General features: G+C 37.0%; 1 protein-coding gene across 3 annotated transcripts; it reads left to right on the forward strand.

Annotated features, from left to right (window-relative positions):
• The first annotated feature begins 17,750 nt into the window (after positions 1–17,750).
• Positions 17,751–50,520, forward strand: VRK1 (VRK serine/threonine kinase 1). Of its 3 annotated transcripts, XM_054068368.1 has the most exons (14): positions 17,820–17,838; positions 17,920–17,962; positions 22,105–22,266; positions 23,800–23,855; positions 28,176–28,245; positions 28,639–28,726; positions 30,150–30,258; positions 30,395–30,487; positions 31,308–31,440; positions 32,669–32,789; positions 33,570–33,628; positions 34,785–34,963; positions 39,180–39,270; positions 49,590–50,520. In XM_054068368.1, the coding sequence occupies exons 3-14, from the start codon at positions 22,110–22,112 to the stop codon at positions 49,670–49,672; spliced, it is 1,239 nt and encodes a 412-aa protein (XP_053924343.1). In that variant the 5' UTR covers positions 17,820–17,838; positions 17,920–17,962; positions 22,105–22,109; the 3' UTR covers positions 49,673–50,520. The 3 variants fall into 3 exon arrangements, with proteins under 3 accessions (XP_053924342.1, XP_053924344.1, XP_053924343.1); XM_054068367.1 differs by lacking the exon at positions 17,920–17,962 and having other exon boundaries at positions 17,751–17,838; XM_054068369.1 differs by lacking the exons at positions 23,800–23,855; positions 28,176–28,245 and having other exon boundaries at positions 17,778–17,962.
• Positions 50,521–72,089: the final 21,569 nt, after the last annotated feature.

The following is a 72,089-nucleotide window of genomic DNA, read 5'->3' on the forward strand; positions in this document are numbered from 1 at the left end:
ATGTAATTAGCAGGGTTGTGGGTCTGAAGCTATTGCCTGTCCTCTACAGTTTTAATTGTTTCTCTGTTTGCGAGAGAAAATAAGATGGCTCTGTTCCTTGCCTTAACAAGTTTACAGTGTCTGTGAGAAAGACAGAGACACAATAAGCAGTGTTGATCTAGTTAGGAAGAGGATCATATTGGGCATTACTAATTGGAGGAGAAGGAACTTTCCTGTTGACTGGTACTGTTCTGATTGCAAAGGCAGCTGCCTGCAGACAGGATGCCTTCCCAGTAAGTCTTTGTCCAAACATGTACAGATCCATATACGAATTTTGCAATTTTTTGTATGCATGTGTATTTGCCATTGAACGTTAGTGAAAAGACTCTCCTTTTGTTCAGGCCTCACTGCTTTTGAAGTAGTTGAGGAATACCGGTGATAATTAAAAAAAAAAAAAAAAAAGAAAAAAGCACTTAGAAGCCCTCTACTGCACAGGTGCAGGAGGGTAGCCTGTCTGCTTGGCTGTAGCCTTCAGGGCTGTTTGTACCATTACCCCCAACACAAGTCCAGCAGCCCCTGCAATAGGAGACTGTCCCGATCTGAGATTCTGCAGCCCCAGGGAACAGTTACTCACCCTTGAATTTCCGCTGTGCACCCACTCCTCCCACTGCTGGCAATACAATATGTTCTTTTACATTAGCAAATACTCAACAGCCTTTTGCAAAATTGTCCTTTCCTGTGCTGGAGGGAACATGAAACCATCAATGTTTCACTTTAGATTGACATAGCCCACAGTTAACATTATGCCAGTGTGATGCATGCTGTTTCAGTGTAGTTCACTGCAATACCATGGTAATGGTTCAATGAATCTCAAATGGGAAGTGCAGCCGTGAAACTTGGAGACTGGATCTATCCATTCACATTAAGGTATTTCTGAGTACCGTATATACTGAATAGCATGAATAAACTGAATTAGCATGAACAGAACAGCCACACCACTCTCTCTGTGTACACCCCATGCAAAGGGGTAGATAGGGAACCTTAGGTAGGGAAAGATATTGTAGAGCTTGAAGGAAAATTGTCCAGTGAGTGGGACACTATCATGAAAGGAATGGATGCTACAGACTCCAGCCCCAATGTGATGGACAAGCCCAGGCCTCGTTTAATTTCCCATCTATAAAATGAAGGTGATTTTATCAGTTGTTTAATGACATAATTTCTGAGTATTATTCAAATACAGGGGTATGTCTAAGGTAGATGAATGGACAGATGGTTTAGTCTCATCCTGCCCACCTGCTGCAGAACACAGCGAAGCCTACTATGACTGTGTTGAATTATTTGTGAAGTACGGAAGCTGTCAGTCTAACAACCCCCCAGTGAAAAATGCACTGATATGAGTAGCAAAGCTAGCTCATAAACTTGGACAACAGTTTATGCATTCAACTAGGTAACAATTGCTTCAAAGAGCTGTAGTTATGTTTTTAGCAGTTATATTGTAGCTACATTTTTTGGCAGTTAAAAATTGAGCTGTAACGGCTCTTGAAGCCCTCATATGCTCTATGCCACTGATCTCCTCAAAACCATGGTTGCCTTGATAAGAAAAAACAGACAGCATGACTGTACATTGTGACACGGAGTACACCTGCTCCATCATCTGGACATTGCATTGACTTGCTGCAATTACTTCAGAAAGGGAAACGTTGATTAGAGCTTCATTGGTCCCAGGAATGGAAAAATGGACTTTCCTTTTGCACTTTTCATTCTTTATGACACCCTAAATTAGTTATTTATATCTAGTTTCTACAATGATACCTCTGAAAACTCTGCATCAGTAAGTTCCATGAAGTCTACACTGGTTCTTACTGACTTACATGTTCACTGTTTATAGTGTTGTATATTGTGCTTATAACAGTTTCCTAAAAAAACTACAAATTTTGGTCAGACAATTTAGACCTTAAAAAAAAAAAAATCTTCCACCAGAATTACTTATCATTGTGTTTCACCAGAGAATGGCTTCTTCTCATTATTCCAAAATTAAATTTACCTCTCATTTTCAGAAAAAAATCCAAGTCTTGGGAAGACTTGAAAAATGTCTCCTCAGAACAAAGAAGCCTACATGTATTGTGGGTAAAGCCAGTTGTGCTTTGATACTACTGTATATGAATGTGTGGACAAGGGACATGTTGTTCAGGGCAGACAAGCTCTTCTTTAAGCACAGCTTAATCTTCCCTTTGGAAAAATTTAACAAGAGTGGTAGAAGACTTTCATTGTTTTTGAATCATTGAAGCATTTCCTTACTAACCAGTTACTAGAGACTTTCAGTCCTGTCCTTTACTAGGTTAATGCAGAATATATTGCTTCATACAAACATTTATAAAGACTTGCTATTCCTTCCAGAGCATCAGCGAGGAGTTAAATGCTGGTATTAACTTGTTTACTTCTGTTAGATGGTTTGTTGGGCTGCTGGAACCAGGAGTGTAATTTCTGGCTATTCTGTTGTTATACTTTCCCCTCAAAATTTAGGAAGAGGAATGTTGTTGCAGCCTCAAATTTGACAGTGAAAGCTGATGCATGTTGATGCTATTCAAATGGGCTAATTTTGTTTAGGCATTGAGAAACTGATATTTAATTAAATTTTGAAATGAAATGTTAAAATCAGTGGGTGACAGACTGTCTGTAGGCGTGTCCCCTGAGGTGCTCCCTATTTTATTTGTTAATGATCTTTCCTCTTGGCCCATGCTAAGCCAAGCTCTTCCCACTACTGCTGTTGTACCATTATTCAGCATTTAATTTGTTCACAATCTTTTAAAACAAAAAAAAAGCCCACTCACACTATACTTATTGGCTCATTTAAGTAGTCCTCAACAGTTGGTTCTTTGCTTCTGTGTATAATACTTATCTCTTCTTATTTCAAATTCTAAAGTATTAGTTTGCAGTCACAAGATTCCAGTGTTGACAAAAGTGAGGTGATCTGGGATAAATTGACTTAAACTATTCCGACAAGAATTTGCAGAGGGTCAGAGATTGAGATCTGATGTTAAGCACTTTATGTAAAAAAGCATATGTGTGCAAAAAGGTGAGTTAAGGGCAGATACATAGACTAAATACTGAAATGGAATTTTTCTTTGTTTTCTTTCTTTTTTTCCTCACTCCTCTCCTCTATTAAATCAATGCCAAGAAACCAATTCTGTCTATGGTAAAAGATTAGAAATGTTTTCAATAATCACTAAACAGATATTTTCTTGCCTTTTTTTTTTTGTTTATTTACTAATATGTCTCTCACATAAGGAAAGAGACTGGAGAAATATATTAACAAGTATATGTAGTAGTTTTTTTCAGCCTGTGCCACTGGATGGCTCAATGTGTCACAAAAGAAATTTCTGTTAGCAGTAAAAGTTTGTGAGGAAACTGTTCCTCAAGGATGATCTCAACATATTCTGCTATAGATATGAAGATCAGAGTGGCTGTGATGGTCACGTTCTTGAGAACTGTGATATCTTCTCTGACTCCAATTCTGTAACACCACTTTCACAGCCTCCTGTGAAAAATGGAGATAAATTCTTTTCTGTAGAGAGCAAAAATAGCTCTAAGCAGCCAAGTTTGCTTCTTGATACTGAGGAATCAAAAACAGTAGAGAAACAGTAACCTGGTCATTACCAACTCAAAATCTGCCCGCTCATGGGCTTGTAAAGAAACAGTTACACGTTGCTGTGTCTAGTCCTTACCATTGGCTTAAACCGACCAGGACAAAGGTAGGTGTATGCTGGAGCATGTCTCTGTGTGAAATTAATCTAGCAAGTAGGCAGATGCTTCAGAATATTTCCTTGCATAGATAAGCTCTAACCCTTTGCTGCTATTCAGTCTGCAATGATGATACCAAACCTGACAGGGATATTGTCTGTACCCTGTTTTTGCGTAGGAATTGTATTGAGACAACCAAACTATTTGCAGTTGCTTGCACAAGTTGGCAACCATTTATTTCTTACTAGTGTTGATATAGGCTAATAATTCAAATTCTTCCTACGAATAGAAAGGTCCCTGCATGCTCCAGGTCTCTGAGCTATCCAGTTCTGTGTGTTTTGGAGAGTAGTGAAGTAAAAAGCAACCAAGTTTCACCCCCTTGTCCTTGCCCCCACCGACGGTCAAAACATGATGCTGCTTGCTAATAATGTAGCCCTTTATTTAAGATGTAGTAATGTGTAGCAGCCTGAAATTCCTGCCTGCTCATTGAATGGTGATATATCAAATCATCTGCATTATAAATATGCTTTGGAAGTTGCTCTGTTTTGTGCCGATTACTGTGTTGGATTCTGAGTTGTAAAGGTTATAAAACAGATACAGTAGACTGTATTCTGCCATAGAGGTGGCATACTTCAGCACGACTGAGTCACTGCTCTGAGGAGGGGTGTCACTGAGTTTTATACAGGGTATTGCAAGTCAAGCCTCAAGTGGCAGAGCTGCATGGTAGCAGGCAAAAAGCTGCTCTCCAATACACACCTGATATTACTTGTACAATTCACTTTTTTGCAGATATGCCACTTCATCACATAACCTTGCAAACTACATATTGGACACAAGTGTACCAAGATCACTTCATGCAGTCAAAAAGGAACAAGTAAAAATCTGAACCATTGCAAATGGTCAACTTGGCAGGTGTCACATGTAGCATGTGTGGCCATGCTAAATAAACTTGGCTGGGAACTTGAAGATGGCAAATATCTTCTACCTGCTGCCTTGTCTGCTTCAGTTTCCCTCCTTCTTCTGCTGTAAAATGCTTATTAGAGTAATGGAAGACCTGTAGGACAGATATGTCTTCTATTTTCTCCTCCTCCTCCTCCTGCTTGTCCTTTTCTTTTCCTAACAGTGCTGATTTGAAAAGGCTTTCCAGCTGGCCAGGTCTTCTCTCTGGTAACTCCAGTTCAGTTCTCCTTGCCCTATTCTGTCTGGATTCTCTGCCCTCTTTCTGCTTTAACTGCTTCCCAACAACTTTTGTGCCCAGAAACACCAGGTGCAATTCTTTTCTTCCTGCCACTAGACCAAACCCCTCAGCTGCCCACTCCTACCTGCTGTCATCTCTGTCACTCATCTGTTAAATCCCCAGGCTTCCATTATTCCTAGACAAATGTCCCTTCTGGTTCTTCTTTGGAACATATTCTATGGGTTTTGTGAATGCTTTTGTCTGTACATTTTTCATGATGGTTTTGATACTTTTGTTTTGTTTCCTCTGTTGGTATACAGTAGGAAGCAAGGTTATATTAGTGTTCTGACTACCGTGTTTATTAGTACCCCGAAAGTTTTTGCAGCTTATTATTGATGTAAGATAGAAATTCACAATGAATCAAAGATGAATAAAACACTATTAGATCACACCTTTAATGACTCATATTCACTCCAGGCTCACATTGCATTGGTAAAAATGAGCACAGAAGGGTAGTCAGGTTGATTTTTATTACACTATGTTGTTAATTTGAAAAAAACCTCATCTAAAAATGGTGCTTTGCAAAGATGCTTTTTCAGATGCTTTATAACAACCTGCAGCCCTTATCTTATGCTTTTCTTTCCACTGGGGGAAAATAAACCAAGGCTGAGAGTGAAATAACTTTACTAAGAAAATTCTCGATAAGACCTTGCTGTCTTTTATGCTTCCCATCTTTTGAGGTTTTGGTAACTAAAGATTGTTATACCTAATACATTAGGTTATTGCTAACTAATAAAACTTCAAATATTTCTACCCAAGTATAGCCTACCTGTTAGCTGAATTAATTGTTCACAATTTCTGTTTTATTTGAAAGACCAGGTACAAATGTTGTGCAGCATATCCATATATCAGCATATACTTCTTCCTTCCATGCACTTTTCTTATTGTAGGATGATATAATTGATTTATTTTTTTTCAACAGAAGCTCTGGCAGTCTAAAGATGTGACAAACAATATTTTCAGGAAAAGGTTGTGCATCTTATCTGACCAGCTGCATACAGAAATGACAAACATCCATGCATCTGAATTGCTCTTACGATTATTCTTAAAAGAGAAAATTTTCTTGCGCCTTGCTCTGAGCATTCAAAAATATGGTCTTTCTCTCTTTCATATGACACATAAAGAGGCCACTAAACAATACATTTTAAGCTTAATCCATGCTGCAACACAAAGATCTCAGCACAGAAGTGGAGAAAAGTGTATCATTAGCTGGTTACATAGGTTATATAATCTTTTTTTTTTTTTTCTTTCTGGAAGAGATGTGTGTGGTTTTGGGAGCCCAGGGTAGCATCTATATCGAATAGGTATGCAGCGATTGCTGACTACAGGGAAGGAGCTTTTCATCCCAGAACAAATGCTTGAATAACAGTCTGTATGAGCAAGAGCGAGAGAGCTGGCACATGCACTTTGGGCTAGTTCAGCTCCCTCTGCATGCAGGACTGAGCAAACCGGACCAATGACTTCATGCCTGAGTCAGGCAGACCTGTCCCTGTGCTCAGAAGGCTGTCTCAGGCACAAACAACATAAAACCAAGTAAACAATTTTCTACTTTAAAGTAATAACTTAATAAAGAGTGTAAAACACCTGTGAGGCAGTATAATCTTTTTAAAAGTGGTTGACCCCTCTTGATTTTTTTCTGAACTAGAAACACAGGCAAAGCAGGTCTATTTTGGGGCTCTGCAGATAAATTATGTATTAAAAACATGTTATTACTTTAATGATCACTCTCAAAAGACTCTTTGAAAATGAAGGCAAGTTTACACTGGTCAAGGAGACAGGACACAATTCTAAGAAATATTCAAGAATAAATTATACAAAATTCATGCAACTGGAAGATACATTTTTTCACACATCTATTTTGGCCCAGCTCTGTTACTTTCATCAGGAGTGATGAATGCTTTATACTTATAGCCTTTCTAGAAGTCAATATAGTATTGACTGTATTGCAGCCAATGTAGCCAGTGCAGTGATGAGATACTGTAGTTTTCACAAGCTTTCATTAGGTTTGCTGTGAAATGCCATATTCTTATATTAGTCATCCTTCCTGCTTTATATCTTAGAAGATGCATTTCAAACTGTTTTAAAGTATCTTATTATTCAGCTGCTCACTAGAATAGACCAATATACATTATAATATGTTTACGAGGTGGCAGTCCTACAATTCAACAATTTAAAACTTACATTCCATCTGAGATAGGTACAAAATTGTTTCAAATGGCTGTGCTTACTTTTTGGAGCAAGTAGTTCTAAATGAAAAGGTTCGTGGATGCAATTTGATTATTAGCAAGTAAAAGAACACATAGGAATATTGCAGGCGGTATGTTGATATTCCATGGAGAATGAAAACTGTTTAGTGGACAGTTTAGAATATTGTCAGTATAAGGTGTCATAAAAACTGCTGAACTTGCTTCTTTATTTATATCATGGAGCTGGGTTTAATACCATTTAAATATCTTCAAAGCCGTGTCTTTACCGAAAAAAATTAACTGTTTCAACAATAGTTCGGAAACACTTTCCTCCTAGCATGTTTCAATTGAATATGAGTTATAGGTAACTCGGGAGGGACAAAGCTGGGCATCTTCTGTCAAAAAGCAGCCAGTCTGTAGGGAATACAGAACTCATTGCCTCCACCATGAGATATGCAAGGTCATCTTCCGTATGTGTGAATGAAGCTGTGTGAAGGGCATGAAAGGAAAAGGAAGAAATTTAACCTATTCCCACAGAACAATCATAACAGAGAGCACATCAGATTCCATACATCTTCTCTCAGTGCCCTGTTAAGTTCACTGTGGCAGAGGACAAAGCTGATTAATCATGTTTTCTTAGTTGCTAGTAGTACATTAATTAATTCAATGATTTCAACAGATGTCTGCATGAAAATACGGCAACTCAACTAGAAAAAACAGATCTTACAAACAGAGGTCTTAGTAGCTGAGATAATATGCAAGTAAAACAGTAGTTCTCTGAATAACAAGGCCAGTACCAGCGATATGGAAAATAAGCAAATGAGACCCTGAGGACAGAATGAAGATGAAGAGAAGGAGCACAGTTACAGTATGTCTCCTCCAGTCAAGGGTAGAAAAGCGCTGGGATTGTGTGTGAAGATACGTGTGTGCTTCTGTAAAAGCCTTGCATATCTCTTCAGTGAAAGATGTGTTCGCAGTTTTCCTCACCCACCATTGGAAAGGAATAAATTAATTATTAATTTGTTATCGGACCAGAGATAGTCTTAAGTTATCCAAATGCATTTAGATCAAGTTATTCCAGTGGAATACCTGTCTGGAATCTAAACAAGTGGTTTTTAAAGCAAAGAGCACTTTTCAAATGAATGATGCCTGAATTAAAAACATTGCAGACTAAAAGTGCATCATTGTTGATGGTATAACATCCCTCATCTTCACCTGCTGAGGACACTCTCCCACCTTCTGTCCATTTATCCTGAGCTCACGCTTCTGCCAGCACGTGTGACAACTATTGCCAGTTGTGACAGTTGTTTTCATGAAGGGGGACATCTGTCTACATAAAATCAGGCTGGGGTGTGGAAACTCATTCACAGAGGCCGCGAAATAGTTATGAGATGGTAAAAATTACCTTCTTGGTTAAAAGACAAACTAGTGTCCCAAAAATGAGAGACTGTATCTGACTAGTACTCACTTGAGACAGGTTAAAGTTTGTGTTATATGTGTTTGGGGAATTCCTGTAACTGCTGACAGATGCGTCTCCATCTACAGAGCCTTCCACCTTTACATGAATCTTGAATATTTAGAAGCATTAACATAAAAACCAAATATATGCTCCCAACCACATACCAAAAAACAGGAACACAAAATTTTTGGAAAAGATACGAATATATACTACGGATGTCTCATTATGAGCTGTTTGCAAATGCTGATCAAACGACCCACTAGTTTTGCTGCGTTCCATAGATGAGATTGTCTCAGAGGATTTTCAACATGAGTCCAACTCTGTCCTTGGCATTCCATTTATCAGCTGATTGTTTCTCTAAACAGTTTGCTGTAAGCCTAAAAGCAAAAAGGTCCGCCATACAGTTGGCTCCAATTAAGCAAATTAAAGCTATAGATTTTTAATCAAAAATAAAAATGACACAGACAACATTTAAGCATTTAAAGCACAACAAGAACATTATTTAGTGAATGGGCACGCAGTTAAATATTAACTCTTGACATTCTACCTGATGCAACATATTTGCAGGGTAAACGCATTAGCAGTTCAGTATTTCTTTAATTTTTGCACAGAAGCATCAAATTCTTTTTGTCAGATCATATTTTGTAATATAATATCAATCTTGCCATATACATGTTCTAGACGGGCTGTAGGGATTCTGCAGTAATTATGTAAAAAATTGAAATATTTCAAAATCTGATTGACAGCTTGATTACAATAATGCATGTGATTAAATTCAGGGTGTGCTGGTGTAACGAAGGAGGGAATGTCAGTGATAATTAACTGTATTTTTGTTAAATTTTGTTGAGCATTTCGTGTTCTTCGGTTGGAGTATATTGAAATTAATGAGACACCTAGTGGTAGCATTTTTTTAGTTTTTTAGTGCCATTTGGGACTTGGAAAAAAACCCAGTTCTTATGCAAATCATATATTTTGTTATATGTCATGTAAATTTTATGTAGATCAGCATGGTCATGAAACCAAAACTATGCGGTAGAGAAGCATGACAGGAAGGATTCCATGCTGTACTTGAGCGCAGAAGAGCAGCAGTAAGTATTTTTTCTTCTCTGAACAGCTAGTTCTGGATAATAAAGCTTGCCAGAAGACAGAAAAGTGTGGATTATAATGAAATGTAATGGCTTATTTTTAATTTTCATTGTATGATAATTTCTCTGAGGAAACAGTTGATGACTTCTGCCCCTTCTGCTTCCTCAAATAAAGTTTGTAAGAGACAATTAATCCACCAAAGACCTATTTATATGAACACGGATTACCTCTTGATATGAAAAAGGATGCAATGTATGCTGCTTTTCATTAAGCTTTTATTTTCTCTGAACAATAAGCTCCTTGGATAACAACTGCTGTGTCCAATATCATAAAAGATCTTAGGCGTTTTAGAGTGTTGCTTGGAAATAAAAGAAAAATGTTACCTAGATGATAAATCTTTAGTGCTCCTTCTCTGTAGTACTGCTTTTCATCCAAGCATTAGTCAAACTGCTGGATAAAAGCAGGGATGGGAATCTGTTATTTCCTAGATTCAAATAATTCATGGTGCTTTACCACTTAATATAATAGACTCCAAACTGTGTTCCTTCACTGGTCTGCCGATATCGGCTAACCTTGATATTCTGCCTGCCCATCTCTTCCACAATTTTTACTGTCCTTTCAACAGTCTCCTTTACAACTGGAACATCAATTCGAGCCAATACTCTTTCCTTAACCCAGATTTTATTCTCATTTAAAAATATGTAACTGCTGACTTGTCGGAAACCAGGTTACCTATATTCGTTCTATTTTTGGAAGTGAGGGGACAAAGTAGAACAACTAACAGAAAGCTTTGGAACTTATTTGGTATTTACTGACTGTAATCTCTTTCAAAAAATGTTATGTTTTCCTCTGTATCTGGGCAACAGTAAACTTTGCTTGCCAGCAAGATATAGATGGCAAAAACATAAATAAAATGAAACCTAATATAATAAAGTGAAATATAAATATATAAAGCGGACAACATCATTTATTTTCTGTGAAAGGAAATCCCAAAGATATTGCTAAAGTAATAAATACATTGTGATTCTTTATTTTTCCCACCACATAAATAGAGTTTCACAAAGTGGGAGGGAAGATGCTTTCTTTTTTTGCTATTTACAAGCAACAGAGTTAATGCTGCATTCTTTAAAAATTCACTGTAGAAAACATACAGCAGCCTGGTGCCCTTGGAAGTAATGGTGACGTGCAGTGGGAAATACGGAACTGTAGATAGGGAGTAACTATATAAGGTCTTGCAAAGCACAGCGCTCTGCCTGTTTGTATCAAAAGTGGGTTTAAAAATATATAACCTCATTCTTTCTTGCATTTTGATAGAGTTTAATCACCCTAGGAAATCATCACTTGACCAGTAAGTATATTGCTAAGAGAAGGTCACCTCATTCAAGAGATCCATATCCTTGAGCTACAAAAGTTATTAAATAAGTTTATAGATTCCTGATTTCTTATTTAAATAGTGTGTAGTGAGAGCACTACTACTATTTAGCAGAGAAGTGTTTGGAGGTATGCTAATGACCGCAAGAAAATTTCAAGCCTTCATAAATGTGCTTTAATCACCAGCTGGAGATCAAAAGCCACCATGTGACTTTATACAGCATGGGTAGCTTCCAGAACTGCCTTACATGGAAAGAGATCAATGGTAAAATTGGTAGATACAGCAAAGCTTTTTCAATAAAAGCATTTTATGTATCTTGCTCAAAGCATTTAAGTGCCTTTTAGATCACTGATTGAACCATAGACATTATAAAGTGGAACTTTTTAGTACCAAAATAAATTTGCAGTGTAAAATTCTATTATAGGAAAAAGCATTGCACTGCAACGGGACAGATAATAATTCTTTCACATGTAAGGGGATATATGAAATGTTTGATGATAAACAGAAGTTCTTTGTACTTTATATTTTGACTCCATGTACCGTTGTTTGTGTGCATGTGAAAGTATTTACAGTGTAGGATACACAGTGCTCCCCAGACAAAATGTATGCACACCTATAAGTACAGCTTCTAAGACAGGTGAAGACATTTTACATCCAAGACAGTCCGGTCATTTATTTTTAAGTAGAAAAAACTGTCCATGTATTTGGGTTTGGACCTTGACCAAAGAAAACATACAGACTCTTTAGAAACTCATGAAAGTCCTTTAATTTGGATTAATTTAATGCACTTCAAACAAACTCTAATCTTAGAAGCTTCAAGTCATTTAAAAAAAAATTCCCTTTAAGAGCTTCAAATTTTGTGTCCTTTAGCATCACAAAACTTCCAGAAAAAGTGAAACTTCCAATGGATCTGACTTTGTAGATTTTCTTCCACATAATTTTCATTAATTCTTCCAATTTTCCATCCCCTTTCCATTACATTATTGTGTACTCTGTAGAGTTTAGACTTGCCCTTCTTCATATTCCATTCCTCTATCTAACCATTTAACTACTTAACTTGGGGACTAAATACAGAGTATATTTTCAAAGAGCTGCAGAATTTACTAAGGCATTTCCTGCCTCAGCATCTTAATTCTGAATTTCATGTTTTCAACAGTACAATTAACAATCGGTTTGCAACTCATAATATAGAAAAAGAAGTCAAGAAACCCAGGTTTCACTTTGACACTTATTACAAAATTTGTTCATCATGTCAAGCTAAGCAAGCTTCACTCAGCATCTCCGTGTCTCATTCTCGGTTTGTAAAAAGGGGTAAACATTATTTGCTGAAGTGACTTTTTATTAGTTTATTTAAGAACTTGATCCTATTATGAAACAATATTGCATCTTCCTTTAGCGAGCAGAATTTAGGCAATGGCCTTATCTCATGCGTAACTTTCTAGACAGACTTGTAACAGCTTTATTGAGCAAAAAATTTTACTCATCAAACAGATTGAATATTCAAAAGAATAGCTGATTTTCTCTGTTTTCTTACTCACTGCATTCTGAAGGAATTAATAAACAAAAATTCAAATTTCTATCTAATCAAATACAAAAATTAGTCTAACTTGTAAAGATACCTGAAAAGATCTTGAACACATGGTAAAAACAATTTTGTTTCTAGCCGCCTTTTAATAGGTACAACAAGATGCTGAACTGGTCCTAAAATACACACAAGCTCTAAGGTTACCAGGCAGATCTTAGAATGTATATTAATGGATGAGCAAAGACAACTCTGGAGCACCATTCTGCTATTCTTAGAAAATAGTGACTACCCTTTTAAAGTTTAATAGAAGTACATTACAGGAAAAAACCCACACCCTTAATTTAATTAATATACATCTTTCCACTGAGGAAATAGGGTGAAATGTGAATGAGAGGAAAAAATAGAAAGAAACTAAGCAGTAACCACATCTTTTCCCATGTGTCAGTATACTCACCCTGCAGAATAACACATAAATATGACAGAAAGCTTAGTTCTTCATACACGACTGTAGCTACACTGTAGGCAGATGGTTACACAAGGCTACTGAGTTAAGAACTGGTTCTTGGAATGTGGTCATACCACTGTTCTTTCTTAAAATGTTTACAGTCCCTGACCATCAGGCTTTAGCAAAACTTTTATGGTTTACCCCTTCAAGCCAACTGTAATTTGATGCAAATATCATGGTGATTTTCATGAAAAGTAATCTCACATCTCTACACCCATCTATGGTCCTCAAACACCAGTTAGGACAGCTGAGTGCACTGCATATGTACTCTTTTATCAAGCATTTGTGGTGACACAGTCTCATAATTAATTTCATAATTGTTTGATGAATTTTCTTTTATTTTTCAAAAAATGTTTGCTTTTTTGAAGGTTTTTGTGTGTATTATAGCAAGGTGTTTGCAGAAGTATTTTGCAAAGTAGAACAATAAAAATTCTATAATTTTTGGAAGAGTGGAAATATGAAGAACATAATGGGAAAAAACACTGCATCATTTGAATCCAAACTTTTTAAATCCAAAAGTAATTTAATCCTTTTATAATGAAATAAACAATAATCTTCTGAGATTTTATGGCTATAATTTTCAAGAACAACGCTTAAGGGAAATGTTGTATTACTTTTACATTTCTAGGTTGGTGCTTGATTACTTGCATTTGTGTGGAAGAGCACGTGCACATCTTTTGCTCCAATACTCCCTTCTAATATCTTGCAGACCTTTAGTCGATGAATCACAGCCTGAAAAACTCTATGCTAAAGCAGAAATGAGCCTAACTGAAGTGTACCACACTATATCACTACCTGCAGACATTTGGCATTCTCTCATTTGGTATTTTTATGGTAACCCTCACATTTGTGCATTTCCTTATTTGATTCTACCCAGTCTTGTGAGAGCACTGAAATCAGTTAAGAGGACGTGCTACATTTCTAATATTGCCTAATAATTCCTGGAGACCTTAAGAAGGAATTTTAAATCAATCTGTGCCTCATTTTTCTTACTCTGGAACACAAGTGTGAGGCTAAATCATTTGGAACATTTCACTTTTTTTTTTTTGGTTGGGGTTTTTTTTGTGAGACAGGAGGATTCAAATGTTCTTTGTGCTATTTTGAGTCTTTTGAAGAACATTCTTAATATTCTCCTAGCAATGAGGATGTAACTTCCATGTCTTCTGGAACTGCTGAGTACACATAGCTCTCCTAAAAGAACAGACATTTAAGAAATGTCTATTCTCCTTTTACTCTGGAGATTCACCAATCTTCTGAAAAATTTCAAGGTTTAGCTAGGTTATTTTATGAGATGCTGGTTTAGAAGAATTCATGCTGTGCTTTGATCACTATCTCTTCAGGCATTCTTGTCAAGCCACATGCAAGAAGTCATACTTACCCCCACTGCTAAACTGAAAATATGTAACTGCTTATGTACTGGTGTACAGTATTTATTGCATATTTACTGCTACTTAAAAGTAGCATTTGAACCCTTCCTAACAGCTCGGTCTGTAGCACATACATAGGTTGGATTGCCCATTTCATTTAAGATTAGATAACGCCTAAGGAAAACTATATATAAAGTCCTTTCTCCGCAGACAAGTCAAACAAGATTATCAAATCTACAACGATATTTCAAGCGTATGGGAAAGTTGTAGTCAGCACATTCCATGAATGCTCTTACAGTGAAGGATGTTAATGAGAAACCCATCCTGTGCTTTTGAATGTTTGGTCAATATTTGTTTTTCTGAGATCTAGTCAAACAATTCGCAGTATTATATAGAAAAGTTCTGGCCACTTTGGTTTTGGATAATACTTCAAGAACCTCCAGCTGTAGCAGCATTAAAGCAAATGCATTCAGACAGGCTAGACAGAATAACAACATTTTACTGTATGGAAACATAATATGTGAAAGTCTTTGCTCTGAAACTTTATAGGCAGAATCTTATAGTTTTTTAATAAGAAGTAGGATGAGTATATTGAAACTGTACCTTTTACTTAAAACAAAGTAAAATGTAGGAGCAATAGATATGTATACTAGGAATCCTAGGGACCCCTACAGGTGTTCAAGAATGTACTGTTTTGAATGTTCTAGGATATTACTGCTCACAGAAAAGATCAAAACAAAACTTAAAACTGATTATTTTGACTCAACAGAGAAAAATCAGAGGCAGAATGAGGTCTGCATTTCTTTCTTCATGCGAGAAAGATAACATTTTTTGGCCAAACCTTTAGATGGGATAACAGAACTTACTTTAGATCTCTATGGCTTCATTGTTAAGACTGTTTTCAGACTGAGAGCCTGAAGATCAACTTTTCACTAAAGGGATGAATGGAATATCCATTAAATTTTTATTTTATTTTCTATACCAGCATCTTAAAATATTTTTATGAGCCCAGCAATCTGATATTAAAGGTTAGATGTTATCATATGTGGTAGTGTGCTCCATTTCTTTCAAACAATCTTTTGGTCTTTTCTATGAGCAGGAATACCCTAGAACATTCAAAATGGTATATTCTTGAACATTTGCAGGAGTACCTAGGATTACTAGTATACATATCTATTACTCCTAATGTAGTCCATTTTTTTCAAGGAAATCTTCTGTATAAGTACTGTCATGATGAACATACTATGGAATAATAGCTCTTTGGTTTAAACTACTTAGTACCTCCAAAACTGTAGCATGCCAAGTTGGTAGCCATGCAAACATAATGCTTTTTTTAAGGCTTAACCCCCCCCCCCCCAGCAAATTAAGAACACAAACCCATTGTGCTTTAATTTTCCTGTATCATCCCCTCAACCCTTTCTTTTGGCATAACTTTAATCTTCCATGCCTGACTACACAGCTTTGCTTAAGCAAGTGTGGGTGTGCATACATTTGTACCTGACGACAAGAGAAGATGTACTGATACTAGATAACAAAAGAATCAGACCTGCCAGTATGAATTGACTGGGACCTAAAGTAAAGGAGATTGGGATGAGGAGGAAAGAGAATCAGAAGAGTCAGAATCCATCCTGAGCCTTTGAAGGCGTGGGCTCTTTTTCATAAATCTTTGCAACTATTACTCATGTTGCAAAATGTTCTTGTGCATTCAGAACAATTTAAGTATCAGAAAGCTTGTTAAAAACAAACATCAGAGGGCTAAATAAACACAGGCTTTGTCAAAGTGTAGGTAAAAATCTTCTTTGGAGGAAGGAGACGTTCCACTGCACCACTGCGTGAGACCGTAGTAGGTGGAATCACACAGTGTCTCTCCAATAAGTTGGAAACCAGAGAATCATAGAATACCAGGTTGTAAAGGACTTCAAGGATCACCTGGTCCAACCTTTTTAGGCAGCCTGACAAGCCCTTTCCAAACTTATTTTGGTGATGCCGTGAAAAGCCAGACTCAATAATCAATGTCAATTTGATTAAGTAAGGTACCCATCAATGTGACACTGGGCATGCAGTAGATCGCTCCACCTGATGTGTGTGTAACTTCCGGCACGATTCGCAAAGGCTATATAGAGTCAAAGCATACATATCCACCACTCCTCCTGGAACAGGTATGTCTATTATAACCAGTTCCCAGAATTTATTTGCATAAGTTTCCACCCCGTTGCACATGCACTCTGCCCTCTGGGGGCCTTCTTCAGAGGTCTCTGGATGAAGGCCATAGATCTTCCTCGCAGATGAACTTTTCAACTCTCTTTTTTTGCGCACACTCTTAGACTCCTTGGGCACCGCTTCAAGGTTGCATCTGATCCTAGCTGGTTCTTCTTTCTCTTGTCATCGCACTAGTCCTTGTTAGCTGGCTTAATTAGATACAGTCACATTCCTTCCCATTCTTCTTGAGGCTCTGGAGCGTGTCCAGAGAAGAGCAACGAAGCTGGTGAGGGGGCTGGAGAACAAGTCTTATGAGGAGGAGCTGAGGGAACTGGGGTTGTTTAGCCTTGAGAAGAGGGGGCTGAGAGGAGACCTTATTGCTCTCTACAACTACCTGATAGGAGGTTGTAGAGAGGAGGGAGCTGGCCTTTTCTCCCAAGTGACAGGGGACAGGACTAGAGGGAATGGCCTGAAGCTCCGTCAGGGGAGGTTCAGGTTGGATATCAGAAAAAAATTCTTCACAGTAAGAGTCATTGGGCCCTGGCAGAGGCTGCCCAGGGAGGTGGTTGAGTCACCTCCCCTGGAGGTATTTAAAAGAGGGGTGGATGAGATGCTCAGGGACATGATCTAGTGGTTTGTAGAAATGGTTAGACTCGATGATTCAAGAGGTATTTTCCAACCTAGTGATTCTGTGATTCTATGATTCTTAACTGCAGCCTTGTTAAAATTCCTTATGTAAGTATCCAGGAGCAGGCTATCTAAAAGTTATTTCTCAAGCTAATGCTATATTTTAGTTCTAAAATCACAAAAACCCCTATAAATAATATTCAAATATATAATAGGTTAGTAATTTATAACAAATAATCTCTTCCTTCAGTGGTTTAAAACACTGAGATTTCATACCGCTACCCCACAAATACTGGGGAGGGTGGGAGGGGGGTGTAGCGAGTGGGTGTGATGCATGCTGGGAATTGTAGTCCGTAAACGGCGCCAGCTGCCGCACGCGTAGGTCATGGACTACAATTCCCAGCATGCACCTCGCCTGTAATGGCTTCTCGGCGGCCCAATGGGAGTGGTCGTTGTTGGGAGGCGAGCGGTGGGGCGGGCGGGCCGCCTCAGGGCCCCTCGCAGTGCGGGAATTTCGGACGGGGCGGAAGGAGCGGCGGCCTGGGAGAGGAGGAGGTATTTTCCTGCCGTGGCACCGTCCACCTTGCTTTACTTCGTGATTCTTTTAATTTATTTTTGTTTTATCCCTGAGGCGAGGTGGAGAAGGCAGCGGTAAAGCCGTGTTCAGCGCTGGTGAGAGGTGTGTTTGTGGCTGGCGAACAAAATATCCCCTTGGCGGGGAGGCATTTCTGATTTCTCTTTTAAAGCAGACCTAATATTTTCTTTTAAAATTTAAACCTACCCATCGCAAGTAAAAATCTTCCATTTTAGGATCAGGACAGGCCTGTTGTGCAAGAACTGGGCTAAACTGGTTTGTTGCTGGTTGTGGTTTTTCTCTTCTCGCCATTCGCCTTCCTGGTTTACTGCAGGCAGGGCGGACGAGTTTTCTCTGGTTTTCAATTAGTGCTTAAGGTTTTTATTCATTTCTAGGGAGTCTATAGGCCCTCATTATCATTTGCAAACATACAGAACTATTGTGAGGATTCCTGTAGCTCTTCCTCTGTTAAAGAACTTCTGTAGGCATAAGCTCTCCACTCAGTTCTTGGGATTAATCCCCAAACGAGGTAGGATTCCTGATGAATTTCAGAGCTCTTGATTTTTTTATGTAGAAGGCCAAACTATCAAAAGGCCTTTAAGTGAAGTGCCTGGCTTACATGCGTAGGTACTTGCTGTTGGTTTTGTGGTGAGGTGGTTTGTTTGGACTGACAGATGATTTGATGCCTTATAAAACTGATGGTGTCCTTATTGCAATAACCATCTTGAGTGATGCTCAGGATTTTCAGGAGAAATTTAAAGACTGTTCAAAAGAAAAAAATGTAATTTGAGAAGGCAATTTAAAATTAGTTAGCAATGCGGTAATTCCTTTTGTAAATGACAGTCTCCTGTATCTTAACATGCTACACTCTGAAGTTTTAAAGTCTGCCACACAGCAATGTTTTTTAAAAAAAGAAAAAAGTGTTGAATTGCCCAGTATGGAGCAGTTGTGGTGAAATGCTTCTCCTTAATTGTGATCCATCAATGTATAATTATTCATTTTCTCTAAACCATTTTCTTATTTCTTGGGAAAGGAACCCTAGCGCTTCTTCCTTCTTAAGTTCCATTATTTGTCAGATGTCCTAGTCAACTGGAAATTATATTATAGTGGTACTCAAAAGTGTAACACAACGATAGACCAGTCACAAAATGGCCAACTCGGGATATTTACCTCACTTGGTATTGCAAGTCATTGATACTTCAGGTACTTTTTTTTTTTTTTGATCTTTCCTCTGAAACTGTTCTACGGTATTCAGAAGTTTTAAAGTGTCACATTCTTTCCCTCCAACTCATTGAGCAAAAACTTATTTTTTGTTTTTTGCTTGTCTTTGTTTCCTTTTTTTGCAGGCAGACCTACATGTCTTGGTATGACTTAAGAACAGTATTAATGATGCATAGATTTCAGGTCTTGCTAGGACTACTATATTACATAGGTCACCAGCATGCCTTCTCCACGTTGAGAATGAAAATAGGATCTAGTGAGATAAACAACTATAAAAATGACAGTTTCCAGAGAAGAAAAGAGGAGGATCAGGAAGAAAGCAGTCTGACTTGCCACACAGCAGAAACACTTCCTTCAAAACAAATTTGATTTATAATAATTTCCGAGTTTTATTGAAAATGGATGCCAATACAAATTGAGAAGTGGCTTTTCATATTTATTCTAAGAGTTCAAGTATCGCTAGAATAGCAAGCATTGCAGACATTTGTAAAGATAACTCCGCTAAATAGCACTATTGATGTATAATTGTCTGCATATCTCAAGTACAGTGTATTCAATATCTTCCAGGATGTTTTATTAGGGAGAAGTAGGAGAAATAGCCTTTGTGGTACTAAGAGGCTTTTGGAGAGAGTTTAGACAAATAGACTTCTGTTGTTCATACTTGTTTGTAGCAAAATCTTTGTTTTGAGTGTTTTGTAGCCACATAAAATGCTGCTGTTTACAATCATGCACCTTGAAAATTGTTCTTGTCGGATACCTTAGCTAAGTGGGGTCAGGTCTGTTTGATACTTGAATGACAGTATAGTACTTGACATGTATGGTAATCTGTTTCCAAGGACTTCAGCATGGTTGCAGGCACTAATGAAGTAAGCTTCACAGTACCTATGGGATATAGAACATTTCCATTTACTGCCAGGGAGAGGTAATGAGTTAATTGAGGTGCAGGAAAGTTGAAGGTGGTTCTTTTTGGGTTTTTTTTGATTTTTTTTGTGTGTCTGTGCATTTTTAAAGGTGATTTTAGGGAGAAGTAGATGACTTTTCCAGTTGTGCAATGTACAGCAGGCAGCTCTACATCAGTGTTTGCTGGTTCATAAGTTTCCTTACAACCCCCTCATGTTTCCAATAGTGTGAGTTAAAAAGCTCATGGAATGGCAGAATTTGCACTAAAACGTCATTATTTTTCTTCATTATTATTATTATTTTGTCTTCTCCCACCCATCATTTCTGTATTTCCATGTAGAAAATTTTTGCAGTCTCCAGGTGTTCTTTGTTTCAATCAATAGAAGATCCTTGAATGGATTTACCCAAATAAATGTGAAAGGATGTACAGACATTGCTTAAATATTTCCATGGATAACAGCTTTTTTGCAGAAGAGTAAGTGCTTAGTATTGTGCATGCTGCCCATTCAAAGCGATCAGTGTTTGGCACCTATGGCCTACTGATAGTTTGACCAACTTGTAAGTAGGCACTATGCCATCTTAACAGATGGATATGAATATAGACAGCCAAGAAACCATGTATGTGTATCTAGTGTATTTGTTAAGGGCAGGGTTCCCAGCTGGGGATGTTCAAACTTATGCCCATTTTGAATTTCTGCATTTTTAGATAAAGGGAAGTTAACGTTACTATGATTTTTTTTTTTTTTTAACTAAGCACCTGGAGGCATACAACTATCGACCACACTAAACTAAAAAAAGAAAAAATAAAAAGAGGGAAACACCAGCTCCTTCTTGTATACCCTTGAGGAGATATTTTAAGTAAACATAATTCCCTTTTAAGTGAGGCTACTATGAAGGGACTCACTGTGAATGTCAAAGACTTAAAGCATATCAGTAGTTTTATTTCACTGTCTCGGTAGCTGTATTGAAAAAGAGGCTACGGATTTTTGCTTTACTGGACAGCAGTCGGTCTAAGTAGCATGCAGGCACCTAAGTGAATCTGTCCAAGTCTCACTGAAATTATTTGTATTAAATCAGAGGTCAAGGAATGCAGTCCTTCAAGCCCCCTTTGTGTCTTATAGTGTTGCTGTATATGCTCATTTTGTATATATTTTTGTACCCTTTAGATGAGAGCAAGTGTGATCTTGTCCCACATCTGAGTCATTTGGCAACACTGCTGGTTCTTGTGCTTTCTTCTTCTCCTTATCTGAGCTAGTCTGGGTGCTCCAGATTTCTGGTTTATTTCCCCATTGCCACTTCTGTCCCATTACCATATATTCACTAAGTTGTTTTACTGAATCAAAATCTGACTCTGCTAAAGATTCTAGACATTTATTTGCTCAAAATGAGGCTTATTCTGCAGAAAGATACAAGTGTGTAGTTCCAGTGGACCGTTACATTATTTCTGGAAATATTGCTCCTCTGAGACCTGAGGATGGGAGAAGGCAACAGTAATACCTTTACATTTATAATCTCAAAACAGATAGTTATGTACTAGTTTGATCTATTAAGTGCTGCCTTGTGACCAATAAGATGATTTTTATTTTGGTTGCTTGCAGTTACATAGGAGAAAAATAATTAACTGTTTGAATGGTTTTGGTTTTTTTTCTATTTTTTTTTACACCCAAGAGGAGTTATTCACATTATTACTGAAGATTTGGACTATATGACATTTCTTCAATAAGCAAGTTTAATTCCAGGAAAACTGATGTGCTTTATTTCATTAGTTTACTTATTTCTAGATTTAGACCTATGATTGATTGTGATTGATTGAGTACGATAGATTCTGAGACTTTTTTCTAGCAGGTCTTATACAAGATCTTCTAATAGGTTTCTGTTTTGAAGATTTTTTGCTGTCAGATTTTTTTTCTGATGCCTGAAAAAATTATTTGTTTTTCACTTGGAATTCATGCCAATGAAGCTTCTTACTGCATTTCTTTTAAAGTGTCTTTTTAGTAACAAATTAAAACCTAAATCCATACTTTCTCATGCTGCTAATAGATTTCTACATAAAGTAACTCTGGTCAGCATATAACCTATAATTTTTTTATTATTATTTTTCCTTCCCTCCCCTCCTCTCCCTCCAGGGAAGATGCCGTATGTTAAGAAGACTGCTGGAAAAAGAGCCCCTGCAAAAAGGAAACTTGCTGAAGTGTTTGATCTTGGGGAGGTTCTAGCAGATACATCAAAAAAAGAATGGAAATTAGGTGTCCCTATAGGGCAAGGAGGCTTTGGACGTCTATACCTTGGTAAGTGTAGTTATCTTTGATAATGCTTTAAAATGGTGAATGAGATGTTCATCCTTACGCAAAGCAATGAAAAAATGACCCTAAAGTAGAAAATGTGTAGTGTCTTCAAGTAATCTTTTTTTTACTAGAATCTTAGCTTGATTTGTGGTGTTGGAAAAGAATTAAAAGAGTCAGCAAATGGTCATTGTTAGCGCTGGGTTGTCTGAGATTCCAGTGGTAGTTAATTTTTTTAAACCAAAATCGTTATTACTTTTTAGCAGTGAAAGGATAATTTAGTATTTATTTAAATTTGATTTTTGATCTGCCTGAAAGAAGGTATTTTTCCCTATATAATAAATTTGAAATGAAACTGTCTAAGCATATTCTATGAGAGCTACTGATCAGCCAATATTTTGCTTGGTTTTGACTTTAATGCTGCTTTTGACTTTTTCACTACCTTGTGAACTTCTGACGTAAGTCATATACTTATTTTATGTAACCAATGCTCAAGACAAATTGAAATCTTGGACTTTACAGTTTAAAACATCAGCACAGATCTTGTTTTGCAATGTTGTCTATCGAATTCAAGGAAAACTTCTTTTAATAGATAGTATTCTATACATAGTATATCTGTTATTTGAACAGATGAACGGACAAGAGGAGTCTTGAGGATACTCTAGGGAATCAAAAAAACTTGGTTGCCCTTAGTCATTTTCCAAATAGTTTGGAAGGGATGACAGTTGTAATCATGCTAATAAGTTTTCTTTTGGTATGCTTTTATGATCTTCTTCCTCTTGGTAAAAAAGTTGCACAGAATTCATACTGAGTTGAAAAAAAAAAATTAATAATCTGTCCCACTTTTAAAATAAACAGACTGCAGCATAAGTTGATTAAGTAGAAAAATGGGACCAGTAGATGGCTTCTTGCCAAAGAAGCCCTCTACCACTTATTCAGCCTTACTCAATGAGCTACTAAATTTACTGAGACTGGAGTTCCAGCTCACTCATATTGTGTAGTTCTTCATGTTAAGGATTCCTGCTTTGTTCAAGCCACAGCTTGGCCTCACTTTTGCTTCCCCATCATTTGCACAAAGCTGTGCCCCTGGCTGTTGCTGTACTTCATGCTTGTCTTCCTCAATGTCCTTCTGTCACAGGTATCAACAGCTTAGTAGCAATACAAAGTCACTTTTAGATATGTGACATGGCAAAATAATAGAGAGAATGTGTTTTTTTATTCTTTATGTCCAGAACTGTGTGTGTTCATCACAGTCCTAGAAAAGGAGAGAAATGCTATTGACTATGAACAAGTTACTGAATTATAAAAAAACCCTCTTTTGTTTAGTAAACTGCCTGTTCTCCTCCAACAGAAAGGAGAATGCAAGACCATATCCATACAGAGTAGTCTTGCCATAGGGTAGTTCTATTACTAAAGCCTAAGGTACTGATACATGTTCACATTAGTTTTTAATTGCTTTGTCATTTGTTTATGTTGCATAGCAATTAATTGTGTTTTCTGACAGTTCCCTACTACTAATGAATGCTTCCTCTTTAACAGCTGATGTTAATTCTTCAAAGCCGGTTGGCAGTGATGCACCTTATGTTGTAAAAGTGGTAAGAGAGCATTTGAGTCTTCACAACTTGAAAATGTTTGTTCTAGAATAGCATGTGTAATTTAAAACCTCTTCTGACTGAAAATAATACAATTGCTTAGCGCTGTTTAAAATAAGTGTGGTGATATAGAGGAACAATGCTGAGAATTGGGACTCCTATGAGGGTGGATAATGGAACATCAGCAGGGTTGAAAAGGGTTCATGAAATGGATCAGACCCTGTTTCGCTTGCTGCTTCCTGTAAGCAGCCCAGATATCACAAAATGAGTGAAATCTGGCTAGCTTTTGGAGAATTTCTGTGATTCAACACTGAGTCTGTGTGAACTGTTGCTCACTACTGGATGTTGGTAAGCTGACAGATGGCTTGGGAGTAGGAACAGCAAAACTTTGATTCCTGAGGTCCCTGCAGATAAAAAGTCCTTTAAATGTTTCATCATAAAGCACATACATATTCTAATTGCTATTGAATTAAAATGGCATTCACATGTATTTTTTTTAAAACCTAATGGTTAGAGAGAAGGATAAACACTGATGATATTTTTTAGCTCCTCATAGCTAATCAGCCAATTCTTTTTATTAGTTGAAATTTTCTTATTTTTTTAATCTTAAAATAGAAAAGATTTATTTCACTTGATTTGGCTTTAATGTTCTCTGCCTAAGGTAAATGTATGAAGTATTTTTCCTTAAGCTTTGTTAGATTATTTTTTATAGATATAAGATTCCTTGCTATAGTCTGGGTAAAAAACTGGGAATATGGGAACAGCCATAGTGGATCCAGACCATTTGTTATCTTGGTCATACTTTTGGTCCTGTGACAAAAGAAAATACCAGAAAAATTTATAAGAACTTTACAATGTGAAATGGAAGTTCTTCAGCACAGTTCAGAACTGCAATATTTTCATCTTTTGTTTATTGAACTCTATGGCAACACTGAAATGCTTTACTGCGGTAGTTGGCCATTTATGTAAATATGTTGCTGCTTTTAACATCTGTTGCTGAAACTAAAAGATCAGGTTAACGTGGAATAAAATACACTTCAGTTAGCACGTGCCTTTTAATCTTGATATTTATATCTGCTGACTACAGGGAAATTCTAGAGTACTGATTTTGATACTGTTCAGATGTCCCAAGGTACTGTTGGAGATGACTCTCTTTCTAAAATGTTGTCACTTGCTGAAACAAGCACTGCTTATGATGCAAATGTCAAACTACCACACTTCCAATGTCATTGTACTACTGCTGCCTTAGGTGTTTGTGGACAGGAGTTCCACATAGACTAGGAATCCCAGCCTGCAGCTGTTGCATGCTACCAACCTGCTTTTGTATGTCCAGCCTGTGCCGTTGAGAGCAGGGGGTGTCCTTTATGTGGGAACTATGGCCTGTTGTAGAGACCGAAAACAGGCGTTCAAGTTAGCAGCAGTGGTGGCTTGACTATGAGAGGCAGTGGTTCCTAAATTTCAGACAAGTTTCAGGAAGCAGAGAGACATTTAACTTTCTTGAAAGAATCTAGTTTGACCTGCTTGGAAAATCGTGCATTATTTTATGTTGTGTATAATTGCTCTCCTTCTCTTTCCCTGAGTTCAAAACTGGCCATCTGCTTCTGTTCTCCTCCGATTTGGGTTCTGAATATAGGAGGAGTTGTCATAACTTTTGGATTACTTTTATGCTGTATTCACTTTGTTGCAGTGGTTTGTAGATACCCCGATCTGTCGCTAATCTCCTAGGTGGCTACTCGTTTTTAATTTGTCTTTTATAATTTTTTTCTTTATGGCAATAAAAACTAGCCACAGTCTTTGTGCTGCCCTCACAAATGACCCATAACCTATTTTGCCTCTACAGTCTAGTATTACACAGCTATAGATAAGGGGCTATTTTCTCATGCCTGGATGATTCCTAGTTCATCCATCACCTGAAGCAAAGTCGTTATCAGCTTTGAACAATTATCAGTGTTTAACAAAATATGTGCTTCTATAGTAATATTCTTCAAATGAAGCTATTAAAGCAGCATGGAAGTTAGCTTAGTCTTTGACATATTCTCATAGTATTGATATTTGAGCGGTACAAAATGCATCAGTTTTTATTAATAAAATAAATGCTTTTTTAACACGTAGACCTTTCAGATGTCATTGTTCAGGAGAGGATGCAAAGTTTAATAACACTTCATTAAACTGCTGACTGCAGAAGATCAGACTTCTTAATATACTACTTGAAGAAATTTGTCGAGTTTCCACATGTACTCCATAATCTCTTTCATTATATCTTTTCTAATTAGCCTTTAATTTCAGTTTTGCAAATCATGTGTTTAGAATGACCCTGGGCACAAAGTTGTAGAAATTTGTGTTTGAAGTCTTTCTGGTTTTAGTGTGTTGTAAGACAACTAGTATGGCAAATATTGGACACCATTACATGAGTCTTTTTAACATAGCATATGCATTTATTTATCTGTATGTAGAATTAATGATTTTATGAGGAAACAGCTTCATAGTCAACATGAAGATCTGTTTTCTGATTAAATCATTTATCTGTCCACTCAAGTATGAAAAGATACCAGATTTTTAGCATTTGATCTGACTAGAGAAAGACACGCCTTTTTTTTCAGCACTGAGACATATTTTTTTGTAGAATAATTTATTTAAAGATAAATGTTTTAAGAATTGTTAAGTCCTGCGGTTTTTCACTGTATTTTACTAAGAAAATAACATTCTTCAAACCTGTGTAAATGGAATCAAAATAATATGTATTATTTATATTCTAATTAAGTTAGAGTATTAATGGATAATGCTACACAGAAACAAGTGACTAGGTCAAGTAATGTTTGTTTGACATAAATGCAATATTAGAATTCTGCTACTTACCCTTCTCTTCTGTATGTATGATCCCTATATCATTAATTCGTTGTCTGTCGTTGATAATAAATTAACTGGATAATGCATGCACCAGAGTTCATGTGCATTGACCAGCTAGTCTAGTAGTGGGTAGTTTTTTCAGGTTCATGGCTTAAGTCTGAATGTTGGTCCCACAAGGAGGGAACAGATAGCTGTTGTCTTGGCTCTATTTTGTTATCAGAGCAATACTGCTTCATAAAGTGAGGTGGGTGTAGATAGGTGGTGGCTTTGTAATCAAGTGTCCAGGCCTAGGAGGGGTGCTTCAACTGGTATCTTGCTCTCAGTCTGACCAGTCTTCTGAGACTGCTTCTGAGCCAATATGGCAGATGTGCATGGAAGTCCATGTTGATCAGTCTCTTTGCCTTGCTTTGTTGATGTTGGACAGCAGCACATCTGTTAGCTGAGTGGCGCTGTTTGACCTTTAGCAATTTTCTGGATCAATACATCTGTATTTAAGAGTTAAAATTAAAACCATTTAAGGTTGATGTTATATATCTTGGAACTTTTGCTAATATCATGTGATCATATTCTTTCTGGGTTTCTTTGCCAGTAATGACATATTTTATTTTTTGTTAGATTTTTTACTGTAGGCTATTCCAAAACAGATATTTTCACTGAGACAGAATGAATTTGGGCATATGTGAGTAATTAAACTAAATGAATTTAAGCAGTTTATCTCAAAATCAATCAAAAGAGTTGAAATCACTTATTTTTCTGTGCTGAGTTCTGGAAATATAGAGTTAAAATACTTGCCCATTTGCAATTCTTGAAGCATTTCAAAGCTTTCGTATAGTCAAACCAATTTCCCACTTGCAGTTTACATATATGTGGTTACCATAGATTTGTCCCTTGGAAAAGGAACTGAAATTTCTTATGTTAGCTTAAATACAAGGTAGATTGAAGTCAATATAGGTATAGTTCTTACGATTTAATTTAAAAGAAATTGTGAAATCCTCTGTACTTTTACCATGATGAACTAATGTGTGAAGGGAACAGAATACCATATCTTCAGCAAGAATTTAACTCTTGTTAAGATTTTTCCATCAAAGAATTTCAGGTATTATTTTAGGCTCAGTAATGGTTATTGCAACTGATGCAATTCAATTTTAATCTGGAAAATCTGAGATAATGTTGTTTTATGTTCCCTGTTAAACTTTTGCTGCCAATCGTTGGTAATATTCTATAAATTTCAGTGAATTTGTTGCTCTTTAATATTTTGTTATAAGAAAGAGTTCTTTGATACCCTTAATGTTAAATGGTTTATAATAAAAATTTCTTCTTTTATAAAAAACCTGATATTCTGTTGAATTTATCAGCACTGTGTAAAGCATTGAAGGAGAATATGCTTTTATAGGGTGAATGTTAGATTTTGTGAGCTTTTAATAATTATTAGGCACTAACACAGCATTTTTTAACTAATTTTAAATTGTCTTAAAGGAACCCAGCCAGAATGGACCTCTTTTTACTGAGTTAAAGTTCTACATGCGAGCTGCTAAGCCAAATGAAAGTAAGCAGTCTATTAAAATGTTTTTAATGAACTACAAGCATTTAGGAAAATCGAGCCTACAGGAGTAAGGTTGAAGTTTAAGGGCATCTTTTTAGGTAATTTTCAAAATTGTTTTTAAATTATAGAAATCTAATTCAGACATATAGTAAAAATAGTGATTTCTGGTAAGGTGCTCCTTATAGTTGTGTTGATGCTATTGTCTAAAATCAAAATTGGGTTGTATATCAGTTGCTGCAACAGATGTGTCATTAACTTTCCCAAATACTTTGCATACAAGTTTCCGTGAAATAAGCAGCTCACATGTACGTACAAATTAAGTGATGGGAATACTCACTTTTTATCTAAGTGTCTGTTGTTGTGAGTTCATGAACTTATCTCTGTTTGTGTTTTCAGTTCAGAAGTGGACTAAGTCCCATAAACTGAGATATTTAGGTGTACCGAGATATTGGGGTTCTGGCTTGCATGAAAAAAATGGAAACAGGTGAATATATCTTTTGTTGGCATATAATGGGATTGATTTCATCCGAAGCTACTATCATTTTTAACCTAATTTACTTTATAAAGTGTATTTTTCTTCCTTGTCTTCATATTCCTTTTCTGCTACAAAGTTTCATATTTGTGGCAGGATGTGTTGAAAGAATAGATGAACAGATACATTTTATCTGTACTCTGTTACTCCTATTGGTGTCTTTTATGTTCTTGATGTTATGTATCTTGTTTAGATTTGTCTCCATTTTGCTGTAGTACAGTGATGCTATATATACGTGTTTTAGAAGATTTTCATACTTGAATTATAATCAAGTTGACTTCTAATGTATTAGTTCTTGGATAATATGACTACCTTTACAATTCCTGTGGTATGGTGTACCCTTAAAGAGTATTTTCTCTCACACATATGGGGCACTCTGTGTTCTCTATAAATCTATTTTATTTTCCCTAGGGACAGTTGTTTTTTACTTAATATACAAGACAGAAAAATTGCTAGTCTCGTGTTAAATTTGTCTGAACACTAGGGATAGTTTTCAGTATTGCTTGATGTCTTTAAAGGTTTTTGTTATTTGGTCTTGCATGGTATGCCTGTTTATGTAACAGTCCGTGTTGCCTAGTGGGCTTTCTCTGTACAGTTGTGACACAAAGGACTTTTAGTAGTTATGCAGCAGTTTACAGTAGATCAGTTTTCTTTGTGTGGACCATTACATAGGTCAGTTGGTATATATGCCCTAGTATGTCAGAAATATCATTGTTTCAGTAGGTCCTCAACTTTTATACTAAGTTAGTTGTAAAAACCCATTAATTTTGAGAGCAAAAGTAAATATAACAATTTTTTTCCTCAAATAAACTTTTCTTTCTATTCAGTGTTTTATGCATGGGATTCTTTAACGTAGCTACAATGAGCTCTTTCAGTAATAGAATCAGTTTGGCTATAGCAAGGAGCATCAGAACAGCTCTGGCAAGTGATAGATTTTTGTTTCTAATAATAAGTTAAAAGAAGATGGTAGCAGATTTCAAGAAACTAACTTTGTAAAGTAACAATGGTAGGTCACTTGGTAAAATAAGTATTTCTCTAATTGATACTTTGTTTTACCCACAGTGAATTACAATACAGGTATTTTCTCTGAAGGTACTTGTTAATGTATTTTATAACTAGTCATGAATAAAGAACTTTTTTTTGATGGACAAGCTTTTGATTAGCTCATGTAAAAACATTAAGAATTGCTGTATAACATCTAAAAAAAAAAAAAAAAGGTGAAATATTTACCATATAATTGTTTTCATTGTACATGCAATTTATCTTTTGAAGGAGATGTTTTCAATCAGTAATTTGTACAATTAACAGATAAAGCACTTTGCTAAATACAGTGCAGTAACCTGCTTTTTTTTTTTTTTTTCCCCCTTGAATTTAGTTATCGATTTATGATAATGGACCGATTTGGCAGAGATCTTCAGAAAATGTATGAAGAAAATGCAAAGCGATTTCCCCATAAAACTGTACTACAATTAGGCCTGAGGATAGTAAGTTTAAAAAGTATTTTTGCAATCTGACTTCCGTGTGTAAGTTCTCAGTTTAATTGCGCTTTTGTACTAAGTACAGGTCCTCTGCTGGGTGGAGCTGGGTACTGCATTTATATGACTTATTTTGTTTTGTTAGCTTGATATTCTGGAATATGTCCATGAGTATGAATATGTGCATGGAGACATCAAAGCCTCAAACCTTCTTCTGAGTTACAAGAACCCTAATCAGGTATTTCTGATGCATTTTATTCCTCATATTTTTAACCTTCTCTTTGACAACACATGGAAGTGCTTTGAACCAGTGAAATCTAGCAGAAGCTCATTTTTAAGACTGTATATGGTAACATTATTTCTGCTTGACATTTATATCTAGTTAGTATTCTACAATTCTTTTTAATGCATTTTGCTGGACAGTTATCAAATTGACTATTTGCCCTAAATAATATTGTAGAGAAATTCTCAAGATTGAGAGGATATTTTTTTTTGAATAAGTATTTGCAGGTGGAAGCGTAAAATTATATAGCACGCTGGTAAATTATGTTTGCCTGTCTGCATTGTTACTTCATTTCTTTGTTCAAGAAATCCATCAAATAAGTGTTCTGTTGCTTGGAAAAATTGGTCTTTAAAGTGTTTATTGTTCCACTTGATTTATGGAAGTCTTCCATTTTTCTGCATTTTTAACTGTATTTACTATTCAAACAATGCATATCAGAGTTTCAGAATGATTTTTTTTCTTTTTTTGGGCACTTAATCTCACTGGTAATAACTGACTGTTTTAGTGCACTGGTCCTCTACATCACTGAGAAACTAAACTACTTCCGGATTAGACTGCTATATGGAAAACAACAAAACCTATCTGACGTGTGGTTTTCAAATCATACGTAGTAATCTCAATAAAATACTGAGAAAGGATCTGTTAAAGTTGAAAACCTCACTGTTTTTACTACTTTTTAAGAAGTTCTGAGAAAGGTTGGGAGCTACATTTATTATTTGCATGGGTTTTGTATTTATAGTTCTTTAATATTAGAATTCTTTGTGGAAATTACTAGGTATACTTAGTAGATTATGGACTAGCCTACCGATACTGTCCTGAAGGAGTTCACAAAGTATATAAAGAAGATCCTAAAAGGTGCCATGATGGAACTATTGAATATACCAGTATTGATGCACACAAGGGTGTGGGTAAGGACATAAAACTCAGAAATAAGCATTTGTGCATTCGTTTTATAAGTAAAAAAGACATTATTTGCTGCATTGAGTTTTGTAAACAATCAGGCTTCTGAATCTATAAAACTTTTTTTTTTTCTTTAGAGATTATGCTGGCATTTTTTTTTCCATTTACTGACTTTTACTCTGATATTAATTTACTGTATTTTTAATGTAACTGTTAAATAGATTTAATTGATTTATAAAGTCTGTTAAAATGTTTAGTATAATTTTTATTAACTGAGTAGAAGTGGAATATTGCTTATGTGATTGTAATAGAAAAACAGGCTCTGTTTTCAGGACATAAATAGTTTCTGTTACTGGTGTGAACATTGTTCCTTCATATTTGGCAAAGATGCACAATATTCTTGTTTATAGCTTAATATTTAGGAGACTTACACAAAACTTCATTTATGCCTATAGTCACTGAACATTAAGAGGCAAGTAGTTGAACATGAAAAAGACAGGCTGTGTGTCTGTTATGGTGAACATCACTTTTTTTCTTCATTCTTAAATTTTGTTTTATTAGTATAAAAGTGTGTCCTGCTAAAATATTGGTTGTTGAGAATTATTTACTTCAGGATGAAATGTTGCACCTGTGTTTAAAATGGAACATGGACAAAGGTGGCTTGATTTGCAGATTTATACTTCTAGCATAGTCTGTGGTCAGTGTACATATGGGTTGTTTTTATGTTGTTTTTTTCTCAAGGCTTAGGGATTTGATCACTTACTGCCCTCTGTTCAGTTTTCAGGGCACATGAAATATTTCAGCATTATGGAATATTTTTTTTTTCAGGAGCTAGGGTTTTAGCACTATTACCTTTTTATAGACGAAGGGAAGTAAAAACTGTTTTGAACAGAAAGTCAATCATTTCACTAACTTGCTCTATTTTTTTTCCACAATCTGAGTACTTAAAAAGCTTCCCAAATTGGCATAACTGCAGCATGTCATACCCTTGAGCAGAAGAAAGAGATTGATAGGGGACTTGAAAATGAAGTTATCCTTCCAGATGTAGGAACAAAATTTTTCCTTACTTTCTTTTGCACTAAAATAAAGAAATAAGTAACAGATAGGAGAGTGCCACACTGTTAGTGTTTTCTTTCTATAGACTTAACATATTTACAAATTTTAACTATTGTTAAACTGTATGTGCTTTGTTAGCTGCTCTTATGGTTCATTTTTTATGTCTGCATATATGTCTAGCACCATCGAGACGTGGAGATCTGGAGATCTTGGGTTATTGTATGGTGCATTGGCTTAGTGGCCATCTACCATGGGAGGATAATTTGAAAGATCCAAATTTTGTCAGAGACTCAAAAATCAGGTGAGAAACTACTTATTTTCTTTTGCTTTTGAAACTGAAAATAGGAATGGAAATGTCTTAGAATGTAGAAATGCTTTGTACTTTCAGTATATTCCCTTCCGTTAGCAAGCTATTGTTTTGTATGCCTCTTAGTTTTCCTTCACTGTGCCTCATATCCTTGGCCTGTAATTAAACTTTGCTTGTACTTTTCTGCTCTCGTCTTTTCTATATGTGAGATGGTTAGTTATCCACCACAGTACTGGCGCTTTAGAATACTGCTATGGTTGAAGGAAAAAAGCACTATTATCAGTATGCAGATAACCATTAGTCCTGCTTTACAGAAAGAGCTGAAGCATGGAGTATGAGTAGCCTTTATTACACCATGCTCTGAAGTCAGCGGCTGAGATGAGAAGTGAAGGTGGATCTTAAACGTTTTTGAGCATCGTTCCAGCTAGAGGGGTACTAATGTGGGATTTTTTTTTAAAATTTTTTATTGTTTTGCCCCTTTCCCTCACTGTTGCATTCCTTTGTCTTCTTACTTGCTTGCTTTTATAATAATCGGGAACCGTTGAACAAGAACTTGTTGTAGTACCTGTACTTTCAGGTAGCCTGCCTGGCGTTTGTCAGGTTCTCAAATGGCCGCTTCCTAGAAATGGCTGTAGTATGTTGTACCAAAGGTTTATCTAGCAGTGTTTCCTGTCTCGAATAGTGGTCTAAGCTAGGTACTCTGTGAGCTTATCAGAACAAGGCAAGATTCAGACTTTGAAAGAAACAACAGTTTTGAATAATTTTGTTTTTCAGGTGTAGAGATAATATTTCAGTTTTGATGGACAAATGCTTTCCTGGAAAAAATAAACCAGGTGAGAGGAGATAATTTAAATTAAAATACTTTGGTTTGTACCCTGTGGTAAGCATTCTTTAATAATTTGATTTAATGTCCTTTTTCCTTTATAAAAAATATGTAATAAAGCCATCAATCTGTTTGGATGACATCAGCAAATTGTAGACAACTATAAACAGTGGGTAGAAGCTCTGAAATTCATATTTGCATGGAGCGCTTTGTGTATGTACAAGGGAAAGCTGTGCTAATCTGTATTCAAATAACTGTTCAATTCAGTTGCTGCAAAAAGTGAGGAGTTGTCAGATCTCAGTATCTTTTTATTACTGAGAGATGCATCTCAGGCATTGTACTCTAATCTGTTACTTCTTTATGTCCTCTCTATTTACTGAAGTTTTACCTATTTTTCTTTTATCAGCAACAACAAATTAGCATAAATTAGATTGTTGATTAGGAGAAGTATAGATTCTATTTTTAGAGACACTATTAAGTATTTGCAAATGTGAAATGTATAAGTTGATTTTTCACAACTGAATTCTAAGCTTCAAAATATAAAGTAATGCAAACTAGTAACTAGTAGTCTAGATTGTTTCTGTGTGGCATTGGTGACTTGCTGAGTAGTTTGTTGTTTTTTTTTTTTTTGCTTGCTTGAAACCTGACTCTTAGACATATGCTTTCTTTGGATCTTCAATATTTAGTTATTTGTGGCTATTTGTAGTGATCAGAGGAGTTTTCTCTGCCAAGTGTGACTTATCTAGTTTTTCAGTGGTCAAATGCTTCATATATTTTTTTTTAAAATATATGCTTCAGTCTTGAACTGATGAAGTTCTGAAGTAAAATTGAGGGGTTTTTTTTAGCATTTTTAAATGTAGGCATAAGGAATACCATGTAAGCAAGTGTTCATTGGTGAAGATTGGCCTATTAAGTTTTTTATGACTGACTGTTTTCTTCATTGCAAGAAATGTATGAAAAACAGTGATGCTGTCATCACTGGGTAATGAACCTTGGTATAATTTTTTTCCTAAAATGCGTTATAGTAAAGTCATAATTATGAATTTATAAATAACTATTTAAAAATGGCATAACTAGTGCATGCATAGTTTTTCATTCTTTGGTGGTAAAAATGAATGATTAAAATGTTTTCAAATAGAAATTAATTGGAAGTACCATTTATTTAGATGAAATAGCCAAGTATATGGAAAAGGTGAAGCTACTGAGCTATGAAGAAAAACCTGTTTATCAGCATTTCCGAGAAATACTTCTGCAAGGACTTAAAGCCATTGGGCAAAAAGATGATGGAATACTTGACTTTGGCTTGGCAGAGAATGAAGACTTGCAAACAAATCCCATGCAAAAGGTTTTTACTCTGAAAATTCGTTGGTTTTTAATGCATTTTTTGAGCTAAAGATTTAAAGAGTATTAGAAGTAGATGTCATAACTGCATCCAGTAGGAAATGAGCAAATGGTGAAATGTTTGTCCTACACTTGTGCGTTATCTGTCTAATTTAACTTCATTAATTGTTATTAAATCTTAATACAGAATGATGTTTATAGGTGTACTTTCATTATAGATAATATCTTGGGTAACAGAATGTGTATGTATAGTTGTAATGACATTTCAACAGATGAATATCCAGTTAATTTACTGGTATTTTTGTTAAATTAGTGAAACTCCAGATGGGTCAAAAAAAACATGTAAAGTAAAATAAAACTAGTTTTTGTTTCAGATTAGTTTCCTTTCCATGACTTTCTCAAAACTTAGTTTTAAGTATACATTGTTATGCGTAGTAGTTGATTCTGGAATTCACATATTGAATTCACTGTGATCTAATATGTTATTTATGAGTCTTAACTGTATTGGCAGGCTAGGAGTATTTTATTCTTTGTATTTAAGAAACCTTAAGCTATAGATTTGGACTCCCATTTGAATACAGCATACAAACTTTTTAAGCCTGAGGGATATTATAACTTAAAATGGTTTATTATAACAATAAAAAACCATAGAATCATATAACTATTTAGATTGGAAAAGCCCTTTAAGATCATGGAGTCCAACCGTATGGAACAATAATTATTAGCCTGTACTTCAAACTGCATTTATTCCTTGTTTATTTGGATTTCTTAATGGCAGGTGGGTAGTTTATTGGTTCTTTTAGCCAGGGACCTAGGAATTATAATACAAGATAGTGGTACTTGAATTCTACCTGCTTACTGACATGATCAGCAGTGTGTTAAAGTTGGGCAAAAAGCACAAAAGTTACAGGGTTTAAGTCTTCTGAGGATGTATGTCCAGCTTTTCTTACGTTTTTTTGCACAGTAAATAGTACTTCGGTTAAAATCATGCAGTTAGGGTCTTTATGCTAATATTTGATACTGAACTGAATGTAAAGATCTGTCTAAAAGGAGAGTTCATTAGCACAAATTCTTCTGATTCCCTTGTGAATTGACATGGCTCAAGACCTATGTTTTGGGGTTAGAGGGGGAAAATAAGTCTGTTTTTAGTGGTTGTCTGCTTTCTTTGCTGAAAAGTTGGCCTGCTGCAGAGTCAACATGTGTGACCTTTAATGTCCTTGTCCAGCAGAGGTGGCTGGTGCACATTTCCAATGTAATAAAACTTCAAGCATCTTATTTCTCTATCGAATATCAGTCAAAACCCCCCCCAAAGGGTGGAATAGTACTTCTCCGTAGGTTTTTGCCTAGTAGCAGGAATTTGCAGTTAGATTTTTGTTTTTTCAGTTTGAGGAACCATGTGCATGGTCAGCATATGTTCAAGCACTTTATATAAAATGAATGTTACTGGCCCATTTGGCTAAATGTTTTCAGCTATCCTTTTCTTATTGAGGTGGACTTTACGCTAGCTACTTCATGCCAGCTCCTGCTATAGTGTACAGACAGAATAAGATTGATTGCTTGAAATCAAGTTCACATAGCCTGCTTGCTTTTGACCAAATACCAAGACAGATGACTCTTCCTTCTCTGTTGGAGTCTCTAGGCCTTGTAACAACTGTGTTGTAAGCTAGGGTAGAAGAATAGATTCTGTCAGTCCTCCTTCCAAGGTTGTATTTTGCACTTTTCTTAAGGAATGAATGGAAGGAGGGTCTTCAGCATGTTGTCTGCTTCCTGAATAAGTATTTGGGAACTCGCGCTACTAGGTTTTTTTGTCCAAGTATCAGAAGTTTAGAGGCTAGGAAGACAATAGATGTTAGTTGAGAATAGCTGGACACTTAGATACATAGAGGAAGAAATTAAGAACAACTAAAATTATATGTGTTTTCAACTGTGACAGGAAGCTCGACTTGATGACTCAGTGTTTTAAAGACAAGCTCTATTTACAAACTCTATTAGAAACTGGTTTCCGTAAAGATAGTTTACCATTGATCAGTAGCATCTGAAAGCCAGTATCTTTCATCACATGCTGAATTTCTTTTGGCATGCTTAATGTCTAACTTGGAAAAGAAAACTACAGTCTGGCATCCACCCTTGAAGATGGTGACCTCATATATAGTATATTTATTGTATGTACTGATATTTTCATTGCAACAGGTCTTAAGACACTTACTCTTCAGTTCCTTTGGGGCAATCTACCATAATACTTTCTTGAAACAGTGTTATTTGTTGTTCTGATACGATGCTGTTTCATAGTTAGAGACAGGACATTTACCTTCTGGGTATATAAGTTCTTAGGATGTAGGATTCTCCTGTCCTTGCAGCTCATATACGTAGTTGAGCCATAACATGCGCTATATATTGCATATAAACATGGTTGTTCTAGAATTTCTTTCTCCAGTATTTGTATCTAGCTAGAACTCACAGATGTCTGCTATATTAAAAGTCAACATTTTATTTTCTGTACATGATTCAAGTTTCCCCAGATGTGTAAGTGAATGAAACACAGTCCACATTTCTGCTGGAGTTCTTTCTGGGGAGATTTTTTTTTTTTTGTGTGTGTGGTATTTTATAGCAGTTCTAGCAAAACAAAAAAGTAACAGTTCCATGTGTTGAGAGAAGTATCTGGAACTCTTGACTAAATTATTTAGTGCAGGGACCACATCTTCCTTTTGTTTAGTGCTGAAGAGTTGCTAGGAAGTAGTGGGAGTAAACTAAACCAGAAAAGTATGGATCTTGCTAGTTGTAGTTCCTTCTAATATTCAGCTTCAGATGTGCATGTGTTGCTTTTGTCAGATGAATGCTGCCTTATTTCAGCTGCTGTGTAACTCACCTGCATCAAGATTAAGAAACTCCTTTTTATTAAATAAGCTTGGAAACAAGATAAATGTATTTTGCTTTTGCGTAGCATGTATTGGATATCTGTTTTTCTGATGAGCATTTAAAATGTTTTCTAGTACAATTGGAAGCAATGCATTCTTTTTCATATAAAAGCACTACAGCACTGAAATAGTCCTCCTTAATTTTGGTCAGAATGAACAAAAGTGTCTGTGTTTATTCCTGCCTAATGCATCACAAATCTGCTGACATGCTAACCTTGGAGTCTTGGCTGGCGGTAATCAGGCCTGTGCACCGGCAGGAAAGATGTACCTAATGCACTCCATCAGTGCAGTTTGCATATGGAAGTTCTCACAGGGGAGCTGCCCTGTGCCAGCTGAGGGTTACCTGCCCACTGCAGTTATTGTATGTAATTATCGAACCAATCTGTTCAGCCCAGCAGGGTTGATGGTAATCATGAAGCAACACTTTGGAAAGGAAAGATGTAATGCACTCTCCCCTTCTCTCATGAGCTATGTGAAGTTGTAACCACTTCTGAAGCTGTATTAGTAAAGCTCTGGTCTCACACAAATGAAAAAAAAATAAAGAAGGAAAAGGTGAAATCTCCCAATGGTCTTCAAAGTTATCACCTGTGTCTAGTACACATACAGGTCGACTCATCCTTCGCAAAAGTCACGTGGAGCTAAAAAAAGTCCTTCTATGACCACCTTAAGAATACTTTGCAATAGTGAGATTAATTGTAATACAGAGGTGATAACAGTTCTGTCCATTTAGAGGTTTAAAGATAATGCACATTGAATAGATTTCAGATTACCACTCTTTGGAACAGAACCCATAGTTGCTATTAAAAAAAAAAATAATATACTGTCAGTGGGTGTTAGCTACTTTTAAGCTGTGCAAAGAAAGCCTTAAGAAGCAAGGATCCAGATAAACTTGAATTTAATGAGGTGTAATTGCTTTTTAAAAAAAAGCAATTAACATCAACTTTGGGTAAAATGCTTTCCTGTGTTCTTTAAGATTTTTCAGATTGCTCCTTTTGTGACAGTTATTCAATATAAATTAAAAGAATGGGTTTTGATCATGAAAACTTGTGTTTTCATACATTAAAATTTCAACTCCTAGTGTGATCTGCAGATAGGGGAACTGAACTTTTAAATTGTCGATTGCCTAGTACTGGTATTTTTGCATAAATATATGGGTAAATTTTCTCTACAGCCAGAGATGTTTTATAGTATATGAAGAAATAATGCTTAGAATAGGTGAATACCTTGTGGGGGTAAGATATTTTCTCCTTTGTGTGGTCTTTTATGCTCTTGAGTTCAGTTGCCCTTTTTTCTTTTTTTCCCCAGAGAAAGAGAAAGGCAGCAGCTGCAACCAATGAGAGCACTGAAGCAGAAAGGGAAGATTCAGGAAGCCCGGAAAAAAAAAAGGCTATTTCTAGTAAGTCAAAAGATCTTTCTCGCAGTCACATGTACGGTTGTGGTAGGTTAACACTGGCTAAGGGCCAAACTTCATCGGTGGGACAGAAGGAAAAAATAGGACAAGAAAACTCATGAGTCAGTACAAAGATGAGGAGATTGCTTGCTGCTTACTGCTGTGAACAAGAGAGCCTCAACTTACAGAATATTAATTTCGTTTATTGCCAATTAAAATAAATTTGTATAGTGATAAAGGCAAACAGTGAAACAATGTATTTCATTCCTCTTTTCTCAAACTTGACTTCCTCACTCTAGACTCTTCTGCCCCACTCTGTCAGCGGTGCAGGGGTATGGAATGGAAGTGTGTTATTGTCAGTACGTAGCATTTTCTCTTTGCTGGTCCTTCCGCCTCACATTTCTTTTCCTTATGCCAGTGTGGGCTCTCTCTCTTGTGCTGCAGTCCTTCAGAGAAAAAAATGTGCTCCAGTTCCTTCAGAAAATATCCATTTGGTCCAGCGTGAGCTCTCCCATGAGTTGCAGGGTATATTTGCTCAATCCTGGGTTCCTCATGACCTACAGGACATATCTGCTCCAGTTCTGTGGAGCACCACCACCTTTTCCTCCTCTGACCTTGACGCTCCCTCTGCTGTTTTTCACTCTTCTTCCTGTACCATCACCTCCTACCTGTCCAGTGTTTTTCACCCTCTCTTAAACATTTTCACAGAGGTGCCACAAACCAGTTGGGCTCAAATTTTGCCTACAGTGGATTAGTTTTAGGGCCAGCTGGAACGGACTGTATTGGGTACAGGACAGCACTTGGCCTCTTCCCACAGAGGCCACCCCTGTAGCCTACTCCAGCTTACCAAAACCCTGCCACATGGCCACAGTACCAAATAAAACCATTTACCTTTACCAGTTCAAGTGCTTTTTATCTTTCATATTTTGTTTTTAGATTAACTAATAAAATTGAAATATTTAAACTTTCTGCATCAGAAAGGTATACTCTCCAATTAGGTACTGCCTAAAGCTGATATAAATGCTAGTTGATAAAAATTGGTGGTTGCACCCCATTCTTTTGCCATCATTCTCTCTTCCGTTCTCATTTTTGTCCTTCAATCTTGTCCAATTCACTGTCAGAATATGCTGATTCCTCAGGACCTCCTCATCAGTGTTAGAGCCAGGGCCTAGCAGCAGCAGTTTCCGAAAGTGAGTGTATTTAAAGTCGAGGAGAGGATCAGCTATAAGTACAGAAAATGCTGAAGCTACATTTCAGATAATTTGGCATAGTTTCAGGGATGTCTGGAAAAAGTCACAGACAAGTAAAGTAGGATTATTGTAAGTCCAAGTTCAGAAATCTTCAGTAGATCTGTATAGGGTGAGCTTATGGTGAGTGTCCAGTCAAAACATTTCCAGATCTAACCTTCCAACTCTTCCATGTAGATGTGAACTGAACTCAAGTAATTGGAAAAGTATTTTCAGTGGCACTGGAGTCTACCCCAAAACAAATCTTCCTATGTAAAAAAACTTGATGGAGTGTGGAGTATAGGAAAATGTAACATTTCAAAGACAGTAATGTTATTGTTTAAGTTATAGATTTACCTTAGTACTCACAGTATGGTACAAAATAAAGTAGTTAAGTTAATGTTGTTCCAGAAGGTGATACTGCTCTGCTCATTTTCAGCTATTCGCATTCAAGAATTCTGATCATTAAAATCAGTGATTATTTCTCTTACTTGAATGCCTTTTGAATTGTTGACTTCAATTATTTTGAATTTTCTAGGCTGTCAGTGGCTGAAAAAGTGTTGATTAGACTTCCAAGGAAACACAGTTACTTGATATGACACTGACTCTTATTCATAGCTTTAGCATTTTAGGTTTTATTTAAGATCTTATAACAAAATACTTAACACAGCTGACCATTTTCTGTTTGTGATTTGATACACATAAGCAGAATATACTTTCGTTTCATTTTATTTTATATATTAAGCTTCTTTTTTCCTGGAATTGTAGATTGAATTCTCATAGGCAGAGATGAAAAAGAACTCGAGGAATTGCAATCTGAGTGTTAGCATCAGCTTTTTGTAAATGCTAAGTTTTTTCAGGCTAAGTAAAGTTATTTGGGAGGCTATAAATATTTTCAGCATCCACTGGGTAAAAATGAATGATGGACATAAGCTAAAATTCAAACCTCCTCCTGCCAATTCAATAGAGTTACAGGTGAAATGGTTCTAATTTCACCTTTTTGTACTACCCAATTTAATGAATACCAAGTAGGGGGTGTATATCAAATGATTTCAGGTGAAAAGTGATACATGTACTTACTCATTTTGTTATCTCCAAATTTGGAAGTAAAAACTTTGCCACTTATTACATGATTCATAAATCTGTGTTCAAGGAAAGGGCAACTGTTTCATAATCTTATGATTTTGATACTTTTGATAAGTATTTTTATAATGATTGGCTATTTTCAATTTAAAACTGTTTCCAAATCTGACTGGTTTTGTGTTACCAAGGACTTGTTTCTCCGTTATGTGATTAATCCTGTAACTGAAAAAAATATCCTAGACTTTACTGTCTGATAAAATGGACAGGTTTTTTATACGTTTTAATTATAGAAATTTAAGTTTAATCATATAGGAGCATTTTAAAAGTTCTTGAAATGCTATTTTATTGGTTTCTAAAAGGGGATAGATATAGCTGGACGGGGGTTACTCTTTAGATGTACAAACAACATCTCATGAGCGTTTGGACTTAAAAGAGGGGCAAGAAGAGCCGTACAGCCTCTCACTATTTGGCTAATTAGCATTAACCACATCTGACTATGCAGTCTGTCTAATCCAGTCCAAAAGATCAGTTGTCCCAAAAACATCCTGATCAGCCATGCAGCAGTTTGCGTGCACCCAAATGCTCAGTCGCTACAGGGGCTCTGCCAGTAATGAAGTCTGCTTCATCAGGGGCTGGGGAGCTCCCAGGCTCAGTAGAGATGGAAGAGAGAATGGCACTGTGAATACACGTGCATCTTGAAATTCTTGCTTCTTCCATCTGCTCCCCCTGGTTGTGCTCAGTGTAAGAGTGGCCACTTCAGATGAGTTCAGTAAGGCAGTCTCTTTCAATCATGTCAGCCATCAGTGTTTCTGGAGTTGTCAAGCAAGAATGTTAGACTCTTCTTTTTAGAAACAGTATTTCAGAAAGGTTTCAAGAAACAGGCTGTGTTGTACTTCCAAAATAAGATGTACACAGTTTTGTGCTATACTTAAATTGTTTTTCATTCAAATTAGAATATAGAATATAGAGATATAGAATTTTTAGAATAGAAGGTTTTTACAACAGCCTTCTTTATTTTGTGTGAGGTTTTTTTAAACAGATTTGGGGTTTATTAATTAAGACAACATAGAGAGAAATACTAAATTAGACATGAAAATGAAAGTCCTATTTTTTTTAACGCACTTTATTAGTCAATACTGCTAGGGGTATGAGTTGTGCAATGTCTGCATTGCTGGATAGTGTCTAGCATAGTAAGGCCTTAACTGGGGTCTTTGGTTACTCTTGCAGTATAAAAACACTCTGATACGAAAACAGTCACACTGATGGATTGGTCAGAAAACATTCCATAATGGAGGTTTAATAGTATTTCTTTATTAATAGGTATTTAGCCTTATGTTTATTTACATTGCATGGCTTTGCATAAATCAGTATCTGCGTTATTGTCTTAGAAATCTTTTTTTTTCTTAATTCAAGGAAGATTTATTAGTTTACATTGTATTAAACCTACACTTAGGCTCACGTTTATATTTACAAAATTACTGGCCTTGTGATCAAGCTTTAAGAGAAAGCAAATCATGTTTTTTGAGCTTCTTTATGGTGCCACTTGTTACTTTTTGCTCCATGCTAATGCCCACATTATAGATGGATTTTTCCTCTTAATTTTATAACCAAATACAAACGTTTTCAGCAAAACCTTTATTGTACAATAGTTCTAACTGTTATTTGTTCCTTCTTCTGAAAGGTTTGGTATTGACTGGTATCTCTAACAGAGTAAGTGGGTGTTAGATCTTAAGGCAATGTATCTGTCTAAGTGACTAGTTGCCAAAAAGTCTGTGTCTTTCTGTGCTGTTCTTAGTCCTCCCTTACCTGACCCAGGAACGTTGCAAGTTAAATTTTCTGGTATAGTTATTATGTGATTTGGTTTTAGAAGTTAAAAGCATGTGCTGCTGTGTTGAATCTAGAAATAAACAGGAAGATTCAGGTTTTAGAGCAGAGAAATACTGCTGTCAGTCATCTTAATACTCGCTTCTGTATTTTGCATTAAGTATATGTAGGCACACTGTGAAGTGATCTGTCTTTTTACGGCCATCCCCAAAATTGTTTGAGGATTTTCAAGAGCTATTTACATTAGAAGAAGAGTGGTAGGACGTGATTTTTAGATTTAAAGATCCTTAAGTATTACGGATAGGAAGATTAAAATAAATTAGGTACAAACAAAATATATCTTTTATGTTCTTCCTGAACAACGGTTTTCCTTGACAATTTGCAATTTCCTTTGACAAATGCACTGAGAAGCACCTTGAACATGTGCCACTTATGATAAAAAAGAGACAAAATTCACATCTGAGATGTATAAGAGTGTTCCCATTTACTCCTCTGTCTGCTTGGCTCATGGTTTTCTACTTAGTCTTTATTTTTAAGTAATTTTTAAGACTGTATTTTAAGCTTATTTCTCTACAACCTCTTCAGACCACTTCTAGCACTTAAACAAATTTGAAATGTAAGTATATTTAAGTTCCTTGTTACACTTCATAGAACTTCCTTGTGTTTACTGCTAATCAACTATCAAACCAAAGCAAACTGAGGAAAATTTTCCATAACGTAAGGTTTTGTAGAATGACTTTATGCGTGGAACTGAATAGTTTTTACATGTAGCACTAAATAGTTTAAAAATAAAAGTGATGTCTGATTTTTTGTTGTTTTTTTTTGTGACCTGAAGATATATTGCATTTTGCTGAACAAGTGTTGGAATTCAAACGTGGGTATAAAATTTGCAAGTGAAATTCTTCTACAGGAAAGAAAAACAAATTGTGACTCAGGTTTTTACAGGCAACTAACCTTTTTCAAGATTGCAAGTAATATATTTGAATTAAACTTTATGCCTTTAGCAAATCACTGTGTGGTGGAAAGGAGAACTATTCTTAAACACATGCTGCATGTGACTACTGACTTATATGTGTATGTACAGTTGTGTTTTGGATTGTCTTCAGTAAAGCAGTTTTCACAAATAGAAGCAAATCAATTTCAGTTTTATCTAGAAGAACTTTGTATTAAATTTTTTGAAAGAACACTCATAGATTCAATCTTATATTTAGGAAATATACAGGCATAAATCATCAAATATGATTTCTTGCATCCTGATGTTTTTCCATTAAAAAATATCATGGAAACATGGAGAAACATCATGACACAAGAAGTCTTGGAGTTTCTAATGCTGTTTGGTTTTTTTTCTTATTCCTTCCATATACAAATAGCAAGCGTATGGGTTCTATTCCATTGTAGAACCCTTTTTAAGGGGCAGTTGAAGGAAGAGGTCTCCTAGGGATCCATCCAGTAAAATGGCTTGGTTATTTGATATCATCAGATACCTGATACGTGATTGAAGCACGTTTTGCAAGACCGAAGTGATACTTGAGTCAGATTGAGCAGATCACCTCTTAATGTTGCTTCTCATCTCGTTTGCTGACTCTACATACACTGTTGAAGAAAGACACATAAGTCTTACAAGTAAGAGAAATAAAACTGCACTTAAATTACAAGTCCAAATTTAGTTAGTTAAATTAGTAACAAAATATATTCTTGGATTAATTTATTGTGCTGATATCCGATATAGTAGCATATGCGATATTGTATTCAGTTGACTAGGGAGAGTGGCCTTCTCATTGTTACTTAATCACTTCTCAGTTTATCCGTGGCAATTCAATATATGCAGCATGAAGTTGCCAGTGTTAAAGAAGTGTCACTTCTGTTATAAGACTGTCCTGCTGCAGCACACTGGTATCTATACAGAAATGGTGATTAAGCTCTACCTGTGTGGAGACTAGTCTGAGAACATCTCTTCCAGAAACCACTTGAGAACTCTCCACCACATAGTCCAACTCTCCAGCTTTATTGACATTTGTTTCTTAAAGAGATAAACATCCAGCAAAGTGTGTGTGTGAGATTACGCACACATGCATGTACACATTAGGTTGTTTTGTTTTGGTTTTTATTTTTCTTTAAAGAAAGAAAACCTTACTGTGTCTGATCAATGTACTTGACTGCATGTGCTTCTTTTGAGAGCTAAGGATGTTAGCTGTGTTGTTAAATGATGATTACTACAATTCTAGTTTAAGAGCTTGCGTAGACTAGAATTGCTGGAACTCTTCAGACATTAGATGCTGGCATGTACTCAGTCTTTGTCAGGTATGAATTCAGAATATGCAAATCATGCAGTTGCTGACCTCCATTGTGCCTGCTGCTAGATATTTTTCACTTGCCTGATGTTTGCCTAGAGTCTAAAATCTACATGTGGTTCTGTTTTAAAATATTCTAACCTATGATGTAACCTAGAAGTCACTATTAACAACTAAATCAGACTTGTAACTGTTTTAATGCTCAGCATCTCTCACTGTCCTTATTTCCATCAAAGCAGTTAAATGGGAAACTTGGGACTGTGGTGTCTGCTTATTTTTACCAAAGGAACCTCTGTCATTTTATGAATTTTAATGTTTTTGATTTAAGTGCAGTTTTATTTCTCTTACTTGTAAGACTTATGTGTCTTTCTTCAACAGTGTATGTAGAGTCAGCAAACGAGATGAGAAGCAACATTAAGAGGTGATCTGCTCAATACACCAGCCTAAGGCTGTATCTATCTACATCTGTGTTAAACTTGATATATACCAATATTTTCTCTTAAAACCGCTATGATTAAATTCTAAAGCATCCCTGGTCAACACCACTTATAATACTAAACTATCCTTACTATTAAAAAAGCTTTGATAAGGCAGAGTATATTCTTTGCATGTTTTTAGTACCTAATATGAATTTCCTTTAAGCTTATTAGTTGTCCTCTCCACTGGGGACATGAAAATTATTCTCAATTTATGCAGCAACCTTTTGCACATTTGATCACTATGAAATAATGCGCTATCACATCTCTGTCCCGTTTTTTTCCTTTTTTTTGATAAACTAGTTAAATTCACTTTTTTTTTGTTGTTAGAGAGCTAGAAACTATGATCACTCCTGATATCTTTTTCACATTTGTCTCAGAACTGTCGTGAAGGATAGAGGCCAAAACCATGCACAGTATTGCTGGGTTTCTTTTGTAAAGTTGCTTTATAATACTGTTTATACAGAGAGGATCAGATATCGCAGTCAACTTGTCTAATAATTCCTCTAGAGCCTGTGGGACTCCTTATGCCTCTGCTGAACTTTGTTCCAATCTCAAAACAAGCTATGCAGTGACACCATCTGGTTTATTTTTGTCTATATAATTCTTCCTCATTTAAATTGCTATTTCAACCTAATTCAGTTTAATCTGCTTTATAAAAAATTCTCCTCCTTTGCTTGTAATAGCTTTGTTTATGTCCTTATTTGGTGCTGCCCACACAAAACTTCTCTTGTTTTTGGAAACAGAATCGATGTTTGTCCCACAAAAAAAGTTTTGGGGAGGGCAATGTACATTATCAGGCTAACTAATTTTGAAAATGCAAATGAGCTTTTTGGTACAGAAGACCTTCAGTTCTGAAATAGCGGCAGGCTTTGGAGCTGAACATAGTTTGAGAGTTGTCATTCTGAGTTTAATATAATTAACTTTATCAAATAGTTTAAGATAATATTCCTGCTGCTTAAGTTTGAAATTGTGAATAATAGAAGCATGACAAGGATTTTTTTCCTTTTTGTAAAGATTCACTGAGAGATTCATCATGATCATTATTTGATTAGAAAAGCCTTGGAAGGAACGTATTAAAGCAATAAAGGTAAAGGAAAGATCAGAGACAGGGTAACTCTCTACTCCTTTTTCATCTTCCAGCACAGGCCTCTAGAAATGGGTAAACTTTTAGTGAATTAGGAAGTAGTAAGCTTTGATTGCTTGTGTTGTCCATGACTAGCGTGAAATAATACATTCTCAGAATACAAATGTAAATATGTGATAACTCATTTCTCTTTTCTCTCTAAACAAATGCTTGTAGTATTTTCGTACCTATGGTCATCATTTTCATATTGACAGTCTTTCTTATAATAGAACATGAATTTGACCTGTCTTTGCAGCATTTTTTTATGCAATCTGTGATTGCATAAGAAGAAAAATCCCTTACCTCAGTCAAAACCAATGAAGATTAGTGAAAGGGAAAAATATAAGATTGTTTTTCTTGAAGAGGAAAGTTTGGTCATTATCTGCTTTCTGTTTCAATACAGAGATTCCAGGGAATAGTCTTAGGAGGGATAGAGAGGAAAACCGGTACAGTTCATGCAGTTCACACCATAACTTGGCCTACAGACCACTAAGACCTACTCAGTTTGAAAACTCAGAAGATGTGTCTTTTGCTAGAATTCACAGTTATAGAAGCTGAAATGTTTTGTGACTTTGAAAAGTATAAACTAATATGTGAAGATTAATCAGAATTTATCTGGGAGAAGGAATGAATTACATAGTTAAGTTAGTACTTTGCTTTATGATACCTGCATGTGTAGCTTTTAGCTACCAGTACTTGTAAAGGTACCAGAATGGATTTGATTTTAACGTAAGAGCGTGAGGGGTTGGCCAGAACAGATCTTTCATTGATAAAGCTGCTCTGCTCAGTGAGAGACTATCACCACAGCCATTTGTTATTTTTGGTTCGGGTTTTTTTTTTTTTGGATTTATTAATCAAAGATGTATTGTGTGATAGAACCTATTTATAGCTTTCTGGTGAATGTAGCAAGTGCTTTTTGACAAAAAAGTAACATTTTTAATTTTAATTTTCATTTCATTTTCAAGAATGGAAAAATTTTTTGAAGTTAATTTTGTATTTTTAATTTCAAATCAGAGTTTTAAGAGCAAATGAGGTTATGTAAAATTGAACAAAGGGAAACAAAACTGTTTGCTGTAGTTCTTTGCTTTTCTTGGTGTGGCTTTGGGTTTGGGTAGACTGAAGACTATTTTGATTTGTTTTACATTGTTTTCTGCTTCCTTGCTTTCCCCCAAATTTACTCACTAAACTTGAATGATCAATGGCTCGTACTGCTCAAAAGCTATTGTCTTATGCAAGCAGTTTCTTTCTTAAGGACTTCCATAAAACTCAGTTTTGCCTTTTTTTCTTTGTCAGTGATGCAGATTAAGAAGTTGACAGGAACTATAGAGTTATATATAGTTTGACAAGCAGAAACTTTAATCGTTAGACATACTGACTTCAAGGAGGAAGCGAGGAATAAAATAAATAAATAATACCGTGACTAGAATATGAACATTTTATTGCAGTTATTACTGTATTTGTGAAAATAGCAGCAATTTTTATCATATGTAATATTTTTTCTCAAAGTTGCTCTAGTTGAATATGGTGTTTTGTTTTTGTCTTTTCCCTGCTAGTGGGCAGAAAAAAATCGAAGTGCGGGGATTTTTTATTATTGCATCGAAGTTTGGTCTATTTGAACAACCTGCCTGCCACATTTGTTAGAAATCTTATTTAGATTGCACTGTTCATTACCTTTGTTAATAAAATACCATCAAATAATAGTTTGAAATCTATAGGTAAAATTTCACCGATATCTGATTTAACATTTCAATACTTACAAACAAAAGCCGTCCTTTTTTCTATCTGTGTATCTTCCACCTTCTCTTGCAGAAGTTTCATTCAGAATGCTCTAATATGCTGCAACTCATTAAAATGAAAGAGAATATTAGACCTAAAAAAGTTATTTGACATGTTACAAAGCTCGATGAGCATAGCACCAGGTCCAAAGAGCACCAAAAATTGCTTAATATTGGGAGGGGGCCATAAAATTAAAGGTTGGCATGTGGAGGGGAAGGAAAAGCTTAGGATTTGAAGAGGATCTGATTCTTCATCTTTTGGTGGAGCTGAACTATTAAATTGGCTTAAATGTCTGTAATGCTGCTGTTTGAGAAGTTGAATCGTACAATGCATTTTTCAGCAGAAAATAGGTGCCCAGAATTTTTGGTAAAGTCTTCTTGTTGTATATCTCCCATCTCCCCAGCTGAAACCAAATTAATTATTTGAGCTCATCTATCTCTTAAAAGCTGCGAGTATTTTCTTTCATCTATTTCTTTATTTTACTTTATAGAAAGTCTTGTATTTTTTTATGTTTGAATTGCAGATGCGGTAGCTACTAGAACCCGGAAGGTGACCTCACCAAAACCTAAGAAAGTCACAGCAACCAGAAAGAGGGTCCAGAAGTGAATAATAAATGGAGCAATAAATTAAGTTGCTCTTTGGCTCATCTCTGGGTTTTTCAGTTACTATAACACTGGAATTTTTTTTTTCCCATTTTTAAATGATGAATCTTGTAAAAAACATGGACTGCTGTTTGTACCTGTTTTTGAAGAATGTTTTATTAAAATGTTTGCATAACTTATGTGTACTTAGTTACTAATGTAAAAGTTTGCCAAGTTTGAAATGAGGATGCATTTTTATTCTTTTTATATACGAACTCATATCTTTAAAGGCAAACTAAAAGAAAGTGCTTTTTCTGCTTTACAGTATAGAAATAAAGCCTTATTTAGTTTAGTTTGGGTACTTTACAAGAAACAGATGCGTTGCATCTCATTTCTTCTAATGTTGAGTAATGTCTTATTGGAGGTCACTTAGATGTACACTGAGATGAAGTCTGAAATGGTAGTGACATCTTTTAAATGTTTATCAAATGTTTGAATTAAAAAAAGAGAGCATAAGACAAAAATCACACCCTTTTGTTATAAAATGTGTTTCAACAGTTCTTTGAAGGACAAGTCATGAATTTTAGTTACTGTTTTGTATAGTATTTGTGTTTGTTTACCTATTCCAATTATTCATAGCTTCTCTGGGAAGAAAGAGACCAGATTTTCAGACATAGGGCCCAAGGCAAAGAAGAGAACCAACCATTTGGTTGGTGTATTTGTGTGGATGTCCAGTGCTCTGCTTGCTTGGTTGTGTAATGCCTGAGTAACTACTCACTGAAATAAATATGTTGTAGCATAAAATGTTGAATGAATGATGAAGTCATGTTTTGAAAGCGAGGAAGACCATTGTTTTGAAATAAAACTGGAATAACATTTGAAAGGTCTAGTGCCTTCTCGTTTCTACTCTAACTGCTATACAAATTCATTTTCCTGGGCATTAGCGAAGTGTGGCTGACGACTTTAAGCATGGCATTCTCTCTGTTTCAGATATAAAAACAGGACTGCTAAATTCTCTCTCATATTTAAAACTCCCTGCATGAAACTATCACTTTAATGACTTCATTTAATCATTTTGTTCAAAAAGTATGTTACAGTATTCTGAAGAACTGTAGCTAGGGATCGTATTGTATTCCCTTGCTTGTCTTGCATACTCAAAGTTAATTTCGTTCTTTTGTACTTTAGTTGTTTGACATTCTAATTCTTTTACTAGTAGACTTCCTATTTTTATTTTCCAAGTTTTCAAGCAGACTGTTTTCTCTTTTGACAACAATTCAACAAACAGACATTTCCTTGAAGTTGAAAAGAATGTTTTCAGATGCAGAATTCATAAGCCATCCCTACTTCTTCCGACCCAAACAATGTCCTGGAAAAAGTTTATACTGGCAGGTGTTCTGGGAAGAGAAAGGGTGGGGTGCTTTCCATTATAGGCGAACATTGTTTCAAAGCTGCTCACAAGACTGTACAAAACTACAGTTTTCACAGGCAAGAATGTGTCTGACTCACTGTAAAGTGCAATGATGTTTGAAGTGTAGGGCAGTCAGGATGCACCAAATGGGAGGCTGTGATAATACCTGCAGTACTACTGTATGTATTGCAATACAGTATATGTTTGCACACGTGTTTTGGCTGTGATGGGGAAATACACCACTTCATAAGAGACAGAGGGTGTAGTAGGTTTTTGTTGACATCCCCGTTTGAAAGTAAAGCCTCTAACACAAAAGAAGCAAGCTGCCTTTAGACTGCATTTACTGCTCTTGATGACTCCAGTTGTGTGTAAATATTAGAAAACAGCAGGGTCCTGCATTCCAAGAATCACTTGAGCAATGCCATGAAGACAAGTGTCCTTACTGGTATTGTAGTCATACTCCCAAGCTCTCCTGCTGTTTCTAATCTGTGCGCACAGCCGTGAAAAAACTGGACTGACATTTACAGGCACAGCAGGGAGACACTTGAGTAGGGAATGTTAAAGACTCCGCTACCTATGTTTCAAAGTGGCCACCATACATGATAAGTCTTCACAAGAGAACTAGTCGGCACTTCAGCTGATGCTGTAATGAGGATATTGATAATGAAGCACAGAAAGCTTCTTTTAGTGCTTGAGCAATTTGCAGACAGATTGTTTATATTTTTTCCCTAACCTAAAATATCTGGAAAGAGAATCAAATTCAGGGGGGGTATAAGATATTTTTTAGATGGTGCTGATTTGATAATTTTTACTAGAGTATTTCCCAAAGAGTTAATATAAAATAATGTCATAATTCCCAATATCTGTTGCAGCTAGCGTTAAGACGGGGGTCAGTAGCTTTCTTGAGTAGTTTGACAGACTTTGCTCACTGTTTTGTCCCAGTGAGCTGCCAGATTTGGGATGCTGTAATACCAGTAATGCAATTAGGTTTTCTGCACGTTGTCTGGTTGACTTCTCAGTTAAGAGTTTCTTTCCCTTTGGGAATAAGACTAGACAGACTGTCATTTGCTATTGCTAATTCTGCTTAGCATTATCACTGGAGCTTTTTTGTAATTAGCTATCTTAGTTGGCTCTTAAATTTTAATAGCCAATTGAAGCTACATTTTAGCCAAGTTCCATATCTAAATTGCATTCAGTCCATTAACAAAGTTGGTTAAAAGGCTATTAAAACAAAAGCCAATATATGGTGGTTAGCACTTACATGTTTGCGACAGTAGTAGTATCAGCCTCCAATGACTGTTCTCAAGAAATGGCACTTCCTTCCAGCAAAGGAAGCACACAGAAAATGGCCAAAGTTTCTTTTGGGAACAAAGGCTGATTATGCAGAATACTTGTAGGAAAAAAATAAAATTGAAGTGTGTCTTTTCTGGAAGAAGGTAGGAGAGATCGGGGGAGATGCTGAAGGGGGCAATTAATGGTTCTGTTCATGTTTGACAGGTTCTGGAAAAACCACGTAACTGAAGTGATGTTTTTCTCCATTTCAGCCGATCAAAATTATTAGCAAAACCATCTGAAGCACCTTCTGGTGGAATTGTCATCTTGCTGAGTTTAGTTTGTAAAACATCCTGCCAGACATTAAAAAAACTGTATGCATGCCAGCACATAGGCTCAGAACGCCGCTTCTCTAATTGCTAGACCCTATAATTTTCTTTTTTACTGAAGACCATGGCTGGATACCTCAGCTTCCCCAGTAATTTAATGTAGCATCAGTCTGAATTTTTTACCCCTAGTAGCACTTGTTCAAATTAGATTTTTCTCCTTTTTTATTTCTTAAGGTGTAGACAAGAGATTAATAGCCTTTCGATCACCCTGTGACAAATAATGACTTTCTCAGACGTTTCTGCTTTAAAAAATAGTGTCTTTACATTACTATACAATACTGCTACAGTTTTTATTAGAGAGTCCAGTTGCTGATGAGTGGTCTGAGTAACCAGTATATATATGCTTTTACCAGTTTATAGAGGTGGACATTGAATTAGGGTTTCCGTAGTGCCCCAGTTCCATTGTTAAACAAGACATAGAGCTGTTGCTCATTGAACGTGATTTGGATCCTCTTGTTCATAGCTCACTGCAACGTCAAACTGGCATTAACTTCAAATTCCTTTACCTCTCCTACTGTTTTGGAGGTGCTGGGCTTTTTGCAGTGCTGCCGTACTTTAAGGGAGAAGCGACTTGTTTTATCTCTCTGAGGACTGATATTCATTATGTTCTTTCTCACAGGCAGGAATAGAGCAGGTGTGGTTGGATGGAGTTCTTTAGAAATTCCTAGAGTTCTTATTGGGATCTCATGGATAGCTCTATGCAACTACATGCTAACTCACGTGGTTTTTTTCCCTGATATTTTCAAGGTTGAGCAGCTGAAGAGTTAGAAAGGTGATTCTATGAATTCTTTGCTTCATTTTAGGCCTTCTTTATCTCTATAGATTATACCTCTACAGCAATAGTTTTGGGGTTTTTTTTGGTTTTCTTTTCTCCTGCATGGATATGCAGAAAAGGGAATATACTGTTTCTGTGAAGTGAGTTCTGCCGGCATGTAGAGTAAGCCAGATACCTCAGAAAAATGCAACAACTCAAGCTGGATGCTACAGACTAGTTTCTCTACACTGACATGTTATGTTTTTAAACACAAAGTCCCCGGAAGTATTGCACTGCTACTTCTTTCTAGTGGTCTGTGTTCCTATCCCAACAAAAACATGCCTTTGTTCAGACTGGAGCGTATCCTGCCCAGGTAGGCTTTCATGCCAGTTTTTAGTGCCCTTGCGTTTAGGCCTACTGCATACAAACACCTGAAGTATTTTCGAATGAACCTCAGGTTTCAGAACTGCCAAAGCTGTTGACAAGTGAATCCTGACAACTCTTTCTTTGCTATTGTGAATGCTGCAACAAGTCAAAATTGAGGTTTTGCATTTTCTCGGGGATACTCCAAAGGGTGAAAGAGTTGTGGAGGAACTGTCATTTGATGGGAGAAAGATTGCCTCCTGTGTTTCTGCCCCTTGTCTTGGAAGATCGGCTTTCCACCCTGCAGACCTTAACGGCTGTGATGGGTTTTTCATAAGTATACTTGAAAGAAAAGTGATGAGAACACAATGAGACAACTGTGAAATACAGTAGAAGTGAAAACAAAGTACATGTTTTTATGAACTTTCCTGAATTAATTCCGTTTGCCAGACCACTCCAGACAGGAAGAAGCTGGCACGGTGGTAATCTGCATCTGCAGCTTCTGAGAGAAGAAAAATGCTTCATTGGCAAACAGAGCAAGAAACCTTAAAAATTAAGGATTAATATGTTCATTTATACAGAAGCAGTGAGAACACAATAACATGAAATACAACCAAAGAGGGTGCATTTAGAAGACAAAAGAGCCCTGGAAGGGAAGGTACTTAGCTTTGTTCAGATTGCAAACTATAACATGCAGTTCTGGGAATTGGTGAATTGCACAGCTGAATGTTAAAAGAAATTACTTCATACCACAAGAAACACACGATCTGTGCCTTAAAAACGTGAAGCTACTTCCCTTTTCCTTTCTGCCAGGAGAGGAGTGGAACACTATTTGAAAGTAAGTAACTCTCTAGCTAATTTTTTCTATCTGCTGCTAAACCTGAAAAAAGAGTTTTACTTATAAACTGAACTCCTCCCTGAAAACAGATATATTGCTTCTAATAGTGCTTCTTGGTAGCTGTAGCGGAAGGTATAAAGTAAACAGCACCATATCTAGAAGACAATACGGTGTTGAAAATACCTGGACATGGTCTATCAACTAGTCTCTTCTGTCACTGACAAAGCTGATCATCAGTAAGCTTTGGGGATTTTTTAATCAGTGCTGTCAAACCTGGAAGAGGGAGGAATTTAAAATTCTACTGTTTTCTGGACCAGGTATCACTCGATACAGCACCTTAGAGACTGGCAACATTTTTTTTGCCTTTGTTACCTTCATACATTAGCTGCTTCTATGTGTGGCAGTGAGTTATCTCACTAATTCCTACTTTCCCTTCATCAAGTACAAAAAACAAACCCCAATTTTGAAACTCGTCATTCATTTCTGCTGTAAGTGCAGCACAAGATTTTCTCTAAATCTGACCAGAACAATATTCTCTGTGTGGAAACTATTCTGTTTTGGGGATGAATTCAAGTTCTTTACATGGAAAGCCTCAATTTTCTGAGGTGGCAGTGTCCACAGTATCATTTGAAGCCAGTAAGAGCTGCATGTATCCAGTATGTCTTAAATCAAGGTCATGTTCTTCTAAAAATGTACTCTTTGTCCACAAGAATGGTAGTGACGTTTTTGGCTCTTTAGCACACTGCTATTATCCTTTAAGAGTAGTGATAGAAGCAAAATCACTAGAGAGGCTCTAACATGGAATGAGTAATTCATAAGTGAAATTGTGTGCTGCAACGCGATAAGCATTAAACTAACTCACGGAACTTCTGCGTGAACTTGACATTTCTTGATTAACTAAGGGTACTGTGACCAAGATAATGAGGAACCACAGGAGTGAGGAACAAATGTATTGAAATGCATTTGTGGTTTTGCTGTGTTCTTCACAGTTTTTGCAATTTGGCTTTGTTTTCAGCTCTTTCAAAAGGTGGTTGTCTTCTCATCTGCATAGCACCTGGTGTACTAGAATGAAAGGTGTTGAGTGCCTATGATAAAATTAATTTTCTTTTATTAGTTATTTTGCTTAATTCATGTGAATACACTTCTTTCTCCTGCCTTCCCAGGGAATTTTTGGATTATTCTAACAAGTAGTTTAGCTTTATTAGACTAATTATTTAGCCTCATTAGGCTACTTATTGCCTTTCTGAAATTTACGTTGCCCTGAAGAGCACTGAAATTGAGGAGAACCAGACGAGACCTGCAGCATTGTGGGCACTGTAGCAGACTAGAGCACAAGAGACTGTTGTGCTTATAGCTGAGGAAATTGCGTTGCTGTTCTGGACAGTCTCTCTGCTTCTTGCCTAGGGTTGAAGCTTCAAGATTTGGGCCTTTCCTACGACAGTGGTTGCCTTGACACTTCCTCTTTATCAGGTCTACATAGAAAAAGCCAAACAGCCATCAACCTAGAGTCTTTCCTTCATCTGTCTCTTTCAGTTCTATGAAATCTGATTTCTTCCCTATTTAGGTGTAGAAAACTTTAATTGCTATTGTTCTGTTTAGTTGCACTGTTCTGACCAGAGCCATGTATGCAAGTCTTGGCATATATGAGTTCTGCACTGGTACTGGGGGACCCACAAAATCACTGTGGGTCAGCTGGGTTTCACAGCTTGACAGGGGCTCCAATATATACAGAAAGCCTTAAGGGGGACACAAATGGCGGAGGAGGGTTTGCTCTCCACTCTCTCCTTATTTATCTCATTTTATTCCTCTCTTCCACCACAGCATCTCCTCAGATCTTTACAGGATCTACAGACATTGTTTTTTCCCTTCCACCCGTTTTCACCCCACAGACACATCTGAAGACTCATGAGAGAAGCCTACAGTTCACTGTATTTCACAATCTTAATGTTCCCTTCTACACAATCCTATTAGTTTTTCTGAAAGATGATCAAACTGGGAATGAAAAAAAAATTGTACCAAAGAAGTGATTTCTTCTGGAAAATAGTTTTATCCAGATGTATGATGTTCAGCCATCAGAGTATTCCTTTCTTCATAGGCATGAGAGTTTTCTGTGTGTATGTATTGTGTTGGTGTGGTTTCTTGGCAGCATTTGAGTTTCTTAACGTATTAATTGTCCCCCAGGGAGAGGTTGCGTATATTATGAGCCACAAGTTATCTCATGAGTTCTCATGTACCTAGATTAGAAGATAGACATATATCTCATATCACATTCTAGTGCAAGCCTGCTTACTGCGGCAATCTGAATACACGGGTGGGCCATGTAGGTCAGTAGCAAGCAGTGGAGTGTCCAACTTCCTAAAACTGGAATTGAACTATTTCTGAAATGTCTTAAGAGCATTTCTGATGCAAAACACAGTTCTTTTAAGAACTGGGGCATGCTATTCCTCTACAGTTCTTTGCTGTGGCAAAAATGGGCAAGTCAGTGTGTTAATTGTTTAAAGCTTCTATTTAATTTTGCTTCACAATAGCTATGAGGATAGCATGCATATAAATTTATTTTTATGTTCAGGATCTCTTCCAGTTGGCCTATTTTACCAAAGTTAAGATTCAGTCCGTTCTCTGAGTTTTGTGTACTTATCAACAATCCTGACATTTTATTGATTAGATATAAATATGAAAGGGAAGACTCTAGAAATTTAAACTCAGAAAAAGAGCTTTTTATTAAAGCTTTTTTCCCCTCTTAAGCTGTTCTTTCCTCTCTAACCTACAAAACATAAACAAGCACTAGAAGAGAAGAATTAATCAACGGCAAACCAAATGATATAAAAAGAGACATTATTTTTCACCTGTCCTTTTTAGAAGGGTAATTGTAAGAGACAGGAGTCAACTAAATTTAGTACACTAGAACAATGTACAGTACTGTGAGTTCTTCAACCTAATGGATCAAATATAGTTCTTTAAATCCTTCCCACTGGAAATCCAAGGACAGCAAATAAAAAGAGGCTTTATTTTCAGAATTGCTATTCAGTTAACTGTAAAATAATTTCCAAAGATAAAAAGATGTCCTTAATGCTTTACATAGCATGGATTCAAGTTGGATTTTTTTTTGTTCTGCAAAAAGTTTTCATCACCAGAATGTCTTTCCTTCCTTGTTCAGCCATTTAAAACCCACATTCAGACCTGTCAAGTCTTATACTTGGATACTTGTTTGGTTGGTTCCTGTCTCACATGTTTCTATAGATAGACTGGCTGTCAGTCAGACAGGAAATTCACATTACAGCTAAGCCAAACTAATGGGTACATGGGATCAGTAGTACAGTCCCATTTCCTTTTGCTCCTCCCTGGTTATGTGTTCCTACTCACTTTGCTGTGCTGGCAATGTTGCTCATTCGAGCCTGAGGTGAGCTAGCTAAACCTGCCAAACCCTTTTGTTTAAACAGGGATTGAAGGGTTTTGTTTGTTGCTTTCAGAAGGAATTCTTAAAGACCCTTTTTATCTAAGAAATAATTCTTTTTCCCTGACCTTTAATACTTTAATATTATCAGTTATTCTGAATACCTGTCCTGTACTCCTTTCTCAGGAATTCCCTTCTGCCTTCAATCAGTGGAGAATTAGCCAGGTACCTGATCAAGCTGCATCATTGTACCTCACCACTGATATTTTCCGATTGAGAAATAAACATAAGTAGCATGTAAAAGTCAACTGTGGAAAGAAAACTCTTTGGGTCCAAAAGAAGAAATGAAAAACCTCCAATCACCTCAAATTTCCATCATTGCTTCTAGTAGTGGAGCATCACCAGATACTGTCAGTCTTAGCCTGGAATTTGTGCCACATTTTGCTGCCCTTTATGTCAGCAATTAAGCAGGTCAGAGGGTTAGCTCTAGAATGTCCATTTCAAGCTACTTTGTAATTAGAAGAAGTGTTGAGTTGGAATATGATGAACTGATTTAGAATAATTTCCAGGGAAGTCAAGATGCACGTGCTGCCAGCCCTGTGACACCAAGAGACACATAGTGGAAGCTGAATGATTGGAAGGGACAAGCTGGAATCAATTTGCTTTTGGGCCACCCTATATGGGTTCTTGTAATATAATAAAGCTATGCTTATACAGTGGGTGGATTTGATTGTTTATGAAATGGTTTACGAGTAAGTCTGTGAGGTGGTCATGACATTATCTTTCACTGTAACATTGAAAGGACACAAAATACACATCTTTTCACGTAAAAGCAGTGGTCCCCAGGAAAGTCTCTTTGTGTTGAAAGGATAATGAGACTTTTCAAAATTTTAGGCCTGCACTGAAATGTGCGTGTCTGAAGCTTTGTGTGTTGTAATTACGAAGGGAAGTCATTCTTCCCACAAGTATAGTACCTGTTTGAGAGAAAAGGAAATTACTAAGAATGTGGAGTGTAAAATCAGTCTTGATGCTTTGAATAGTATTGACTAGAGGCTCTAAAGATTTCCATGGGCTGCTTGATAAAGTAGAAAGAGACAATAGAGAATTTTCTGCATGCTGGCTTTGCAGAAACATGTTCTATATTTGATTGTTTTATTGAGTGCAGCAACAGAGTACACAAAACATTTGGGATCAATAATGATTTTGTACATCTTTCTTCCAAAGATCCCAAGCTATTCTGCAAACATTGAGCCTTACAGCCTCAGTAGAAGGGGCTCACATCTAGGAACTAGGTGCCCTCTTCCTCTTAAGGACGGTGAAACAGGGGAACAGAAACACTGTTCATCTTGCTCCGCACCACATGCTAAGTCAGCTGCTAAACTCCATATAAAACCACAAGCCAGCATGTCACTTCTCCTGATCTTTCCTGCAAGTCCTGAAAAGCATTTGTTCTTGGTTCACTGTCCAGCTAAGTTATTTAGGTATAATGTTAAAGTCCTCTGGAGGCCTTATTGATTAAAGAAATATCAGTCCATTCAGTCAAATCTAAGGAGATATCTGTAGTTGGGGTTATACGAGTTCTTCTTTAAATTCCTTTATATATCTGTAACAAATTAAGAGTAGTGAAGATATGTCCTCAATTATTTCTCTTGGTCAGTTGCTTTTAAATACCAGGAGTTGCATTCATCATCTGACCTCTCCTGGGCTGGGAATTACATTAATCACTTTTAAGATGGCAAATGCGTGTACTACACCGGCCCAGTATTCATGTGGCTGCCAATTTCCTAAAGCCCTTTAACTGTTAAAATATAATTACCTGGGTGGACAGGAGGTGATTGACGGGCTAGGGTGTGTCATGAACTTAATTCTAACGCTAAGACTCTGCTGGTGTTACGGAGGGCAGAAGTTAGCACATTTCCACCTCTTTATCTGAGGGAAACTTCCTAATGCTTACAGCAGGGTGCTGGGAGTCACCATGCAGCTGTGTTCAGTATCTGTCTCTGTTGCTGGGACTGGAGCTTTTCTTACCTCTCTTTAAGAAATTGGGCAAGCCCATAGCCTGCTTCTGAGAAGTTCGTTGCTCTTTATATATATAAAGGACACTATACAAAAGTAAATTCTGATTGCTTACTTGTTTGCAACAATTATCGCAATGTCTCCCACTACAATCCTGAAACCTTCCACTTTGTACAAGCGGATAAATGAACTAGTATATATTTTCTTGGCATTTTGAGGATCTGATATTTTCAAAATGGTAGGCATTATTGTATAGGAGGCTGCTAGTACGTGATTAGTAAAAGACCGAATATATTTACCTTTCAAAATAATTATTGACAATTTGTCAGTTTTCTAGTAATTTTGTTATTGCAATCAGTTTATCAGTTTCTGGGAAGATTTCTAAATATATATTGATAGAGAGTGCTTTCTCAAGAAGCAAAATAACAGTGCTCAGCATAATGGATAAAAGCAATAAAACTTCCATCGTTAATACAAATTTGGTTTAAATAAAAGGTGTTTTGTAATGCTAGTAAAAATAGCTGTGCTTCCTTTTCTGAGAGTAGTGACGGGAGACAAAACTGGTACCCATACTTTCTGAAATTTCAAGGGGGAAATTAGATTGTCAGGAAATAGTTTGAAACAGGTGCTTAGGTATTGTTAAGGAATGCAAGCTACAATGTCCAGTGTTCCTAGATCCATCAGTGTTGAATACAGCCTCTCTGAGCAGTCATCCTATGCTCTTTTGTATTAAGTGTAATTAGCTCATTACAGAAATTTTTTCTGTCTTTATCTTCTCACTGCTTGCTATAGCAGCATGGAAAGAAGTTGACCCTTCATGTTACCTTGTATTTTAATAGCTTTATATGCAAAATCTCCACTACTTGTTGGATTGCGTGCTTGAAGTCAGCTATGACCTACCATCAAAAGCTATTTATCAGGTTTCAAGCGCATGTCATAGTGGGATGGTAAAACCCGTAGAGCCACAATTTTACTGTATGTGGTAGCCTATATAGGGGCTGGTGTGCAATCATGCAAGGTGAAGTTTTTTTCAGAAATAGACTTCTAAGATCCACTTGACAGGTATTCACAGCCTGGAGTGTATCACCGCATACTGGATGCCCCATCCCTGGAGGTGTTCAAGGCCAGGTTGGATGGGGCCTTGGGCAGCCCGATTTAGTGGGATGTCCCTGCCCATGGCAGGGGGGTTGGAACTAGATGTTCTTTAAGGTCCCGTCCAACCCTAACTATTCTTTGATTCTATGATTCTATATGGATTTACTCAAGGACAGAGCAAGGGTGGGAGCAGGAGGACTGACTGAGGAGGAGCCCAAGGAAGTTTGAGGGCAAGATGTGTGACTAAAGCCTGAGACTAAAGATAAATTCTGGCTTTGAGAATAGGCAGTACTTGCTGATGCTCCCTTTTTTCCAGTCCCCAGTGCAGTCTATCTCAATTCAGGGACATTAAGACCAGGGTTTAGCTGTGCAAAGAGCCATCCTGCCTGACAACGGAAGACAATGACTATGGTATGTGAGACATGCTGGAGGCTGGAGGATGTGCCTGGCCTGAAGCTCAGGCTTGTCAACATGTGTAAAGTCGTGTGGGCTGCAAAGGAGCTGAGGGTGGGCAGAATAAGTGGATAGGGTTGTGAGATCTGGGGTGGCACTGGGACTTGACAGCCTGTGTACGTCAGGCAGCTATGCGGTTCTGCAGGTTCCTGGGAGGATAACACTGCCCGAGATCTGGTGATTTAAGTGACTACAGTGAGGCTCAGTCAGGAATTTGTTGCTGTAAGAAAACTTTGATTTTTTTACACACAGATTAAATCCTCTCTTCTTGGGTTACAGCTTTTGTTTAGCTCTACCTCCAAGTCCATAAAGGTGCTCAAAATTTCCCAGTATTTTGATACTCAGCTCAGACTCCATAAACACACACTAGACCTGCATCACAGCTCTGATTGAGAGACTGCCAAATCTTTTAAAACTTTATAAAGTTATAAACATATACAAACATATATGTGCTTTGGAAACAATCCAGATGTGAGAGGTATCTGAGAATGTATGTGGTGAACACAAAATCTATTACTTTTTTATTATATAAAAGTTACAAGTTTACCTCAGAATTGCAGAGCTCTGACAGCAGTGAAGTTGAGAAGTGGCTTGGCGTGGTTTAAGACAGACCTATTTCTGTGCTGGAGAAATGATTTCAGAAGTATTTGGGGGATTTGAGGGAGAGGCAGGAGGCTATTCCCTGTTAGCTAAAAGTGGCTCCGTATATTTGAGTCCCTTATTCAACTAGCTTCATTAAGTGCAAAAAATGCACAGTTATCATCCAGGGCACCAAGTGCATCTGAACAGAGTCCATGGATTTCCATGTTTCCTTCTATACTAGATCTCTGCAATTTATTATTTCTTTTTTTTTCCCTTATATATTTATATTGTGTAGCTGCTTGTTAACCCATGAGGTGTACCCAGTTTAAGCCTGCTTCTTCACAAAAATTTAGCCATGAGTCTGCGTCCGCATAAAGTTGGTTTGGATGTGGGCACATCTGTTGTTGCTGAGCTACTCCCTGACCTTTAATCTTCTGTGCTGTATTTCAGACAAATCAAGTCATGTACTTTTTATATTAAATCTTCATGTGTGTTCAGGACTTAAAGCCAGGTCCCAGCAACGAACAACAGGTCTTGACTGACTTGTGGAGGTTGGTGGTGTAGTGAAATGACATTTCAGTAAGCTGAGGAAACACCAAAGGTTGCCATCAGGGCTGAGGGGTTGTATTGAAGGGAGTCTCCATGCAAAGCTGCAGAGATGTGCTGTGAGCAGGGTCTTCAGACAACACCACAGCCACTTGCAGATGCTTTGTAGCAACAAAGAAGAGGAACTTTGTCAATAAGCAGGTAAGAAAGGAGCTAGAAACTGCTTTCAAAAGAAAAATAATCTTTAAGCAAGTGACTGGGTTGACCAAAGGACCCAGACTGGGCTGCAGTCCTGCACGTTGCAGCAGGGGGTACACGACTGTAGACAGAAGCTTCTTTCAGACCTGTACTTGTCATGATTTGAATATTTGTTTTTAAAAAAGCATCTGTGCTCTCAGTTAAACTTCTTAGCTTCTTGCTTCTCTGTTGCATTACCTATGAAATGGTGAGCAGGGGAACGAGCTCCATAGCCAAGAGACTTCAGAGGGAAATAGGGCCTGAAGGCTGGGAAGGACTATGGCCCAGTACAAGAGCATGGGCAGCTTATGCTGTTCTGCCATCTAGTTCGGTCATCTAGGAATGTGTCCAAACCTGGCCCCAAAGCTGAAAGAGCAACCGACTGATCATGTACCTCCACACCCCCCACCTTTGCCTTTTTGATGAGGGGTGTCAGTGCAGAAGTGTTTGAGACTGAGGGGTGTCAGTGCAGAAGCGAGCGGGCTGGGTGCCATAGGAGGGCAGCATTGCTCAGATACAAAACCTTGTCCTGCACACATCCGTAGAAGCGCTCCTTCCTCTGTGAGGACCTTTGCACACTCTTTGTGTCATGGGTCCCACTATCCCTGCTGCCTATCTAGGACACTGTGTGGGAGAGCCATGTTCACGGGTGGAACCACTGAGCCCACAGCCTGTGTTAGCTGCTTGCTGGTTCCTCAGCAAACTCCGCTGTCCTTGAGTTAGTTTGGTTTTGGTTTGGTTTTTGTTTATTTTTTTTTTTTCCCTTCGATCTTCAAGTGCTTTGAAAGGTAATTACAAAGAGTTGGGGCCATTTGCTCAAGTTACTTTTAATCCCCATGACGGTTGTAATGAAGTATGTACAGCACATCCATTTTACTAAAGTAGCGTATAAGGACACACTTGACTTGCTTTCCTTCTGCAGATGAGAAAGGACAGATCATTAAGAAAGCAGGTTCCCTGCCTTAATGAATCCTTCAAATAGATCCCCCAGACTGACTCCTTTTGAAGAGCAGCAGACTGAGTTTTCGAGACCTACTGCAATCTTTGCTAAAGGGCTTTAAAGTGCTTCCTTCCACCCAGTTAGCACTGATCACAGGGCTTATCTTAAAGCAGACAGGCTGCTATGGTTACCTTCATAGGTAAAGGCATGCTAGTGAATGGGAGAAATGGCCATTAGAGGAGATGAGGTAGAGACACCCTTCCCAAACGAACAAACACATTTTTGAAGATTTCCACTTTGTAAGACTGGCAGGTACCATTCCTACATGGTTTGTATGGGGACTGGGGATTTGGCTGTTCAAGTGCTGTCTGTCTTGCCTCATGCTGAGTGCTTGAGGTGGAGGACAGGTGTTTCCATATTTGAATCCTCCTTTCCCAGTTTTTGACTGCACAGAAGTTGCAGCCCATATGTTTGTTTATTTCCTGAAAAATTGGCTCCTTGAAGACACTCTCCATGAAAGTGCTGTCCTGCAGTCTCTTAGAGAGGAACCAATGACAGGGATTTAAATCAACCCCTTCCCATGTGTCAGAAGAGTACATAACTCCCCAACCAGAGTGCATTTTGAACCTGAGAGTACTCTGGAGCTTTCAAGTTATTTCATATAAAGTAATTATACAGTCTTATATTTAAGATACTTAAGTTTCAGTCTTTGATCTAGGAAATGCTTAATTCTCAAAGTGAGACAACGTCAATAGGAGAGATTCATACCTCAAATAGTTTTATTGCTTCAGGGCTAGGGTGCTGTCCTGGGAGAATCACAACAAGGCTGTTCCATTCCAAGTGATCTACCAAAGCATTGCAATTTGTGAATAAAAGTAAGGGGTGAAAAAGAGGAAAGTGGGCATCAGCACTTTTGTAACTATTTAGGCTCACATTTTCTCTGGGTTGTTTTTAAATTGTTTTTTCCTGTTGTTATTTTTTTTTTAAATTACCAAAATGTTTTGTTTCAATCCAAACCAAATGCAGGGAGTTTATATTTGTCACAAACTCCACAGAAATATATTTGGTCTAGATCAATTCGATTTTTTTCTCCCTTTCTTCTTTTATTTTGGTTCACCTGGTAAATAATATTCACAAATATGATTAGAGGGATCTATGCAGAGATTCAGAGAGCAGAAAGGTTTCCACACTTTTCCAGAGATTGGGTCACTGGGCTTGGCATTGTCCAGGCTTTGACTGACATATCAACATTATGATGAATTTTTGTCCATGGTGACTGGTCCAATATTCTGTTCTAGAAGGAAAGGGAATTACATTGCTTTTTCAAATTTCCAAAGGGATTCACACACCAGGAAGGGATAGGGATAGTACTAATATTCATTAATCATTTGCCTTTGCATTATCGTGCCATACTTAATTTTTTCCCCTAAATTTCTTAATGTCAGGGCTCACTGATTTGAAAGTATTAGGTTAAAGGTAACTGGGGACTGAAGCTCTTGCTTGTAGGATCAATATTAACTGAATTTACTACTCTGAATTAAAAAGTGCCATTGCTGTATTAAAGTATTGGGATGTTTTGCAAAAAACGTTTGAAATTTTGATTATAATAAAGAGCTCAGTCAGAAAAGAGCAAAATAGTTAATTTTGCAGTGAGAGTAAAAAACATTCTCTGAATTCCCCAAAGAAGGTTTTCCTGTGTTAAACTCAGCCTGGTGAGATCTCAGGAGGAATAGTAAGCACAAACCGATTCCTGTGATGTTTAGATTTGTGGTTTGCTGGTTTACAAAGTGCCACATAAATGGACTGACAAAAATATTTATTTTCAATTAGATGCGACTGATGAAGCATCTATACTGTTTTGCAGTGCGCTCCAATGCTGCATTGATACGTTCTACCATCACTATTTCAGAAGTCAGTGCTGATTTCTTCTCCACATTCCCCTATGGCAGCCTTAAATGCCTTTATTTTGCCATGACGCAAGATAGGTATCAGTCTATTTTCTTTTCTTTCTCACTGTATCTCAGCTTGAACTGAGCTTTTGGTGGCCTCACCCCATGCTTCCCTTAGTATCACATTTACTGCGTCCAGATGGGGTGACAGAATGGAATAAGGCACCAGCCCTCCATCTGTTGAAAAAAAAAAGGAAAAAAAAAAAAAAGAAATGAAATACAAGGTTTTATTGTTCTTTAAGTAGGAACAGATACAGTCTGTATGTCAAGGCCAAACTATATGGTATTAAATCTATCCTTTGAAGCCTTCCATTGGGCTGACCAAGGACAGATGGTAAACTGTTATCATTTGATATGGGATTAGGTCAAGTCGAAGTTCAAGTTTGAAGGTAACAGTGAGAGTCTCAGTTCAGCTGTCAAATGTATTAGTTTATATAACGAATAGCACATAGTCAGCATCTTTGCTACTGTTCTGCTAGTTTAAAGATTGGGAGATTTATTTAGCTACAGACCTCCGCACTCTTCGGAAGTCTAAAATGGCAAAATGTATCTGTTCTAACTTAGTAGCTGAATATTAATACAATCTTTATTTCTTTGGAGAAGAGTTTAGGTCTAGGATGTACCAGCCTAAAATATTATTCTTTTTTTTTCATATCTGACTCATACATTTTCATCATTCACCTTTATGTATCTATTTTCTTTGCATATGTACCAAACCCGTAATATTCTCATTGGAGGAACTGATTACTAGTATCAGATGTAGGGAAGGCTGCAGCAGCATTTCGTTTCTTACACTTTATTTTCACACCCAAATAATGAATGAAGAAGATTGACTGTGAAGCTGAAATGCTGCATACACGTCAGACTGTCTATCCTTCAAATTTGGCAAAGGAAATTAACTTGCCCTAAAAAAAAAAATCTAGCCAAACATGTTTAGAAACAGCTTTCACAGAAGTGTCTGATGTTTGCCATATGATGCATGCAATGGACATATTTTGGAAGCAAGTAAAGCAGATAAGCGTACGCCAGGTGAGAAGCCAAGGTAAAACGAACTTTCTAGACTGGTCATAATCTTACATGATACTTTTGTGTCAGCCTTACAGCTTAATATCTTCCACTGCTTATATGAGTTAAGGACTGATGGGATGAGCCTTTGCTGGCAAAGTTAAAGCTAAAGATGATTAAAAATATTCCTAGAGAACAGCTCTTCTTTATCTCTCTCTCTCTCTCTCCCTCCCCCCCTTTTTTGTTTTTTTTTTTCATAAACTCCTCTAGAAGAAATTCAGTGAAAATGAAAAAGGAAACTCTTCTCTGTTAGATGTGTTAAGGCAGAAAAGAGAAGCAATAATTACAAACCCTAACAGTGCAAGGTCCTGTACAATCATAGAAGAAAAAGAGCACTATTGCAACATAAAGATTATGTTTCAGGTATGAGTCAATGATTTAAAACAATCTAAGGTTTTCTGATACTGTTCACTGTACTATGGGTACACATTGATTTCTCTTCTCCATATGACATTTGTTCTTTTATGTACTTATTACATATGTTAATGTGTCATGTGAATAAGTAAATATTGCCAGAAAAACAGGACTTTTGAAGTTGTGACACTTAGTGCTTCATCACTTGACATTCAACAGCTCTTTTTAATTTTTACAGTTGGGATGATGTGTAGCTGACTGTAGCGTTATACTGTGTTAGTAACACATCCAAACTAAAAAAAGAGACAACCCTAGAACTGTTTCTGGTTTACTCTCAGCTCAGAGAGGTTTCTGTCTAAAGGCTCAGGACTCAATTCCCATTTGAACAGATTTTTAAGCTTGGCTAGAGATGGTGGGAAAGTCACTTCATACCATTCTTCCTGTCACCCGAACTTGGTCTGGCTGAAGTCACTGTTTTAAAAAGCCTGCGGGCTTCCTCCTGTCACAAGGAATACTGCGGCTCCCTCAGTATTGCTGAACTTTGAGGGTCAAATGTGGCACTGTCTAGTCTACTGTGTCCTTTGGTGTGCTCCTTTTTGCTCTTGATGCCTGCTTCACAGTGCAGAGCTAGCAAACCTGAGGCAGAGTGACAGGTGAGATCTGGCAGTCAGATTGGTACCTCGCAGGTGATGGACAAGGCACAACATGGTGCTGCATGCCTGCATTGTCTTCAGAGATCCACGATGCACAGCACTCTTTGACCCCTCTCCTCTCTTGCACAGCACAATTTTTTTTTTAATTCCAAACTTGACTTCAAGACTGGTTAATGTCCTGGAAATGTCAGCTATGCAGGCTGGCCTTTTCCTTACCCACCCCTCCTAGGTAGCTGTATGCATGTCTGGAAATCGGGGTGGAGTGAATGCAGCAGTATCACTTGGAGAACTGTTCCTTGGAGAAAGGGTTTTAGGAACTTGTTGAGCATTTCTGGGGCCATTTTCTTACCTTGGTATAGGCTTTATTCATTTCCTACAGACTGCAAAAATGTAAAATTATGATGTCACATGGAAAGAGGTTAGGATCTGCTTTCCACACATATTTTAAAGCCACTCAGGAAAAGCAAAACATTTTCATTTCATTTCAGAATGTTAGTCTCTTTCACCTTCTTTTTGTTGAACTGTTATATTAACTAAGACCATCTGTATTCCCTACTTGAACTGGAGGAGAGCTTCCATTATACGTGGCGTCATATAGGAATGTTCAGTAACCAAAACCAAAAATAGTCAAAATACTCTAACCTATGTACACTTTGAGGAACTTCATAACCATTCCTGTCATCCTTTCCACTTGCTTTTTTCATCACACTTTCTTCTCTGATTATTCCTTTGAGAAGGGATTCATAGCATCTTCAGTTTCAAAATTCTCTACTGCAGCTTCATTTATTTGAGTTCAATTAGCTCCCTGAGGCTTTAATTAGTATTCTTGGGTTTTGGGGTAAATGGTGAGCAGACTGAACACCCACAAGCACTTAGACTGCCACATCCAGTGTTAATGTTTCTCTTCGGGTATCCACCAGGTCCTGCACTCTTGAGACTGGAAAGTTCTGGGGAGATTTTTGGGCTCAAGGTAACCTGATCCTAGAGCTGCATATAAACAGATTTAGACAAGCTCTTGATATCTGCTTCTGCTTACAGTGTTTCTCTTGACTGTTCCTGTGATTTCTCAAGAGACCTGGACAATTCCTAGAGGCTGCTATGCTCCCGATGACCCACAGGAAGACATTGTCTCCTCAGGGTGCAAGGTGCTCAGGTTGGGAGGGCAGGACACCCTAAAGCTTGGGAGTCTATGTGTGTTTTGGGGCACATCTCCATTCTCTGTTCCACCCAACATGGACTACTGGGACAGGAGTAATACTATGATGATGATATAGTAAAGCAGCTTAGAGTTCATGGGTGCAAATCAACAATTAGGCTCGTTGTCGTAATTTTTCTCCATAAATATCAGCAGCAAATTGCTTTGTAGAAGGCTACGATATAATAAGTATAAATGATACTATCTAAAAATATTAAAAAAATCCTGTTCTGCAATATCCAGAGGCCATGGCTGTCAAAAGCCAACTCAGCCATCAAGAAAGTCTAAAATTAAAACAGACAACTTGCCAATGCATAAAACTGCCATCATCGTGTTCACTTCCCAGTTTGTTTCAAAGACCATCCCATCTGTGAAACATATTTCTGAGGGACAGTTAAGGGTTGCAAGCATAAACCAACCCGTTAGAGTAAATGCCACAGCCCAGGTGTCGCTCTTGTTTGAAAAATGCCTGGGTGGCCCTTCTGCCAGGGATATAACTGCAGATAATACAATCCAGAAATCCCTTTCCAAAGCAGTGAGTAATTGAAATTTATGTACTTGCATAACTCATTTATTGCTGGGAAAGCAACGAATCCAAGGTTGTCAACTCTAGCGATAGGAATTGTTCCCTGATCCAAGAGGCCTGTGACTTTATGGTTTGAATGGGAGAGCCGAGGCTGGTGATTGGAACCACTGTTTAGAGGCTAGGATATATGGCTGGGGATTTGCTGGATAAGAGGTAAGGGCACAAACTGCTCTCTTTGGCAGGAGGAAAAATACCTAAACGGGACACATTTACATGAGTAAGGGTTTGAATCCGAGGCCTCAGGCCAATCTGATAGGCTGTAATTATTTTCTGTAATGGAAAGTGTCTCTGATTTGCCTGTTCCTAGCAATGTGGTAGCAACCACTGATTTGTTTTTATTTCATATCCAAATGGAAGGACTTTCAAGATCAGTTCTGATTTTACGCACCATTGTGTTTGATATTTGGGGAATAAGTTCAGGATATCCAGAAGAATATCATGCTGGAAAAATTCCTTGTATCTGAGAGATCCATTTACCCTATTTCTTCTCTATCATGGATTGAGCTGAATCCATAACTTCCCTGTAGCTTATGAAGGCACATATCTGACAACAAAACGCAAAGAGCTTTTTCGAAGGGTGTGTGAAGCTCTTAAATGACAGATGCTATAAAAATAGTAAGTAATACTGTGACTAATAAAATGATTGGCCACTAAGGTTTGTTTTAAGAAGAGAGTGCTCTCGTGTCAAGCATCCAAGCAGGGACACAGTCTCTTCTTCTGGACTTTGGGGCTGTCATTGTTTTCCTCTTTCTTCCAAAGAACCCATCCTTTCTTCCATTTTACTGTTTGCCATGATAGGTGTTTCACTCTTTCAGAGAAATGAGGAGGTTCTGTTTAGGAGAAGATGCTCCTAATGCTCCATGGATTGGATATACTATTATCCACTAGCTTTCTTCAATGCTGAAATCATCTGGGAATATCACTGCAGTTCCTAAATATTGGGACACCTGATGAGCAACCACGATGTTGCTGGGTACGTCTTTGTTTTTTAAAGCAAAATGCGACAGTGCATCTTTTGTAGAGGAGAATGGGATGAGACTTTGGCTTTCACTTTTAGACAAAAATTATGTTTTTTTTCTTTTCACTGGGGGAAATTCCTGGACTGCTATTGGTAATGACTGCAAACTTATACATTGAAATTAATACCGAGAAGCTTTGCACTCTGAATTGGGATGATTCACAGCCTCCAAAGCTCTGTGTACCTTACAGGTCATGCAGAAATTACATTTCATAGTGGCTTTTTATAATCAAGGAAACTGAGGCATGGAAATGTCAGTCAACCTGCTCTTGCTGGGGAGGGCCATAAGCTCTACCCACTTCTCTTTACCTGGCTTCAAGTTTTTCTCTGCACAATTAATTATCCTATATCTTACCCTGAACCCTGAACCAACCAGATCTATAGTGCAAGAATTGGAATAAACTCTGTAACACCTCTTTTTCCTTCCCTGGTGGTGAGAGACACTGGCTGAGCTGAATGTATGACTTCCTATGTCCCTTTAACCACAGGTCTGACCTTCTTCATAAAAGTCCCTATGCTATGATAGTCTTGTCAGAATTTAGTGGTTGTGCTAATAATTAATTAAGAAGCACTAAGTTTAAAAAGTCATTAGAAATCAAATCAGAAAGGATAAGTTAAAAACCTTTCTGTGAACTTTGACATGCCTCTGTATTACCTCTAAATCCACATCAACAAAAAGGGACATTAATAAAATTATTATATATTTGAAGAGCAACGCCTTGCCCATGTAGGGTTTATGGCTACAAATGAATACGTGTCAGGGAACACCATCAAGTCCATTAGCCCAAAGATTTAACTGATGCTACTCATTTAGAGGGGACGGAACTTATACACTGCCGTGATGGACAGTAGTATAAAAAAATTAAAACGAGGATAAAAGAGTCCTTCTCCTTTTTCTCCCCAGCCTTACAAACCATACAAACTTCTGGGTAAGTATGAATAAAAATAAAACTTGCTGCCATGATTTCCTCATTCATAATTTTTTTTCTTTTAATCACTAGAAATCTATTCCAGTGCATGTAAAGTCTTAATGAGACCTAGCAACATTATGAGTGTTGGGAGCAATCGCCCTTCAGCCTCATGCCTGCAAACGCTCTCAAGGCATGCATATACCTCATTATGGCTGAACACCCTGTCATGTGTTATTCCTTACTTAGTGACAATTTGTCACTGTCACCCTTGACATGTCACTCTGCTGCAGAAGGATTTGACTTCAGCGCAAAATGTGACAATCAGATGAGAGAATTTTGTAATCTGAACTGAAATATGGGGCTGAGAGAGACTAATTTCATTCAAACACGATCCTAATATAACATAAAGGGAAAGAAATGTTTG

Source organism: Cuculus canorus, chromosome 5 (assembly GCF_017976375.1).
Source record: "Cuculus canorus isolate bCucCan1 chromosome 5, bCucCan1.pri, whole genome shotgun sequence".
Taxonomy (NCBI): Eukaryota; Metazoa; Chordata; class Aves; order Cuculiformes; family Cuculidae; genus Cuculus; species Cuculus canorus.

Excerpts from the sequence above, each read along its gene's own strand:
- VRK1 (XM_054068367.1), top strand. The coding sequence starts at position 22,110 with ATGCCGTATGTTAAGAAGACTGCTGGAAAAAGAGCCCCTGCAAAAAGG. Across the intron at positions 28,727-30,149 it reads CATGAAAAAAATGGAAACAG|TTATCGATTTATGATAATGG; the intron begins GTGAATATATCT and ends CCTTGAATTTAG. Across the intron at positions 32,790-33,569 it reads GTCAGAGACTCAAAAATCAG|GTGTAGAGATAATATTTCAG; the intron begins GTGAGAAACTAC and ends TTTGTTTTTCAG.